The sequence below is a fragment of the Sphaeramia orbicularis genome, chromosome 11 (genome assembly GCF_902148855.1).
Source record: "Sphaeramia orbicularis chromosome 11, fSphaOr1.1, whole genome shotgun sequence".
Lineage (NCBI taxonomy): Eukaryota > Metazoa > Chordata > Actinopteri > Kurtiformes > Apogonidae > Sphaeramia > Sphaeramia orbicularis.
Window position 1 is genome coordinate 35327650 of NC_043967.1, and position 72089 is coordinate 35399738.

General features: G+C 35.8%; 1 protein-coding gene across 1 annotated transcript; it reads left to right on the forward strand.

Annotated features, from left to right (window-relative positions):
• Positions 1–27901: 27901 nt before the first annotated feature.
• On the forward strand, positions 27902–37219 carry cited4a (Cbp/p300-interacting transactivator, with Glu/Asp-rich carboxy-terminal domain, 4a). Its single transcript, XM_030147521.1, has 2 exons — positions 27902–28036; positions 35463–37219. The coding sequence occupies exon 2, from the start codon at positions 35470–35472 to the stop codon at positions 36172–36174; it is 705 nt and encodes a 234-aa protein (XP_030003381.1). The 5' UTR covers positions 27902–28036; positions 35463–35469; the 3' UTR covers positions 36175–37219.
• The last annotated feature ends 34870 nt before the right edge of the window (positions 37220–72089 follow it).

Below are 72089 nucleotides of genomic sequence, written 5' to 3' on the forward strand. Positions count from 1 at the left end.
TTGTTACAGGATAGTTTGTAAATGTAAATATTTGCATAATTTCATGTTATTTTTTGCACTAAAACAAAGGAAAAAAAGTTGTTAATTCTAGATTTTTTTTTTTTTTTGCTTAATTCAAGATTTTTTTTTACTTAATTGAAGTTTTTTTTTTTTTTTTTTTTTTTTTACTTAATTGAAGATTTTTTTGTCTTAATTCAAGATTTTTTGCTAAATTTGAGGGGGGGGGGGGGGTTGGCTTGATTGAAAATTTTTTTTTTGTACTTAATTGAAGATTTTTTTGGCTTAATTGAAGATTTTTTCCTTAATTCAAGCTAAATTGTTTTTTGCTTAATTCAATTGAAGACTGTGAAATTTTTGCACTTGGCAAAAACATCCCACGGGCCGGATTGGAACCTTTGGCGGGCCACATTTGGCCCCCAGGCCACATGTTTGACACCCCTGTTATATAGAGTGGTTAAGTTTTCACAGTACGTTTGTTGGGTTGAATCTACTAGAAAATGTAATGGAAAATTCTAATCTAATTGGTCTCTACATGGGATAGTGTCCATGCAGAGCACACACTGTGAACACATGCCTACTCTTCCTAAACACACACTGACTGGGTGTATCGTTATGTTGGTGCAGGCTGCAGTGGAGGGTTTTAGGATATTGTAGAAGGGAGTTCCATTTTATCTCATGTCAATCAGTACAATAGCTGGAAATAACAAAAACTGAGCAAATACGATCCATGTCATTTCCAAATTTGATATGTCAGAGTAAAAGCACACACAGGATCTTGAGAGTCAAAAGGGGACACTATTGAGCAATTCAGGGCAAAACAGTGATGTTTTGCTGTGTCACCATGACAACACTACAGAACAGATACTCATTATTTTGGTGACTTTTCTTCACAAATGTCAGGAAAAGAAAAAGACCAAATTGGAAATAGAGTGTGTTAACTGACCCTTAGTTAATGTTGCTAACTACGGTAAGCATTGGCAGTCAGTAAATGAAACCACATAATTTTCAGTGATATTCCAAAGTCAATCACCCAAAACCTCTGGAAAAAAAACCAAAAACATTTATGCAGAAAGGCCTGTACTATGACTTTGAGAGTGACTTTCACAGTATCACTGGTTTAAGGAGTATTCTGAGTGAACAGGGGTGTAAAATGTAAAATGTAAGCGCCTGATGTTTTCACAGTTCTACTGCAGAACAAACATATAAAAGAAGAGCAGAGAATTTATATTAATGTTAGAGCTATGGATGGATGGATGGATGGATGGATGGATGGATGGATGGATGGATGGGTCGGTGGATGTAGGTGGGTGGGTGGGTGGATGGATGGACAGATGGATGGATGGATGGATGATGGATGGATGGGTGGGTGGGTGGGTGGGTGGATGGATGGGTCAGTGGGTGTGGGTGGGTGGATGGATGGATGGATGGATGGGTGTGGGTAGATATATGGATGGATGGATGGATGGATGGATAGTAGGTGGATGGATGATGAGGGATGGATGGATGGACAGATGGATGGATGGATGGATGGATGGATGGGTGGGTGGATGGATGGTTGGATGGATGGTTGGATAGATGGATGGATGGGTCGGTGGATGTGGGTGGGTGGGTGGGTGGATGGATGGACAGATGGATGGATGGATGGGTGTGGGTGGGTGGATGGATGGGTGGGTGGGTGGGTGTAGATGGATGGATGGACGGACGGATGGTGGGTGGGTGTGGATGGATGGATGGATGGGTCGGTGGATGTGGGTGGGTGGGTGGATGGACAGATGGATGGATGGATGGGTGTGGGTGGATGGATGGATGGGTGGGTGGGTGTAGATGGATGGATGGACGGACGGATGGTGGGTGGGTCTGGATGGATGGATGGATGATGGATGGATGGATGGATGGATGGAGGGTGGGTGGGTGGGTGGGTGGGTGGATGGATAATGGATGGATGGATGGATGGATGGGTCGGTGGGTGGGTGGGTGTAGATGGATGGATGGACCATGAGAATAGGCTATAGGCTAGGAGAACTGAACAGTAGGACTAATTATAGTTCAAACATTAGGCTTAGCACATTATTTATTATATATCATACTGTAATTACTCTATATTATATTTAATAATAATTTGTATTTTAATTTAATAGCCCAATTAGCTCAATAATAACAGCCTAATAATTTATTTATCTTATTCGAACCTCTGATTATTGCCATAATCTCTGTTTTATCCAGTTTTCATTCACACATCCATGTCTTGATGTCGTAGCTTGTCTATGCCGTTTTTTTTTTTTCTCAATGAGTCCACCGGTTCAAACTTTAAACATCATGGCATTATCAACTAAATGAGATTTTTCTTTCTATGTAAAGTACTTAAGGTACAAAAATGGACCATTTCGAAAGGGTACAGAAATGTCTCTGAAAAAAGTACACCCCCAGCGACAAGCATTTGTACCCTTTTAAGTACAAGCTGGTACCTCTATTTTTGAGAGTGTATTTTCCGCACATCACGTTTGTGCGGCGAGCATAAACCAGCCTTTAGTCTTCAGGAAAGTATAAAACACGACACCCCTAGCTAAACTTTACAGATATCTACAAGAAAAGGGCAAAAGTCAGGTTAAAATTCTATATTTCCACCAAAATGTCAGACTTCCTGCTGAGTGTTCCGATATAGGACCCTCAAAATTTGGTGAAACCTCCTGGGGATGCTACTGAATAATTTGGTGCTTGGATCCTATTAACCCTCCGGTATCCCGTTCAGCTAGGCCCTTACTAAACATCAAGTGTGCCTTTTTTGCACACTTGTGAAATAATGTCAAAAAAATGTTCATACAGTTTGTTTTTAATTCTTTTACACTTTTTTTCTATTTCATCAACTTGAGCCGTAAATAAAAATACCAAATACTCAATAACTGTCACATTTTTTGACCCTTTAAATGCTGTTTGTAATGTAAACAAACCTTTTTTTTTTTTTTTTTTTGGATGCAAAAAACATTAAAAAAATTAATTTTTTTCAATATACTACATAAAAATTGGATCACATATTTGATTTTTTTCATCCTGGCATATGTCAATGATTAACAGCAACATTGGTTAATTTACATTATTATTTTTGGCGCTAGGTCAAATGTACAAAAATACTAGCATCTGTCACCAAGTGTGCCAAAAATACACACCTATAAATCAAACTATTAAATATTATATTTTGATTTATTTTTCTGCTCTAATTTGATTTAATTTTAGTTAATCAAGGTCAACCCTAATCATACATATCAAATGGAAGAAATAGTGCGTTTTAGGCACACTTGGGAGACAGATGCTAGTCTGGTAATTTTCTTTTGTTTGCAATGTGTAAATTTTAGTTGGTGGCCAGAATTTTAAAGATCATGCAAAAATGAACAACTTTTGAATTCTAACCTTATTTAACCCTTTCATGCACTGTCCACTCCAGTGGACAGTTCTTCTCCAGCTGTTCTCTTGTATATTAATGGGTTTTGTTGTTTTAGTTCCATATCAGCCAACACAGTGGACGCTTATGCACCATCCCATACACTGTAATTCAGATCATTACTGTAACTTTACTGTTCTTGATAAACCTGATCTGCACTAACATGTTTGAGTGGAAATCAATTGTTATTTGTTAGACAAGAAGGTTTTTTTTTTTGCATATTATCTCCATGAAGTGAGTAATTCCTAGCATTGGAATATGTTAAAATGTGAGAAGACATCAGATTAGCAGCATTAAATTGTTTTTATTTCATTATTTTCATATCACTTTCTGATATTGGGTTTTAAACACGTTTCTTTACTTCAAAAATTAAATGCATGGATATTTTTGTAACTCCATAGAAAAACTAGAAAAGCACTCCGAGACCGCAGACCTCCGCCAAGCGCAAAAATTCCCCACATAATCGGTGATACAAATCCTACATTTATTTTTTAAAATAAAATCCGCCTTCTGGATCAGATCCGGATCAGCCTTTGAAATGTGATAGAGGACCCCATTTTCAATTCCTGAGTGAAATTTCATGAGTTTTGGTCTATAATTAAGCGAGATATTGGGAAACAAAAATTTTGGCCCCATTTACCACAATGTTAACGAAAATTTCAAAGTGATCCAGAATCCAGGATTTCTTCCGGATCACCCCCAAAAGTTAATCATTTTTTCCTTATCCCATTTCCAACAAACCCTGAAAATTTCATCAAAATCTGTCCATAACTTTTTGAGTTATGTTGCACACTAACGGACAGACAAACAGACAAACAAACAAACCATGGCAAAAACATAACCTCCTTGGCGGAGGTAAAAAAAACTCGATCGCATTGTTTTTTTCATGGCTAAACACTGAAGAAAAAAATCTTGACTAAGGTTCTCATAATTCGTGCATGAAAGGGTTAAATTGTGAAAAATAATATGAAGTTTTTTAACAGGAAGTGCAAAGTGTGCGTAAAAGGCGCACTCGGATACCAGAGGGTTAATAAAACCACAAATCCTCTGAGTCGACAATTTAGAAACGCTTGAACTATGGAGAATTTCAACCTTTGATCTATTTTCCAAACATGTCTAAATGAATAGTATTGATGCAAACACTTGGCATGTCCCTTCCTACAGTTATCAAGCGTAAAAGACTTTTTTTGCGCTTGTACTTCAGCTGCTGTGAACATATAAACACAGGTGAAAACACCATAATCTTCCTTGTGTATTTATCATAAATGTCATAAACACGCCGTCTAATGAATATGCCACTCACGGGGGTTTAATGACTTCGGTGGCAGCTCTCGTTGCCGGAGGACAGATACAAACACAGTTTACTGTACCTAAGAGGCAATTTATTCCGCTGACCTTTTTACAAATCTATTTCCTGCCGTTCTCTCTCTCTCTCTAGATGAGGCCAAGTGGCAGAGCGAGCCTCAGCCTGAGCAGCGGTCTGTTGTGATTACCTTGTGTGTGGCTCTGCCCTTCTGCTGGCAATAACTGCCTTTTGCCAAAACTGCATTAATCATGTTGTGACAATACATACAGCCCTTATTGGAATAAGCATACAAAAGAGAGATGGTCGGCGGGAATAGGAGAGGCGTGGAGAGGCTGCGGGGGTGGAGGGAGGGAGTAAGGGGAAGAACAGGGAACAAGAAGCCCTGAGTAATATGAAACCTAGACGTGTGCAGCGTGAGGGGAGGAGGGGGGGGGGGGGGGGGTGCAAGAAAATGAGTAGGCTTGATAGAAAAGAAAAAAGACAAACAAGCAGGAGAGAAAGTGAATCAGTGCTCGCTGCTGTCTTTGTTCCTCCAGTTGCACATAAACAAATGACATCCAGTCCATCCTCCTACCTTTGCATAGAAGCTGTGGTCATTACATAATGGGACACACTGTCCACAGACACCAACACAAAGGGTGTTTCCAGCCGCCCCCCCCGCCGCCACCAGGTATATTTTCTTTTTTTTTTTTTTTTATGGGCTCAGCTGGCTGACAGGCAGCTGTCTGTACCGATAAGGCAGCAGCCGACACCAACTGTACTCCCAGTCATCATTGCCCATTTTCTAACACCTTTGCTTGTGTATCCTCTTTTATTTGGACATTTTACCAGGGAGTATCTCACACTACTTTTTTTTTTTTTTTTTTTCCTACTTGTCTTGTCCAGCGTCCTAAAGGCGGCCTTACACTGTGCGAGTTTAGAGATGATTTCTCACTCGTGCGACTCTTTCTGGGATCGGGCCCGATGTGCCTCTAATCGTGTGTCGTACGTCGTGCAGTGTACATGGGGTAAAGAGAAGCGATTAACACCTCACGACCACCTCACGACCAGCAATCGTGTGTTCGCAAGGAAAACGGAGCTGTTTGAAATCCTGCTCGCTCCTCGTGAGGGTATCGCACTGTCAAAGCAGTGCCACGAACCAATGTGCCTCAAATTCTCACACTGTGCATGCGCGAACACAGACACATACAGTAGTGTACAAGCTAACAGTAGCTGGCTATTGTCCTAGTGCAGTTTAGCTGTTGCAGCTTACCTCTAGTTCCTGCTGTAGGACTGACAGCCCATACTGTCCACGTCTGGACAACCAATGCCTGCACCAAACACATCGTTGTCTTGTTTTCTTTTTTGATTCCTCGCAGATAATGGCACATATTACCAAAGCAGCTCATTGGTTTTTGTTTAGCACTACCCAAGCCCAGATTAACCATATGGGCAACTGGGCAATTGCCCAGGGGCCCGCGATGTCTGAAGGGCCCTGGGTAGCTCGGGCATAACGAAAATATCTGGTTATCTTTTGCTTATAAATGAAACTGTCCGCTGTCCGGAGCTATTGCACTGCACAGAAACCCTGCTCCTGCTGTCTGTGACCGTGAGCTGAGACCCTCTCCTCATTGGTCAGTCCAAAAAGCAAATCAGCTGTGACGCAAATCAACGTGCGTGCACTGAGCGGGATGTGAGACGTCAAGAACTATGCGACATACGTACGCGAATCAAAACGATGTTTACATTGCACTTACTTTAACTCTCTTGTTGAATTCTGAGGTGACAAGTGGATTTCTGTTTAACTCTTTCTCCGCCAATGACGAGATTTTCCGTCAATCCGTGTTTTCACTTTCATGCTATAGTTGGAGGTGTTGCGGATCATGTGAAATACTTTCCTTAGTCCAAAAACAAACAGTTAAGCAGTTTTTTCGGAAAAATGAAGGACTGGGTTAAAGGCTTTTGCACTGGAGTCTCCGTATCCCATGGCAACGCATCCAGCGGCAGTCACTGAATGAGGAAATGCAGACTGTGCAGGAACCGCGCGCAGTTTCAAAAGCCTTAAAGATGATCATGGAGACAGAGTCTGACAGTTCAATATATGATGGAGCTACAGAAGAACCATTTAGAGACAGGAACGGAGAAACAGAAGGTGAGGGAGACGGACACGGAACACGGGAAACACGGAGCGGCTCAGGTCCGACACGGAGATGGGATGGGGGGGGGGGGGGGCACGGAGCGACACGGAGAAAATGACAGACAGGAGGAAGAGAAAAGAGACATTTCTAGGGGACATTCAAGGAGAAGACAGACATGGGACAAGACAAAGGACAGCTAGTGTTCATCTGTTAGAGTGAGTTCAGATTCAGACTGAGGACACAGAACAGATTCAGCTGTAGAATGTCAGCAGGACACATGGAAGACACTGTTGGATTTAGCTTTTGTATGAAATAAATAAATAAATACATACATTCATCCAAAGATAAATAACTACATGTCCATATAATTATTTACAGATCAAACACAGCAGGTGGTCCAACAGGAGGACCTGGTGCAGCCAAAGAAAGGCCAGAAATCTGCAGTATTTAGTGAATTTGTTTCTTTTTTTCTTGAAAATGAGGAATATTGAAGTGTTTATATCAAAAAGCTAAACTAATATGTTGTTACTTATAACTGATGTATGTCAAAGTGTAAAGTTTAGAAGGAACCTGGTGCTTTAGAAGATGTTTGGTCTAAAGTTTGGTGTGGATTCCACTAACATTTTGTGGAATGATGGGATATCTTAGAGCTGTTTGTTATTATTATTGTTGTTATAATTATTTTATTTTGTGATTTTGAATACAGTGTTACGGTTGGTAAAGAAGAAAGAGTCAAAAATGTAAATAGGAAATCAGTTTTATCTTGAAAATCAATGTCTTTGAAAAAATTCAATTTTCTCAGTTTTTTGCTCTAAATTCATTTTTTTCCTGAAAATGACCAATATTCAAATATTCATATCTCATGAACGAATGAAGATAGAATAAAATCGTTTTTTGTGTTTAAAAGTTGAAGTTCTGTTCTTTCTTTTGATGTATTCAGTGTTCACATACTCCTAACACAACCTTTTCAGTGAGCCTCCAAAGATTAGTGAAAATGACCAAAAAGGCTGGCGCTGGCTACCAACTCACTGGAAAATGCTCTGGCGGGGAAAGAGTTAAAATTCATATCTGAGTCTATCAGATTATGTTTGTGTTTTGTCTGTGGGCTTTTTCTGACGATTCAATACATTTGTGTTGGCAAAAAGTGTTCTTAAATATATACTGGATACTTTGGAAATGGTTTCTTATTTATTTTTTGTGAAAATGGAGGACACTTCCCTCTCTTTCTAATGTAGTGGATCAATTTTAGATTATACTGATGCTAATGTGTTTTGTTTTCATATCATCATATGCAAGTGAGTGGCCTTGACAAGAGGCTATAGTGGTGCACTTGTAGTTCTACGAGCATTTACACATTTGTACATCAAAATGCATTTGATGATAGTTAGATATTGAAGTATGGGGTATATTTACATATATTCCTGGAACTTATTCTGTATTTTGCCAGATTATAGGGATCCTGGGGTTGTGATGATAGGGCCCTTGAATATTGTTGCCCAGGGTACAATGAAGTGTTAATCTGGCCCTGGCACTACCATTTCATGGCTCACGCTAATACACAATCGTCTATGCACTTTTACGGATTCCTTGGTATTTTAACGTTGTATTTCCGGATACAACACTCGAACGTGTGGTGCGTCCTCTGGTGTATGGTCCTACAGTGTGAGCAGTCAGGTCGCATACGAGCGTCGGTCCGTGCAGTGTGAGAACATGAATCGTGAGCCTGACTGTACGACTGATTCGCACAGTTTGAGATGGAGCTGCGTGCAACGATCGAAATAATCGCACAGTGTATGGCCGCCTTAACAGCAGAATGGTAGTCTGGTTCCTTTTGGTGCTAAACAAATTTGCTTTGCCAAGGGTAACTTCAGAAAGTATATGAAGTGCCCTTTGATATTCTACTGTGTTTATTATGAGTTTTGTTGAACCACATTTTGATGCCGGACCTGACATGGGGGGTGGGGGTGGGGGGGTAGAAGAAGGGGAGAGAACAAGAGAGAAGAACGTGGCGAAGACCCTGGTATATTTTCACTTTATGCATAAAAACAGTGATATTTTTTATACATTAGGAAGGAAAGGTTGGTATTACCCCATTACGGCTTAATACAGAGGTCTCAAACATGCAGCCCAGGAGCCAAATGTGGCCCGCCAAAAGTTCCGATCCAGCCCCGGGGATGAATTTGCAAAGTACAAAAATTCCACAGTTGTGAATTGAATAAAGCAAAAAAAAAATTAGATAGATAGATAGATAGATAGATAGATAGATAGATAGATAGATAGATAGATAGATAGATAGATAGATAGAAACATCTTAAATCAAGCCAAAAAAAAAAAAAGTTCAATTAAGTTAAAAAAATCTTCAATTAAGCCCAAAAAAATTTGCAAATTTAGCAAAAAATCTTGAATTAAGCCAAAAAAAACAACCTTCAATTAAGTTAAAAAAAATCTTCAATTAAGCAAAAAAAATCGCAAATTTAGCAAAAAATCTTCAATTAAGCAAAAAAAAATCTTCAATTAAGTAAAAAATCTTCAATTAAGTAAAAAAAATCTCCAATTAAGCAAAATAAATAAATAAATCTAGAATTAACAACTTCTTTTTTTTTCTTTGTTTTAGTGCAAAAAATAACATTAAATTTTGAAAATATTTACATTTACAAACTATCCTGTAACATTTAAATGTGAATAACCTGAACAAATATGAACAACCTGAAATGTCTAAAGAAAATTAAGCAGGATTTTAACAATTCTCTGCCAGTTCCTCAGTGTTTAGTGTCTTTTTAGATCTGATCCATAATGCACATGTAGAAATGATAAGTTGAGGCAGAATATTTTTAAAATTGCACTTATTTTTCTGAAGAAATTTCAGTTATTTCAGGTTTCGATAGTTTATAAAAGTAAGTATTTTCAGAATTTAATGGGGGGGTTTTGCAATAAAACAAATACAAAAATTTGGAGTTGTCATTCTTTATATGTTATGATGTTATTATTTTACTGGTCTGGCCCACTGGAGATCAAATTGGGCTGAATGTGGCCCCTGAAGGAAAATGAGTTTGAGACCCCTGACTTAATACTTCCGGTGCCATTGTGAGTGGCAGCCCCTCCAGTAGCTCCGTGTTTGCTGTGTATTTTTTAGTGTTTTTAGTACTAATTTTGAATCAATGTTATTTGTGAATTACTATCTATTCTATGGATATGAATTCTCACTCGCTGAAACTCGTTTATTTGAGTAACCAGCTAGTCCTTGTGGAAATTTAAAGTGTTTTTTATTATTGTGTTTTTACTATTGTTGATTTTAAATTTGTGGATACTGCTGTAACCTGTAAATTTCCCATATCTATCTATCTATCTATCTATCTATCTATCTATCTATCTATCTATCTATCTATCTAAAGGCTAATTCAAATAGATTAACAGAATTCGGTTCTAAATGTCTAGTTAAATATGTGTGAGTCCTGGTGAAGACGGCGTAGTCTTTACTGTGCGTTATCGTAACCTCAAACCCGCGCTTCTCACTTAAGCTCATGGAGCTGTTTTGACTGGGTTGCAGTAACAACAGTAATATGATATGTGAATGTATTTACTCAATTAAAGGAAGAATAAATAGAAAAAATGACATCAGAGATGTAACAACACACGGATGATTTAAAAGAATAAATAAGATGTAAAAAAATGTTTCTTGCTGAAAAAGAAAATAATGTAAAACACTCAATGAAATGGAAATAATATAAAAGAGGTAACAACAAAAACAAAGTAAGTCACACCACCAGACACATGAAACCGCTATTATAAATACTGGTTAAGACAAATACAACTGACTGATGTCTTTTTCATCTTGTTGTGTATTTTATTTGGTCATTTTCAACTTTCATCTCTAATGTAGTTTTGGTAATTCTTGAATTAAAGCTGCAGAAGCAAAATCATGCAGTAACAATGGCAGAATCTTTAAATACACACCTTCTGTCTGCAGCTCTCTCCTCTCTGTCCAAACCAAAAGACTAAACATAAAGACAGAATAACCTGGTGTCGATTCACGCTGTTATGGAGAACAGAGGCCACGCCTTCATGTGGAGAAAATAAAGTCTGGTACAGGTCGGATCTGACAAAATATGATCAGCAGTCAGTCGTCGAAGCAGTCAATATTGTATTTAAAGCCCAATTCTAAAACAGCTAAAATGCTCTTGATTAGCAAAAAAAAAAAAAAAAAAGTGTGCCAAGGAATAGATTTTCTACAGTCTGTAAACACCAACAAAGAACATATCATTAACTTAATAGCATAATTGCCTATATGATTTTTTTTTTCAGGAAGTAGCCAATGATGCAACATGATGCTTTTGAATTGCCCTAGTGGTTGAATAAAGTTATTTGAACTGAACTGAATTGAATTGAATCGAAGCAGCAGTGTAAGGAGAGTAAGGTTACACAGTGATCACAATTTGGCCAAAAATATGACTTAAGCAATTATGCTATGAGGTTGTCAATAAGCATGGAAGCCCCCTCAGACCAGCTGAAAAAAACAAAAAACATATATATATATATATATATATATATATACACACACACACACACACACATACACACACACACACACATATATATACATATATATATATATACATATATATATATATATATATATATATATATATATATATATATATATATATATACACACATACATACATATATATATATATATATATATATATATATATATATATATATATATATATAATTGTCATTCTATCAATGCTACATGATAGAACAAATTATAGTTACCAAGGTCTCGGTTTTGTAACACAGAAGATAAAAGGCACCACCAAGGCAGATCAGTCCCCGCCACCACCAAAATGTGATCATTTGTACCTTGTTCCAGTATCAACATTTCCTGAAAATTTCATCAAAATCCTTTCAAATCTTTCTGAGTTATCTTGCTAACAGACAAATAAACAAACAAACAAACAAACCTCAATGAAAACATAACCTCCTTGGCGAAGGTAATAAAATGCATAAAAGGTAAATAGGGTGGAATTAAACTACCATAAACTAGAAGAGCACTCGGACAGTGCAGACCTCCGCCATGGCAAATCAGTCCCCCCCTATCACCACCAAAATGTAATCATTTGTTCCTTGTGCCAGTATCAACATTTCCTGAAAATTTCATCAAAATGCATCCATAACTTTTTGAGTTATCTTGCTAAAAGACAAACAGACAGACAAGGAGGTAAATAAGATAAGATAAAACAAAAATTCCTGGATCCAGACAGTGATCTGGATCATTCCCAAAATCTAATCATTTGTTACTCGTGCCATTTTGGACATTTCCTGAAAATTTCATCAAAATTCGTCCAAAAGTTTTTCAGTTATGTTACTAACTAACCAACCAACCAACAAACCCTGGCAAAAACATGACCTCCTTGGCGGAGGTAAATATGCAAAAGAAAGAAAGGACAATAAAACTAGAAAAGCACTCAGAGAACGCAGACCTCCGCCAAGGCAGACCAGTCCCCCCCATCACCACCAAAATGTAATCATTTGCTCCTTGTGCCAGTATCAACATTTCCTGAAAATTTCATCCAAATCTGTCCATGACTTTTTGAGTTATCTTGCACACAGACAGACAAACAAACAAAAAAATCCAACAGACAAACCCCGATGAAAACCTAACCTCCGCTGCTACACTTGGTGGAGGTAATAAAATGAAATGACTTCTTATGAACAAACTTTCACAGTAGCTATGCAGCAACAGCACAGTTGAAGTGATGGCGCATGTAGCAGCAGCATATATATATATATATATACTGAACATGCCAAAAGGCAATTATGGAATTTTTATCAAGTTTCACAAAAAACCTTTAACACAGCTAAAGTAGAAAAACAGAACATGTACATTGGCCCAGAACCAGCCCAGAACCAGCACTATGCAGAAGACCTGCAGAGGCAAATGTTGGAAAGACTCTGCAATAGCGTGGAAGAGTTTCAACTAGACACAGATGTCTTGGAGCGAGGGTTTATTTAGAGCCAGAATTGGTGAATTTCCACTTTCAGACACTACACATGGGTTCAGTCGCCTGTCATAGTTGTTGCTTTTTGCTTGAGAGCCTATTTTGTTTGAAGGCTGTTAAAGATTAGCATGTTGAACCGCTGAATCACTGATATATATGACAGCAGCCTCCATAATCAATAAGAACCTGTTCTATAAGAGGAAGCGTCTGATTGGTTAACTGTCAGAACACATTCTGCGATTTCCTCGGATCATCGAGTAGTTCTCAGACGAGCAGATGAGGTCAAATAAGCGGAGGAGTCTGAGGGGCTGTCACATTATTACAGTCAGCCATTTCTAACTGCACTTGACAGCCCTCCACAAACTCCGGTGAATGATGCGCTGTCCTGTGGCATCCGGGAAAAGATATTTTATCCTCCAATCAGACTCGACGTGAAAAGTGTGTTGATACGTTGCCTGCGCGCCAGCCTTTATCTGAAATCTGCTTCTTTATAAATCATAACCTGGAGCATGTGGCAGAATAAACCCCACGTGCCAGACTGAAGCCATGTAGACATCAGCGCTGACACACAACAGACAACAGTGATGTGAGGATTTAGACTTTTTACTCCAGTACTAATTCAGCTGATTTACTGCAGTAAGAGAGACCAAGCACAGGCTCTGAAATGTAAAGCACAAGAATAGAAGTAGGTCATGTGGATTTAACCTGAAGACAACTAAACCACTCCAATTTTGGAGAAAATAAAACAACAATTTTTGAAAACTTTAACTTTACACCTATGTACAGGGGTTGGACAAAATAATGGAAACACCTTAAAAAATCAACAAAATATAATTTAATATGGTGTAGGTCCGCCTTTTGCGGCAATTACAGCCTCAATTCTCCGAGGTATTGATTCATACAACTTGTGAATTGTTTCCAAAGGAATTTTAAGCCATTCTTCAGTTAGAATACCCTCCAACTCTTTTAGAGACGATGGCGGTGGAAATCGACGTCTTACTTGAATCTCTAAAACTGACCATAAATGCTCAATAATGTTGAGGTCTGGGGACTGTGCCGGCCATACGAGATGCTCAACTTCATTAGAATGTTCCTCATGCCATTCTTTAACAATTCTAGCTGTATGGATTGGGGCATTATCATCTTGAGGTGAAGGTGTTTCCATTATTTTGTCCAACCCCTGTACAGATTTGCTGTCAAAGTCAGAAACAACACTCAACAACCCAAATATGATGCCTTTTCTCCTCACATCAGTCTAGCTAGGTATCAGCTGGGACATATTTTATATAATATTAGTCTCCTACATTTCTTATTTTGTAGAATCTTTCACAACATTGTGGCCTTATTATATTATATTATATTATATTATATTATATTATATTATATTATATTATATTATATTATATTATATTATATTGTATTATACAGGGTGGGGAAGCAAAATTTACAATATTTTGAGGCAAGGATTGAAAGACAGTGTATGACCAGTTAGTTTATTGAAAGTCATGAGAATTTATTTGCCACAAGAAAATTGACATAATAGAAAATGTTTTTATTCTATGTGTCCTCCTTCTTTCTCAATAACTGCCTTCACACGCTTCCTGAAACTCGCGCAAGTGTTCCTCAAATATTCGGGTGACAACTTCTCCCATTCTTCTTTAATAGTATCTTCCAGACTTTCTGGTAATAGTTTTGCTCATAGTCATTCTCTTCTTTCCATTATAAACAGTCTTTATGGACACACACTCTTTGACGTTTGCTTTCCTGATTACTCATATGGGCAAAAGTTTCTGAAAAGGTATGGATAATAGTGTTAGGTATGATTATGACATCAATATATGTTTGGTTTCAAAATAATTGACGTAGTGCCTGCTGAGAAAAAACAACTAAATGTTCATTGTAATATTTGCTTCCCCACCCTGTATTATATTATATTATATTATATTATATTATATTATATTATATTATATTATATTATATTATATCATATCATATTATATTATATTATATTATATTATAAGGGTGACTGAAAAGTTTTGAGCCTAACATGGAAAGGATTAAGATATGAAGACCAAATTTGGTCCATGAAATCTTTCACATATCTTAATCCTTCCACTAAATTTCTTGGTTATGGCAGTCTTTTCCCCTGTTTTCCAGGTCCCTGAACTTTCTGTATCAAGTGTTTCCTGAAAAATGGACAAATCTGAGTATGGGGCTGATTTGTGACTATGGATGAGACTTGGGTCCATCACTATCAGCCTGAGACCAAGGAGCAGTCAAAACAGTGGAAACATCCCATGTCACCAACCCCACAGAAGGCAAAGGTCGTACGCATACTTGATGACAGCCCCACACTCAAGTTTGTCCATTTTTCAGGAAACATTTCACAATTTAAATAAGGTTAGAATTCAAAAGTTGTTCATTTTTGCATGATCTTTAAAATTCTGGCCACCAACTAAAATGTGCACATTGTAAACAAAAGAAAATTACAAGACTAGCATCTGTCTCCCAAGTGTGCCTAAAACGCACTATTTCTTCCATTTGATATGTATGATTAGGGCTGACCTGGATTTACAAAAATAAAATCAAATTAGAGCAGAAAAATAAATCAGTATATAATATTTAATAGTTTGATTTATAGGTGTGCATTTTACGCACATTGGTGACAGATGCTAGTATTTTTGTACATTTGACCAAGCACCAAAAATAATAATGCAAATTAACCAATGTTGGTGTTAATCATTGACATATGCCAGGCTGCAAAAATCTAATAATTTGTGATTAATTTTTATGTAGTATATTGAAAAAAATAGTCTTTTTTTTGTTTTTTGCATTTTAAAAAATGGTTTGTTTACAATACAAACACAGCATTTAAAGGGTTAAAAAATGTGACAATCATTGAGTATTTGGTATTTTTATTTACAGCTCAAGTTGATGAAATAGAAAAAAGTGTAAAAGAATTAAAAACAAACTATGAAATTTTTTTTGACATTATTCCACAAGTGTGCCAAAAAGGCACACTTGGTGTTTAGTAAGGGGCTAACTGGACGGGATACCGGAGGGTTAAAAAACACCAGGATCAGGCTGAGTTGAACCAGTAGCAAATGGGGAACATTTTCAGTCTGGGGTTATTATCAACGGAAGAATGGAAGGAAAACTTTTGTGTGTGTTTTTGGTGCTATCTCTGAATGACCTCCTTCATTTTCATCACACACTGGGAAACAGGAGTGATGAGTTAACCAGCCTGCACAGTCGATTACATAAATATCCACCAGAAGCATAATCTCACTGCACATGCTCAGAAGTGTCTCTGCAGAGCTATTTTAAAGATTAAAGGTTAACTTGTTTTATCATCCCCGTAGGAAAATTCAGTCTCTGCATTTGACCCCTCCTAATACACACACTTTAACTAGCATTAGCATTAGCATTAGAAGTGCTAACTAGTATAATGAATACAATTGGCACCTACTGGCTTTACATGCATTTTTTTTTTTTTTTTTTTAACATTTGGGGTCCTTTTGTCATTCTTGTGTCAACAGAGATACATGTACTGCAAAAAAAAAAAAAAAAAAAGAAGAAGAACATTTGTTTTTTCTACATATTCACATTAGTGTGGCTGGGACATAATAAGCGTAAGAACTGTATCAGGAAATTCGAGATGAGATTTGTTTTTATCTTGATTCCTTGTGTAACATCTTTAACCCTTTCATGCATAGTGGTCAACACAGTGGACAGCTGTTCTATTTATTTATTTTGTATTATTTATTGGTTTCTTTCATAAGGATCATGCATATTTATCCAATCCAATACAATTTTATTTGTAAAGCACTTTAAAACAACTGCAGTGGACCAAAGTACTGTACAGAAGGATAATTAAAAGCAAAATAGAAGAATAAAAAATTTGTTGTTTTAGTTCCACATCAGCTGACACAGTGGACACTTATGCACCATCCCATACAGGTATGTTAAAATGTGAGAAAATATCAGATTAGCAGCATAAAAAATATTTTTATTTCATAGTTTTCTCACAGTATGTCAGTAAATACATGTTTCTTTGTTTGCTTCTAAACTTAAATGTTTGGTGTCCAGCTGAGAGGACATTTTTGTAACTCCATGAAAAGTAGGTTCACAAAAAATCAATTGCATTGTTTTTTTTCTTTTTTTCATGCCTAAAGAGGAATAAAAACACTCAAGAAAAAAAAAATCTTGATTGAGGTTTTCATTATTCATGCATGAAAGGGTTAAATTATTTTTGTATTGTTCTTGTTTTTCTTTTCTTCATTCCATGTTATTTTTGTCTGGATGAGGTTTTTTTTTTTTTACTGTTTTGGTGTTTTTAGTTGTTTTCATCTCATTACATTGGTTATGTGTTCTATTTCCTGATGGATACACCACAGAATTTTCATTTCTAAGTATTATTGTTCTATTCCTTTCAGGTTGAAGTCAGTATAATATATTGTGAAACTCCACCATGATCCAACAGCTAATGCTAACTACAATTAGCATCAGCATTAGAAGTGCTAACTAGAGCTAACTAGTATAATGAAAACAATTGGGACCTACAGGCTTTGCATACATTTTTTTTTTAGCATTTGGAGTCATTCTTGTGTCAACAGAGATACATGTACTACAAAAAAAAAAAAAAGAAATAGATAAAATGTGTTTTCTCCGCATATTCACATTAGTGTAGCTGGGACATAATAAGCATAAGAGCTGTATCGGGAAATTAGAGATTATATTTGTTTTTATCTTGATTCCTTGTGTAACATCTTTAAATTATTTTTGCATTCTTGTTTTTCTTTTCTTCACTCCATGTTGTTTCTGTCTGGATGAGTTTTTTTTTTTTTTTTTTTTTTTACTGTTTTGGTGTTTTTAGTTGTTTTCATCTCATTACATTGGTTATGTGTTCTATTTCCTGATGGATACACCACAGAATTTTCATTTCTAAGTATTATTGTTCTATTCCTTTCAGGTTGAAGTCAGTATAATATATTGTGAAACTCCACCATGATCCAACAGCTAATGCTAACTACAATTAGCATCAGCATTAGAAGTGCTAACTAGAGCTAACTAGTATAATGAAAACAATTGGGACCTACAGGCTTTGCATACATTTTTTTTTTAGCATTTGGAGTCATTCTTGTGTCAACAGAGATACATGTACTACAAAAAAAAAAAAAGAAATAGATCAAATGTGTTTTCTCCGCATATTCACATTAGTGTAGCTGGGACATAATAAGCATAAGAGCTGTATCGGGAAATTAGAGATTATATTTGTTTTTATCTTTATTTCTTGTGTAACATCTTTAAATTATTATTGTATTATTCTTGTTTTTCTTTTCTTCACTCCATGTTGTTTTTGTCTGGATGAGTTTTTATACTGTTTTGGTGTTTTTAGCTGTTTTCATCTCATTACATTGGTTATGTGTTCTATTTCCTGATGGATACACCACAGAATTTTCATTTCTAAGTATTATTGTTCTATTCCTTTCAGGTTCAAGTCAGTATAATATCATATTGTGAAACTCCACCATGATCCAACACCAAACTAACAAGCCTGCTGTGAAAATATAAGGTGTAGAAAGTATGGATATTTGTGGTAGAATGTAGGGGGTAAAACTGTCAGAAAAAATAAATAACAGGATACTTGGAATCTCTGCTTCAGTGTGTTTGCATTTATTACTTCCCACCTCTAGTTGCAAATAAACTGAGGAGTCAATGGCTGCGGATCCAATCATACAGAAAGAAAAAAACAAAAATACACACACACACACACACACACACACACACACACACACAATGGTCACAAAGTGAAGAGAGCATTAGCAAGAGGCTGGAAGTCTGGCTGACTTTAGGGGCCCAAAAATAGGACACATTCCTCTGCAGTGGAGGGTGTGTGTGTATGTCAACAGGAATACATACCAAGCTCCTGCTGAGGGGGCCTGACTTTCTCCACACAGGGAGGGACGCCAAAACAAAAGGACTGGCTGAGAGAAGCCTTTTGCTCTTGATCTGGATGGAGATGCTTTGACTTCAGTTGTGCTGTAAGAACAAGGTAACAAGCCTTCAAGAGATGCTTCAGTCAAAGTCCAACAAATACAAAGAGGAATGACTTTGGTTTGATTGTGCGTGTTTGATGAAGACGTGCATAAATCCAGTCAGTAATAATCATAAACACATACTGCGCAGGCTTTTTTTTTTAACAGGAAATTCCAGGTCAACCTCATCAGAAAAACAACACCAGTCAGTGTTTGAAGGGGGATTAAAAGAGCTGCTGTTTACTCCTGCAGTCGCATGAATAAGTTGATGTAAAGAAAAACAAGTGTGGGTGTAGGTTTGGGGATATTAAACAAGGGACGAAACCTTTCAAGGAGGCTTTTGTGGGTGAATATGGAGGAATGATTAAATAAAACCCGATAGGAAGTTGGAATAATCATCAATTTTATGTTGGATGATCAAATGGATTTTGGAAATTCAGTCACTCAGTTAGAATATCTTCACCTCAGCATCACTTGTTTATAGATAAGTGCCATCGCAGCTCATTATAAACTGTACTGAGCTTGTTTTTTGGTGTTGTTTTTTTTTTTTAATCATTTAATATAATTCTGTATATTGACTCAATAGAGCACAGGTGTCAAACATGCGGCCCGGGGGCCAAATCCGGCCCGCCAAAGGGTCCAGTCCGGCCCTTGGGAGGAATTTGTGAAATGCAAAAATTACACTGAAGATATTAACAATCCTTATACAGCAGGGGTGTCAAACTCATTTTAGTTCTGGGGCCACATTCAGTCCAATTTGATCTCCAGTGGGCCGGACCAGTAAAATAATAACAGTGAAAAAAGTAATATTATATTATGATCAGGTTTACATCTACAAAATTTCCTTAAAAATCTGAATGACATGAATAACTTGAATTGTCTTAAGAAAAATAAGTGTAATTTTAACAATATTCTGCCTCGGTTTATCAGTTTATCATTTACACATGTGCATTACAATTGCACAAAACAATTAGTAACAGGCAGAATATTGGTAAAATTGCATTTACTTTTCCTTAAGACATTTCCATTTGTTCATAGTTGTTCAGGTTATTCACATTTTTTTGTGAACGTATAGTTTGGTAATGTAAACATTTTCATGTCATTTTACTTTTTTACACCGAAAAACAAAGAGAAAATTTGGGGTTGTCATTATTTATAGGTTATAATGATAATATTTTACTGCTCTGACCCACTTAAAATCTAATTGGACTGTATGTGGAACCTGAATTAAAATGATTTTGATACGATTGATTATTAATATCTTCAGTGTAATTTTTTGCAGTTTTTCACAAACTCATCCCACGGGCCGGACTGGACCCTTTTGCGGGCCGGATTTGGCCCCCGGGCCGCATGTTTGACACCTGTGTTATACAGGGTGTCCCATAAGTCTCCATACATAGGAGACATAATACATATGGTTCTAACATGTATTTCTTCATATTTCTTCTTTATAGTTCTTCAGCAGTGGAGGACACGCATTGAAATGTGTTCCCGACAAAATGGCAGTCATATAGAGCATATTATATAAATAAAAATGGTTTATGTCAAGAAACGTTTATTTTTCCTATGTATGGAGACTTATGGGACACCCTGTAGTTCAGGTTCCACATTCAATCTCAAGTGGGCAGGACCAGTAACATACTGTCATAATAACATATAAATAATGACAATTCCAAATTTTTCTCTTTGTAAATGTAAATATTTACAAAGAGAAAAAAAAAAAAAAGTTGAATTAAGAAAAAAGAAAAAATCTTGAATTAAGCAAAAAAAAAAAAATCTTGAATTAAGCAAAAAAATCCTGAATTAACAACTTCAATGTTTTTTCTTTTAGTGCAAAAATTAACATTAAATTATGACAATAATTACGTTTACAAACTATCCTGTAACAATAAAATGTGAATAACCTGAACAAATATGAACAACCTGAAATGTCTAAAGAAAATTAAGCACGATTTTAACTATTTTCTACCTGTTCCTCAGTGTTTAGTGTCTTTATAGATCTGAGTCATAATGAACATGTAGAAATAAGAAGTTGAGGCAGAATATTGTTAAAATTGCTCTTATTTTTTTTAAGAAAACAAAGTATAATTTCGCAAAAAATGTGAATAACCTGAAATGTCGTAAGAGAAGTACAATTTTAACAATATTCTGCCTGTTATTAAATGTTTTGTGTGTTTGTAGATCCACTGTGATCTGTAAGTTATAATGTACATTTGTAAATGATAAACTGAAGCACAATATTGTTAAAATTACACTTATTTTTATTGAAGCCAGTCGCTTGTGTTTTGTCATGTTGGACCCCATTTGACTCCATTATTTACACACAGGATGTTTGTTATTTTAACGTAATTTTGTATTGGCTGTCAATTATGAAAGTGAAATAGTTTTTTTGTCCTGTTAGAATTGTGCATTTACTCATATGATATTTGTCCATTTAAACGGTCATTTTACGCAAACAAGAAAATGAAAGTTTGTGGTGCAGACATGTAGCTTTGTCTTTCAGAACTCAGTGGATTGCATCTTACTGCATATGAAACATGTCACCAGCACCACAACGGCGGCTGTCTTGGCACATTTTACCCGGAAAAATATTAAAAGAAGTGAAAATCAATACAAGTCTGATCATGCTGAAGCAGCAGAGACATCAGCTGTGACGCTCTGCAACATTACAGTGTGTAGTCTTTACATTTGCATACTTACATTGACTTTCCTGAGTTGCAAAATTGTGTTTTAATCAGACAAAAGTCATATATGTAGGTTATTGCATTAATTCTGAGGTGATCAAAACATTACTTTTCTTTTGCCATTAACTGTAATACTTTTTTTTTTTTTTTCTGAATAAGTTCCCACGGGGCAAAACCGGAAGGGCTGGGTTTTTTTTTTTTTTGCTCTCTGTAACCTTTTGATATGATGAAACACTAGTGCCTCAGCTGACTTCAGCTGAAATTTACTTTTGCTTTTGCACAGAGTGAAGACTACAATTGGATTACAGGCAAATGGTGCAGTTTTAGTTCCACAAGTGCAGGACAGTCATTTAATGCATGAACAAGTATCTTTTACATTGTCTTTATTCTTTAAAAATATGCAACTTGTCATTCTTAGGAACCAAATAGACCAAAAACCACTGGTATTGTTAATACACTAGGTGTGGGCTCACAAATTAATACATGATGTGGTCAGTGTTTAACTCCTCATGATAAATTAACCCATCAAGACCCAGTGCTACTTTTGTGGCTGTTCCCAGATAAAATTTTCTCTCTATTAAATCTTTCTTAAGTGATATGTCACCGTTCATTATACTATTATCCTCTGTATTTTGCCTTTTTCAGTGTAAATCAGGTATTTTTCCCCTATATTTAATGTACTGATCATATAAATCAGGGCTCTCAAACATGCAGCCCGGGGTCCAAAGGTTCAAATCTGGCCCGTGGGATGTTTTTGCAAAGTCAAAAATTCCACAGTCTTGAATTGAATTAAGCAAAAAAATAAAAAAATAAAAATATCTTGAGTTAAGGAAAAAATGTAGAATCAAGCAAAAAAAAAATCTTCAATTAAGTTAAAAAAAAAAAAAAAATCTTGAATTAAGCAAAAAAAATCTTGAATTAACAACTTCATTTTTTTTTTCTTTCAGTGCAAAAAATAGCATTAAATTATGAAAATAATTACGTTTACAAACTATCCTGTAACAATAAAATGTGAATAACCTGAACAAATATGAACAACCTGAAATGTCTAAAGAAAATTCAGCACAATTTTAACTATTTTCTGCCTGTTACTCAGTGTTTAGTGTCTTTGTAGATCGGATCCATAATGCACATGGAGAAATGATAAGTTGAGGAATAATATTGTTAAAATTGCACTTATTTTTCTTAAGAAATTTCAGTTTTTTCAGGTTATTCACAACTTTTTTGTTTGGATAGTTTATAAAAGTTGGTATTTTCATAATTCAATGTTTTTTTTTTCTTTACCCTAAAACAAAGACAAGAATTTGGAGTTGTCATTATTTATATATTATTATGTTATTATTTGACTGATCCGGCCCACTGGGGATCAAATCAGGCTGAATGTGGCCCCTGAAAGAAAATGAGCTTGAGACCCCTGATATAGATGTTCGTAAAAGCCTAGAGTAAAGTTGAGGGTTATTATTTCAAACACAGAAAACTGAAGAAAAAGTGACTTTTTCAGTAAATATATCAATAAATGAACATAAACCAAGTTTGTCCATCCACCGCCGCCACAATAATACTAGCAAATTAGACTATTGGTATTATTATTATTATATACCTTTGTGTTGTTGTTATTATCATTATCATTTTTACAATAATTATTATTTTCCCCCTCACTCCCCCCTCTTTCTCACTTTCATTCACACTCCCCCCTTCCCCTTTTCTCCATCACCCCTAACCAAGCTACATTGTTTAGTTGCTCTTTACATTTCTGATCTTTTTCATTGTAATATGATGTTGTCATTAGTCACTTTTCCATTAACCTTCAAATTGCACAAATATAACATGCGCATAAAAATTTACCTAATGGAAAAACGACAATTTCACCAAAAGTGTCATTTTTTGATTGAAAATCTTTGCGCTGGCAAGAGGTGGTTTTTCAGGCGTAACGCAAATAGTATATCACGCAAAACTGCAATGGAAAGACCTTTTTTGCAACTAGAGTCAGGTGAATTAAAAAAATGGATGTTGACGGACGTTACAACAAGTGAAGAAGAAGAAGAAACATGTCATGGGATGTGTGGACACACCAGGAAACCCAATCATTTTTTAATTTAGTACGAAATAGAGGGATATTATATATAATAATAATGAATATATCTGTAAATCAACACCATATTTATGTTCGTCATCATGTTTATGGAATGACTTCTCGTGTCATCTTGTGAAAATAAATCAACAAATCACTGCATTTGTGATTTAATGAAAAAACCGACGTTACACACTTCTGTTTTTTCATCATTTAGTAAAAATCAGTGAAGTTTTTTACGCAGATGCCCAATGGAAAAGCGACTATTGTTGTTGTTTGCCATTACTCTGTCGTTGTTTTTGGTTTGTTGATGTGTTTGATTTGCCCTTTGTTTATGTGTTGTTGTTGTTGGTTCTGTCCACAATGTCTTGTTAACAGTCACTAATAAAAAAAAAAATAAAAAAAAACAAGTGTCTCCATCCACTGTTATTCAACCAACTCCATGGGTTTTACTGGTGAATCAATATTGTAGAAGACGACGGTGTTTCCACGGTAACTATGGAGCCTCTGAACGACCAAATCACAGGTGTCAAACATGCGGCCCGGGGGCCAAAACCGGCCCGCCAAAGGTTCCAATCTGGCCCGCAGGATGAATTTACAAAGTGCAACTTAGAGCATCAAACTCAAAAAATAAAGTCATAATAACCTATAAATAATGACAACACCAATTTTTTTCTCTTTGATTTAGTGTAAAAAAAACATTAAATTATGAAAATGTTTACATTAACAATCTATCCTTTAACAATAAAATGTGAATAACCTGAACAAATATAAACAACCTGAAATGTCTAAGGAAAATTAAGTGCATTTTTAACAATTTTCTGCCTGTTACTACATGTTTTGTGCCTTTGTAGATCTGATCTGTAATGCATATGTATAAATGATAAGTCGAGGCATAATATTGTACTTATATTTCTTAACAAATTTCGTTTTTTTCAGGTTATTCACATCCTTTTTGTTTGGATAGTTTGTAAACGTAAATATTGGCATAATTAAATGTCATTTTTTTGCACTAAAACAATTTGGAGATTGTCGTTATTTATTTGCTATCATGCTATTTTTTTTTACTGGTTCGGCCCACTTCAGATTAAATTGAGCTGAATGTGGCCCTCGGAAGAAAATGAGTTTGACACCCCTGGTCCAAATGGGTCATATCTGATGACCATGAAAAGACGAAAAACTGCATTTTACACCAATTATTTACATGTATTGATAGAATTAGTGGATCAACTGCTATTAAACATCATAGATGAGCAGATGCTTTGGGTCTTTATGGGTTAACTCTTGTATTTACATCTGGCATATTTCATTGAATGCACCACCCACAATATTACCAAACCTGATGCTAATCCTTTGGGGAGAATTTGTGATTTTTGAGTTATGTAACCAAAACTAATTCCTTACACACCCTTGCAACAGTACCTGGATGTGCTCATGTGGCAAATCTAGTTTCTCTCATGTTGTCATGTTGGGACGTTGACATGAGGATATACTGGGTGTATAAGGTGCACTGTAAGCCCAGACTTTGTATTTACTAAAAGGATTTAATTACAATCTACTTAAATGATTTATGTTTTATGACATTACTATAAAATGTTCAGTATATTCTACTAATTTGTAGACATACTCAAAAGTACGGAAAAGTTTCAGCTGAATGGATTTAAATCACTAAGTTTTAGCCATGACCACACCTTTTTATCTCTGCATTGCATTGTGGGTATTGGGCATGTTGTTGAAAATGTGTTATTTTTCTGTGCAGGGGTTCAGCGGGGTTGTGGTGTTAGTGTTAATTTTGACTTAATGTGTGTATGGTAATGTTTATTGGCCTTTTTGTGTTTGTTTTTGTATTTTTGTAGAGCTGCACCATGAGTCAGACGCCAGAGGAAGAACAATGGATTTACTGTTCAGCTATGATTATTTTTCTTCTAATGTAAATTGTTATACCTTGTCAAATTAAAAGCACTTCCTGTACTGGCAAATTACACTGAGTTAAATTAACTTGGCATTTAGTGTGTTGAACTTAAAATAACAATTGCATTCAAATCAAGCATTTAAGTTTAATACACTCAAGCTTTCATTACTCATTACTGAAGTTTTTAAAGGCAACTGGTTTCCTCAAATTTTTTAAGTAAACTCAACTTATCCAGTCTTACAGTGTGGGAACACTGGAGTTTCAACATAATTTCTTAGGGTTTTTTTATTTTTTTTATTACACAATGTAGTTGCAACATAACTCTAGTCCAGTGTTTTTCAACTTTGGGGTCAGGACCCCACGTGGGGCCACCTGGAATTCAAATGGGGTCGCCTGAAATTTCTAGTAAGTGATAAAACAAAACAAAACAAAAAAACTTACTAATAAAAAATATATGTTGAGTTGACAGAGACAATCCCAATACATAAGAGACATGACAAACTGTGAAGCTGAAACTGAAGCACTGTGGTATTTAGGGATAGGAATCGAGAACCAGTTCTTTTTGAGAACCGGATCCCAGTAGCTCAATTCCTTGGAATCGTTTGCCTGCCTGCTTAATGATTCTGCTTATCGATTCCGCCTTTGTTGCACATTCACAATGACGTCACACATACATTGCATTGTTTTGGTCAGAATGCAGCCAACATGTCATTGAGGCAGAAACGGTCTAAACAGACGACACCAGGTCCACTGGAACACTGTCAAAGCTTCCGCTTCTTCAAAGGGTGGAATCCCTCCAATCTGCTCAAACATTTGTCCACAGCATGTGAATCATTTACAGGAATGTCATGTATTTGATACGCTACTTAGCGACGCTTGTGAATGTAGCGGCAGAGTGAACGCTGGGCCCAGTTCTGGTGCAGGCAACAAACGTCGTAGCCCCTCAAATACAAGTTTCCAAAGGTAGGGGAAAGGAAATGAGGTGCACAACAATGGGAGATGGGCAGAGTTGAACCGGTTCCACGTAGTGGAAATGCGACAATAGAGGAATTAGTAAAGCGTCTTTAGTTTCACTTTCACTGTACCCCTCTCCCCCAACGAACCGGGCCCGGCGTCATCTGTTATTATTATTTGTACATTCTGTATATGTTAGATTTTCTGTGCAGATGGAACTATAAAAGACAGTTAATGCAAACACACCTGTTTGTACTCTTTTATTCCTTCACCCAATGAGAATTGATAAGAGAACTGATAAGGAATCAGATCGATAAGCAATATCGATAATGGAATCGGAATCGTTAAATTCTTAATGATTCCCATCCCTAGCGGTTCTGTTTATCTGTCAAATGTTCCTTGTGGTCAGTTTCAGATGCTGCAGCTCTTTCATAATTCATAGTTTGAGTTCTTGTTTGTTCAGTATTAATTGTCAGCCTTGGAAATCCAAGCTGGACTGACTGTACATATCCTGACCAAGGAAAATCAAATTCACACTTTGTGCAGTAATCTACACCTGGCTTTTCTGCCTCCATTCATAATAATATACATTATATAGACTACATGTCGACTAAATTAATGTTTATGTGCAACATAGTATAGCAAACTATTACATGATCAAAAACAAATTAATTTTTGCCAAAAAAAAAAAAAGTCTTTGTTTGAATGTCTGGGTTCACCATAAATTTGTGATGTTAAAATGAGGTCACGAGCCAAAAAATGTTCAAAACCACTGCTCTACAGTCATTTCCACACACATAGACAACAGAGACATGGAAAGTATTTGTTGTTGCAGTTTTGATTCCTAACTTCTCCAACTAATCCTTCCCTTGTTGCTTGTTTAATTTCATGTATTACTCCACATGTCCATCAGACATTGTGGTGCTGTCAGCTTGTTAAAATGATTTTTCACTGCTGTGTCAGAGGCTTTTCTGCTCAAACCCACAGCATGGACACAGTCATTTCCTGCTGCTCTTTTAAACAGAAAACATATCAGTTTGGAGAGCAGGGATCATTACGGATAATAGTATAAGACTAATAATAATGAAGGCGCGCACTATCGGTGGATATCCGTTTGCGCGTCCCTCTCTCTCTCTCTCTCTCTCCGGGACGCACGGCGGCGGCGGCGGCGGCTCACCGGAGCGCACCGCCGGCTGGATCACTGGAAGGTAGTTAGTCAATGTTTCTTTGCTCAGTGATTAAGGGGGAGGACCAATGGCAACAAAGGAGACGGAGAGGACGGTAGCTCCTCCTCTCCCTATCTCTCTCTCTCTCTCTCTCTCTCCCTTTCTCCTGCTTTATAGATGTATATAATCCCTGAGTTGACCCAGAAAACAAACTCCTCTGACTGCCGGAGCGCCGGAGAGCTTGAAAATCCGCCGCAGGGGCTGCATGTAGCCGGAGCATCAGCTGGAGAAACAAACCCCCGGCACTGATCCAACTTCTTCTGCTGTTTTTTCCACATTTCAACCGTCGGGTAGGTGCCGTTTTCTGTTACGCGTAAAAAACAAAACAGGTACATAGACAGAGATAGAGAGAGGCGCATATTGGTCTTATATTTTAGTCATTTTTCTTTCTCTCTCCAGACTGATTTTGATGTAGCCACAGACAGCAAGACAAGAAGGGGGATGTCAGGAAAAATTGGATCGCATTTGTCACTTTTGTTGACTCGCAGTGCCTTATTATCGCCATCGAATAATGACAAATAACATGCGCGCACATCCCCGAGGATAAGAGCTTTCATTCTAATGCCAGCAATTATCACAGCAGCCTATATTTACAAAGAGACACCTTACCTAATAATAATAATAATAATAATAATAATAATAATAATAATAATAATGGGGAACACAAGAATACACAGAATTTTCAAAGGTGGACTTGAAGCTATTTGAGAAAAAGTCGCTGTCTTGTTTTATCAGCTTTAACTAAAAAGGGGTTGAATTGTTACAAGCAGCCTTTTGGGGGGGGGGGGGGGGGGGGGTTAAACCTGAAATGTCTTTTACACGATCATTCCAAATAAGCTGTGTGTTTTTATTCACCTTATAAAAGAAATAATAATAATATAATAATGCTGTCGCTGTTTTACGCACACAATCAGAGCCATCTCGACAGAAGGATAGGATGTGTTTTTGTCACCTGTGGGTAATCTTAATGAAGATCTTTTGTGGTGATTGTGTGTGATGGTGAAGAGAGGAGAAGAAGAGAAGAGAGGAGAGGTGTGCGTGGTCTGCACTAAGCATTCCTCTGCGTCCTTTTTGGCTACAAGGGTATTACTGCCCTCCCTCGTCGTTGGTGATATCCAGTGGTGATTCACTGCTACTGTAATTTGGGAATGTTTGAAAAGGCACTAATGACGTGACCGCAACCATTCCCATGCGTAAAAAGAAAATGGAAAGGGGAAAATAGTTGCAGAGATACTTCTTATTAAAGTGAAGGTGATTTTTTTAATACTATTTTAACCCATAAAGACCCAGTGTGACTTTTGTGGTAGTTCCCAAAAGAATTTTTCTTTCTATTTAACCTTTCTTAAGTGATTTATAACCATTTTTTTTGTAATATTATCCTCTGTATTTTGTGAGTTTATAGTCAAAATCAAGTATTTTCTTATATTTAGTTTACTGATCGTGCAAATGTTCATAACGGCTCAGATTAAAAGTGAGGGTTATTATATGAAAAATAGAGAAAGCTGATGAAAAAAGTGACCTTTTCAGTTAAATCTATCATTAACCCTTTCATGCATAGTGGTCACTACAGTGGACAGCTGTTCAAAGGTGTTCTCTTGTACACTGTAAAAAATGACTGTAGAATTAACACCAAAAAATTGTAAAATTGCAACATAAAAAAACTGTAAGTGTCAGTACAATGCAAAGTTGTTTATTTGAAAAGATTTTGTGTTAACGATTAAATCAAATATAGCTGTAGTTTTTACAGGAAGAGTGTGTGAACAAAACCAGATTTGTATGTAGAAATTATGGATTTCTATTGTTTTTAGAAAATAAAACTGTACGTTGAAATACAATGTGGTGCCATTTAAACTGCACAGACCATATAGATAGATAGATAGATAGATAGATAGATAGATAGATAGATAGATAGATAGATAGATAGAAAAGTTATAAAAAAGTAAACAATTAACTATGAAACATTTTAAATTTGTAAGTGAATGGGTTGGTAGAGTTGGTAGAGCAGCTCATCCAATAACCAAAGGGTTGGTGGTTTGAATCCTGGCTCAGACTGTCCATATGTCAAAGTGTCCATGGAAGACACTGAATCCTAAATGGACCTGGTGGTTTTGGAAAGTGCTTTGGACACCATGAAGGTGGAGAAAATGTGCTAAATAAATGCAGTCCATTTAAATCCAGTGTTAAATCTACATATTTAAAATGTTAAATGTACATGTTACTCCGTAAATATGTTTACAGTTGGATGTGTTTTTTACAGTGTTGCTCTGGAAACCACAGCTGCCAGGTTTTTTCTGTAAAAACAACAGGATTTTTTTTTTTTTTGCAGTGTACTATTTTAACCCATAAAGACCCAGTGTGACTTTTGTGGTAGTTCCCAAAAGAATTTTTCTCTGTATTTAACCTTTCTTAAGTGATTTATCACCATTTTTTGGTAATATTATCCTCTGTATTTTGCGAATTTTAAGTGAAAATCAAGTATTTTCTTATATTTAGTTTACTGATCATGCAGATGTTCATAACAGCTCAGATTAACCCTTTCATGCATAGTGGTCATCACAGTGGACAGCTGTTCTATTTATTTATTTATATATTTATTAAGTATTATTTATTGGTTTATTTAATAGGGATCATTTATATTTATCCAATTCAACTTTATTTGTAAAGCGCTTTAAAACAACCACAGTGGACCAAAGTGCTGTACAGAAGAATAATTCAAACCAAAATAGAAGAATAAAGACTTTGTTGTTTTAGTTCCACATCAGCTGACAGAGTGGACGCTTATGCACCATCCCATACACTGACATTCATACCATTACTGTAACTTTGCTGTTCATGCAAAGTTACATGCTAATGCTAATTGTTATTAGACTGTAATTAACAGTTTGTTTGGTTTTTTTTTGTTTGTTTTTTTTATAAAAGTTGTTGTTTTTTTGCATATTATCTCCATGCAGGTATGTTAAAATGTGAGAAAATATCAGATTAGCAGCATTAGAAATGTTTTTATTTCATCATTTTCTCACAGTCAATCAGTAAATACACGTTTCTTGCGTCTAAAATTAAACACATCGTTTTCAGCCGAGAGGACATTTTTGTAACTCTATGAAAAATAGGTTCGTGAAAAATCAATCACATTGTTTCTTTTTTGTTTTTTTTAAATGCCTAAAGAGGAATAAAAACACTGAGGAAAAAATCTTGATTAAGGTTCTTATAATTCATGCATGAAAGGGTAAAAAGTGAAGGTTATTATATGAAAAATAAAGAAAACTGGTTAAAAAAAGTGACTTTTTCAGTTAAATCTATCAATAACTGAACATAAACCCAGTGTCTCCATCCACTGTCATTGATCCAACTCCACTGGTTTAACCCTAACCCATAAAGACCCAGTCCTACTTTGATGACAGAGCCCAAATGATTTTTTTTTCTCTATATTTAACCTTTCTGAAGTGATTTATCAATATTTATTGCAATATTATCATCTATGTTATGCTTTTTTTGGGGGGTGAAAAACTGGTATTATTCTATATTTACTTTACTGATCATGTAGATGTTCATAAAAGCTCAGATTAAAATGGAGAGTTATATCAAAAACAGAGACAACTGAAGAAATAAAGGCAGTTAAAGCAAAATCTATCATTAACTGAACATAAACCCAGTGTGTCCATCCACTGTCATTGATCCAACTCCATGGGTTTTACTGGTGAATCAATGTTGTAGAAGATGACGGTGTTTCCATGGTAACTACGGAGCCTCTGAACGTCCAAATGGGTCATATCTGATGAACATGAAAAGATGACAAACTGTATTTTACACCAATTATTTACATGTATGGATAGGATTAATGGATCAACAGATATTAAACAGTTTAGATCAGTAGATGGTGGATGTTTGGGTCTTAACAAGTTAAAGGTCCAGTGCATAAAATCTGGAATCGATTTAAGATTTAGTGTTCAGGAGTATAGTCACCTCAAAATAAGAATTGTATTGCCTTAGAATTTGCTATTTATGTCCACAGAGGGAATGGGTCACCTCTATATTTCTACAAAAGACCAATTCTTCAGTGTCTATAGGATGTTTTATAAACTGTTGGTATCAGCGAAACTTGGCTCCAATAGTATGGCTCATAATACGGTGGTTAATGGGAGTAATAGCTACAAAATATGCAGATTTTGGCATAAGTTTGTGTTTATGTAGTTCGTCTCAACCATTGTAATATAAATACATTTTGTAATGGTAATTTTTAACAATGTTACTATTGGCTTTTACCTTTAAAAATCCACTCGGTCAACCTTTAGATTCTAGAACGGACTTGTTTTTAGAGAGTTGATATTAACTATGTTTTCTGATTACACTGAATGAACTGTTATTGATATGTGATATGTATTTAAAGTAGTATAGATGTCTCTTTGTTTTTGTTTTTCATTGTGGGTGTAAATCCAGTGTTAAGGTGGACTATGGTGGATTGGGAACGGTTATTATGACTTCCTCCAAAACACCACAAATGGAAAACCAGTCAATTTTCTGTTTTTTTTATTTTTTTTTTAGTTACCACTATAGACGGTGGTTGGATATTCAGTTGATTTCAGTCTACAACCTGACCATAAAATGCTTTTAATATGACATGGCTTTAACCCATAAAGACCCAGTTCTACTTTTATGATTTTTTTTCTCTATATTTAACCTTTCTGAAGTGATTTATCACTATTTATTGCAGTATTATCTTCTATGTTCTGCTTTTTTTTGGTGAAAATCAGATATTTTCCTATATTCAATTCACCGATCATGTAGATTACAGGTGTCAAACATGCGGCCCGGGGGCAAAATCCGGCCCACCAAAGGGTTCAATCCGGCCTGTGGGATGAATTTCTGAAATGCAAAAATTACACTGAAGATATTAACAATAAAGTATGTTAAACTCATTTTAGGTCAATTCAATCTAAAGTGGATCAGACCAGTAAAATACTATCATAATAAACTATAAATAATGAAAACTGCACATTTTTGTCTTTGTTTTAGAGCAAAAAAATAGTAAAATTACACAAGTAATTTTTTGTAAAAGACACAAGTCTTCTACAAAAAATGTGAATAACCTAAAAAAAAAATATGAACAACCTGAAATATCTTAAGAGAAGTATGTAGAATTTTACCAATATTCTGCCTATTGCTAAATGTTTTGTTTATTTGTAGATCCACTGTGGTCTGTAATTTGTTTAAATGATAAACTAAGGCATAATATTGCCAAAATTGCACTTATTTTTCTTAAGAATTTTCAGGTTGTTCATATTTGTTCATGTTATGTTCAATACAGTTTGTAGATGTAAACATTTTCATTATGGAATTTGACTTTTTTCACTCAAAAACAGAGAAAACTTTGGAATTGACATTATTTATCAGTTGTTATCCTGCTATTTATATTATTTTTCTGGTCCGGCCCACTTTAGATCATATTAGTCTGTATGTGGGCCCTGAACTAAAATGAGTTTGACACCCCTGATATAGATGTTCTTTAAAGCTCAGATTAAAGTTGAGGGTTATTCAATCAAAAGTAGAGAAAACTGAAGAAATAAAGGCTGTTAAAGCAAAATCTATCATTAACTGAACATAAAACAAGTGTGTCCATCCACTATCATTGATCCAACTCCATGTGTTTCATGTTGTAGAAGATGACGGTGTTTCCACGGTAACTACAGAGCCTTTGAACGTCCAAATGGGTCACATCTGATGACCATGAAAAGATGACAAACTGTATTTTACATCAATTATTTACATGTATAGATAGGATTAGTGGATCAACAGGTATTAAATATTTTAGATCAGTAGATGCTTTTGGTTGACGGTGGATGTTTGGGTCTTTATGGTTTATTGTTGTGTTTTAAGCTTTCATTTGTGTGACCCATGTAAAGGCTACGAAGGACGTTAAGATTCCATTTGATGCAGGTTTGAACTTACATGGTTCGGGTTTTGTTTCTATAGCCTCACACTTATTCTGTTACAAGCCAAATCCTAACTACAGGGTTATTCAAAAACAATGAACTGATTTCATGACGCAATATTTTAATAAGGAAAAGCAATAGAAAACTCCAACCAAGTCACAAGTATTCTACTCACCATCAGCTTTTATTTCCTGTCTTACAAGTGTTCAATGTGTCCACCACCTGCAGCATGGACAACATTAATGCGATAAGACGCGTAATCAGCATATCACGATCCACTGAGTTGATATTCATTGTTGTTATTCAATGTTTTAGGTCATCGAGGTTAGTGGTTAGCGGTTGAACATAAATGTGATCTTTTTCGTATCTCCACAAGAAAAAAAAAAAATCACACATGGTGAGGTCTGGGGCCAAGCACAAAGAGCAAGGTCTTGGGCCCCCTTCCGACCAATCCATTGCTGGGGCACTTTTTCATGTAAAAAAGCTCAAACTTAGAAAAATCCTCTTTCGAATGGTCAGTGGGTATGGTTACATGATGTTTTTTACATCCGATTTATTTTTCCAGAAGAAATTAATCCCAAACTAAAGTATTTTCTCTTCTGTTTACATGGAAATGTTAAACCTGAATAAAGGTTTACATGAGAAACGTTTATTCGGGTCTCACAGCCCTTCTGTTAGCTTAGCTTAGCATAGTCACTGCATTTCCATGGTCACACGTAGCCAGTTTTTTAAAGGTGATTTGTAGTCTTTTTAAGTGATTTTGTGAAATCCGATTCTCCCTAATTATTCCTTTAAATCTGCAACTTACTGCACTCATACAATCTTGGGACTGTTGTGTTGGAAAATCTTTTTGTTGGAAGGGATGCATGCGCTAAATTAGCTTTGCTTTACCGTTTTAGCTTTGCATTAGTTTTTATTTCCCAAGATTTTATTAGTGCAGTAAGTCACATGGCCATGATTTGAGCCTCAATTTATGATCATATTGACCCCACCGGACTAAAGGAATGATTAGGGAGAACTGAATTTCACAAAATCACTCATAAAATACTATAAATCACCTATAAAAGCCTGGCTACGTCTGACCATAGGAATGAAGCCATTATGCTAAGCTAGGCTAAGCTAATGGAAGGGCTGCGAGAACAAGGCAATCGGTGCACTGCAGTGCAAACTGATTTGCCCACTTATCGAACTCATTAGTGCATGACAAATGAATGAATAAAAAACAAGTGGTTAACTCTTCCTTCAGGGTTTTCCAGGCTGGTAGATCCCATCAGAATAGCCCACTGGAACGGTTTGGGAAGACTAGACTGCATTGCATATTTTTCCGCCAGCGCAGAATGTGTGCGTCATTGCGACAGGACAAGACACTGAGCATGCGCAGAATGGCAGGAATAAAGTCCAAACGGAATAAAGGGTTTACATGTCCCAGGAAGAATTTAGACCAGATTGAAAAGTGGATTAAACCAGTGACTTTAATCGGGTTTAAATTCAATCCCAACTTTTCTTTTTCAACTGGAATAAGGTGTTTACATGGACATCTGAAATAGGATCTAACCTTTAATCAGTTTAAACCACGAATAAAAGTTGTCATGGAAACGCACGGACTGACTCATTCCATGACGATGCTTGAGAACTGAAGCAAAGTGTCATGAAATCAGTTCATTCTTTTTGAATAACTCTGTATAAGCAAACTTCCTTCAGTGAGGGTCTGGCTTCCATAAAAAGGGTAGATGTTTTGTAGTTTATGTGTTTTTATTACAAGTATGTTTCCAATGATCTTTTCCAGACTAATCATGGCCGAACACATGATGATGCCCATGAGCCACGGCTTCAGGATGGGTATGAACGGCCCTCCCCAGCACAACCCTCAGCCTGGCCTGCGCACCCTACCCAACGGCCAGGTGATGCACTACAGGAGCCCCCAGAACAACATGGAGGCCGCCATGCGCCAGAGACCGGGCATGGTGGGACCTGGAGGGATGGGCGGCCCTGTCGGCGGAGGTCCGATGGCTAATCACCACCACCAGATGATGCCCGGGAACATGATGTACAACAGTCAGGGCCCACCGCCGCAGCACCACCATATGCACCCCCATCAGCAGCAACAGCAGCAGCAGCAGCAGCAGGCCGGACACCCGCAGCAGTACCTTCCCGGAAACCTCACCTCCCAGCAGCTCATGGCCAGCATGCACCTGCAGAAACTCAACACTCAGTACCACGGACACCCGCTCAGCTCAGCCAACGGACACCACCTTCCCAACGGTGCTCAGTACCGGGTGGGTCCGGCTCAGCTGTCGGGCATGCAGCACATCGGGGGCCCGCTGGGGCTCAACGGCATGGACATGGATCTGATCGACGAAGAAGTTCTGACTTCACTGGTCCTGGAGTTTGGGTTGGACCGCGTTCAGGAGCTGCCCGAGCTCTTCCTGGGACAGAACGAGTTTGATTTCATTTCGGACTTTGTGTGCAAACAGCAGCCGAGCACCGTGAGCTGCTGAGCGCGGCGGCGGCGGCGGCTGGACTCTAGGCTGGTTTTTAGGCCTGTTTGGAACTGGACACCCCAAAGAATGAGTGAGCGGCCCCAGCAACACAGTGAGAGGAGACAATCTCTGTGTTGTGTTTTGGGTGTTTCTGTGTCTGTGTATTTGACAGTGTCTTCGCGCCTTTACACTGACCTGCCTGTGAGCTGATGAAGAATTGAAAATAATGACAGAAGCCCTGGGTCTCTGTTGCCGAGCGGTGCCAGCAAATCGTCTTTGGTTGGTCCAGATTGTGGCACGCTGACACGGTGGGCTCTGTCTGGACACATCTGGCCCTCAGCACGTGCCTGCAGTGCCAAGGCTTTGGGATAATTGTAAAGTTAAACATGACGGGGGAAGGGAAGGTCACCTGAAAAAGACTCTCCATTTTGGTCTGCTAGATTCGTGCCATTCTATCTCTGATGACATCTTCAACGAGTAGCAGACATTTTACAGATTGAATTTACTAATGGTAGTCCTCTGAATTGGTTTATACAAGGATGAAGGGATTAAGAGTCAAGAATGATTTTTTTTTTTTCCTGACATGTGTGATGTATGTGCATATTGAAGGCTGGCTCTTCAAAACTGAGAAGGTCCCTGTGGAAAAAAAAAAAAAAAAGAGAGAGATTTCCTTGAAGAGAAGGAGAGTGTGACTGTGCAGCATTCCTGGGTGACAGGGTTTATCTGGGATTGGTCAGGTGAAACGTGCTACATTGATTATTTAGCTTTCAGTGTCACTTACCTGAATCAGATAAAATCTGCCTTCATTAAATGTATCACATCTGTTCCCTGCTAATTAACTGTGATTGAATCAGGCAGAGTAGAGTAGGTTTGAACAAAGCATTTATCTGGAGGAAACCGCTCCAACGTCCACTGCACCAACACAGGCATTTAGATGCTCATCGCAAGGCTGAAGCAAAACATTATTTTTTATTGTGGATTAATCTCTTGATATTTTCCTGATTAATTGGTTAGTTGTTTGATCAATGAATTGTCAGAAAATGACAACAAAAATTTGGTTCTCCAAAGTATAAGATGGCGTCCATTAGAGCTGCAACCGATTAATCGATTAGGTGCTTGAAGCAAATGCAAAAATTCACGATTCCATTCATCGACTCGAATTGATTGAAGGGAAATATTTTATTGCAGTTTTCCTGAATTGAAGCTTCTTTGTGCGTCACAATAAGGGTCCGTGTGAAACTCAACAGTGGAGCCAGTGTTTAACAGCAGAGAAATGAAGGAAATAATGCTTTGATTCAGGAGAATTGTGGTTGAATGATTTTTTTTGGATCACTTTGAGTCGATTATTGGGTTGCAGCTCTAGCGTCCATAACTCGGCGGCTGGGTGCTATGGGCAAAAATATCATCATGGCATCACTATTTAACACAATAAATGTCAAAAATTTTAATATTTCCTGAAAGTTTAAAGGCTGAAAGTTTAAACCAGACTGAAATTAATGGTAAAATGTTTGTCCGACATCACAATATGCAAAAGTAAAATTGATAAAAAATAAGACACTGAAGCATTTCTCAGTGACACTGCACACAAAACGAGGACATAAACAAAAGTGATATTATGATAATGATAATGAATAACAAGATGGCATCCATAACTCAAAGGCTGGGTGCTATGGGCAAAAATATCATCATGGCATCACTATTTAACACAATAAATGTCAAAAATGTTAATATTTCCTGGAAGTTTAAAGGTTGAAAGTTTAAACCAGACTGAAATTAATGGTAAAATGTTTGTCCGACATCACAATATGCACGAGTAAAACTGATAAAAATAAGACACAGAAGCATTTCTCAGTGACATTGCACACAAAATGAGGACAAAAACAAAAGCGATATTATTATAATGATAATGAATTACTGCGGTATAAAGTTACGCTATGATAATCATGTCATTGAATGGCCCAGCCAATGATATTTACTGTCATAAATGAGGAAAGCAACCAGAAAATATTTACATTTAAGAACCTTCAATCAGAACCTTTAACCTTTTCGTAAAAAATGAATTATTAATTTAATAGCTGACAACTAGTCCATTAATCGTAGCAGCTCTTTCCTGAGTTATTACTTCTTAGAATAGCTGCAAAAGTTACAGAGAATAGAAAATAACAAAATACAACCGTGTGGCTTGGGATGACACTGGTCGAAAGATTCAAGAAAAGCCAAATAGAAATAGTTGTGAAACTGCTGGTCACAGATGTGAGGTGTGACTTACTAAAACAAAAAAAAAAAAAGATGTGTGAGATTGCAGAATTTGCATCTGCGACTTTTGTGTGTATGTGTGTGTATGTGTGTGTGTGTGTGTGTGTGTGTGGTTAGAGCAGTGCAGCATTTACAGTCCATCCAACCGCCTCCACTATATACTAAACTATTGTGCTGAAGCTGACTGGGGAGAGGATGGGGGAGATTTTTGGCGAGTCCGCATTGTGTGGATGCAGCACTCCACAGCAGCACTTAGTTTAATCATTGTTTAAAGCTGCCGCTACCTGTGGCATTGATTACATTAGGCAGCAGGACTGGGGTGAGGAGCACAAAAGCGTGCAAAGTTGTTGTTTTTTTGCCATAGATTAGCTTACTCTGCTGCTTTTCTACTGATTAGATTGAAATTACATGTTCTCACACGCTTGTCTTAATTGAGGTCGGCTTGCACATTCTCCAACAACTCAATAATTATAAAACAGCCATGTTCAGTGGCATTTCTTTCTCTTTTTTTTTTTTTTTTCTTTTTTTTTCTCGTGCATTTGGTAATTAGGTTTTTTTGTCAAGGTTGCTGCTTTTGCCGCTGCAGGGAGAACTTCCTGCACTTGTAGTTTCTATTTGTGGAGCTGTCGGAGGGGTCAGAGCTGCTCTGGTGCACTGTGTTAATCTGTTCCAATACAACTGTGTGCTGTCCCCAGTCTCTGTGGGGACGGTCAGATCTGCCGTCACGAAGCAGCTCCAGTTGAACATCGGCTGCTGGAAAGAAAAAAAAAAGTGCCAGTGAGTTTGATTTTCTGCCTGGCAAACTGCAGACAACCTCAGACAATTAAGTTACATGGAAAATAGGGATGCACTGATCCGCCGCTGGACACTGGTATCGGCCAGTATTTGCCTTTTTTGACCGCCGTCGGCCTATTGACAGATGAGACGACGTTCACCGATAACAGCGGACGGTGTTTATCTGTTGTCGTGCGAATGTCTCGATGTTTGATTACAGCTCAGTGACGGCGTCTGATTCAGTTCTGTTTCGGTAGAGTTAAATCTAGTTAAACTTACAACCGAGGTTATTATTGTTAATGAAAACTAACGAAATGACAAAAACTAGAATTGTAAAAAACATTTTCGTTAACTGAAATAAATAAAAACTATAATTAAAAAAAAAAAAACGATAACTAACTGAAACTGTATTGTGTGTTTACAAAACTAACTAAAATGTGTAAAAAACATTATGGATAAAATTCCCTTCGTTTTTGTCTCTGTCAACATCGGATTGATACGAAAGAGATTTATTTCACTCTACCAATTTTAGCTAGCGACATCATACTTGTCGTTTAGAGTCGTCTTCTCGTTCCCACTCTACCTGGAAACATGGAGACTAAAGTTGGAAGAAAGTAGCAGAGTCCTGTCTGGGATTTATTTGAATACAACGGAAAAGAAGAGAAAAGATATGACAAAACTAAAATTCAAACTAAAACTAAACTAAAACAAAGCATTTAGGAAAAAAATGAAAACTAATAAAAACTAGCAAACCTGCTCTAAAAACAAATGAAAACTAACTGAATTCGAGAAAAAAAGTCAAAACTAAATAAAACTAAACTATAATGAAAAATACAAAACTATTAGAACCTTGCTATCGGCCTATTGACAGATGAGGCGACGTTCACCAATAACAGCGGACGGTGTTTATCTGTTGTCATGCGAACGTCTCGATGTCTGATTACAGCTCAGTCACGGCGTCTGATTCAGTTCTGTTTCGGTAGAGTTAAATCTAGTTAAACTTGCAACCCCTGTCGTTGTTAAAAATGTTGCCTGAATCACCAGTGACATGTGGTAAGGGATGTAACGATATGAAAATTTCATATCACGGTTATTGTGACCAAAATTATCACGGTTATCATTATTATCACGGTATTGTTGAAATTGTGCTCAAAATGTTCAAAAAATACTAATACACACACTGAAATAATTTAACCAAGTTGTATTTTGAAAAAACAAAACAAAACAAAAAAACAGAAATAAAAGAATAGGCACAATGTACCTTCTGTAGCAGAAACATTTAAATATTAACCTTTAGTGGTCTGAGTCTATTTTGGCCGTTTTTCAGTCCTTTTGATTTTGCCTTTATATACTATATACAGAAATGTTTACTATACCCAAGTTTGGGATTGTTTTTTTCAGCACGGCTTCATCTATATCGTCTGTCTATTATTTTTTTCACTTTAATCTACTATAAAAACACAAAAGGACAAAAAAACCCACAAAAAAATATAAAATGCAATTTGAAAAATGTATATAATTTATTGCATAAATAACACACAGATGCTTAACGAACCTTTTCAAAGACTTTAAAAGTGAATATTGGTTCCAAATATTAAGTATATAAAATTAAAATTGTAATAAATTCAAACTATACTCAAATATTTGACATAAAAGCAGATCTTTACATTGGGTTTTTTCCCTAAAAGTGCGGTAATCAAACACGGTTATCATGATAATTAGAATTTTAATAGCGATACTAACCGTTGGCAATTTTACCACGGTTTATCGTTATACCGATAATCGTTACATCCCTACATGTGATGCTTTCTGAACTGTCTGCATCTGTGAAGAAACGTGTGGATGCTCAACAACGGTTAATTAAAGTTCAGTGATTATAATGTGTGAGTTTAGCCTGCTAACAGCCAGCGGATTAGCTGTTAGCATCATGACTGTACATCTATACCAGAAACCCAAATGGATTCATTTATGTGCTACATCCTGTCACCAAAATTAAGTATTTTATAGCTGTTACAACTGATACGTAATATATTGCCTTAAGTTTTAACTCTTTTCCAAACTCTTTACAACAGCTTGTGATTTCAGTCAGTGAGGTTTAAAAAAAAGCCTCAATGATTCAGGTTTTTTAATACATTTGTGGCTGCGCTATTGTTTATTTGATTAATAGTAAAAATGTAGCAAATCTTTTTTCACTCTATATTAGACACTTTATAGAACAACGTTGAAAAACATAATATAAAATTATGTCAATCTTCCATTTAAATACTTGAGACAAACCAAAGATAACATTTGTCGCTTTGTCTGCGCAAAACTTTACCGATATTTACTAAATGTGGAAAAAAAACAGAAGTGCGTAATGTGGGTTTTTCCATTGAATCGCAAATGCGATGATTTGTTTATTTATTATCGCGAATCATTCCATAAAAATGGCGACAAATAGAGCTGCAATCGATTAATCGATTAGGTGCTTGAAGTCAATGCAAAACATCCCGATTCGATTAATCAACTCAGATTGATTGAAGGGAGATATTCTATTGCAGTTTTCCTGAACTGAAGCTTCTTTGTGCGTCACAATAAGCGTCCGTGTGAAACACAACAGTGGAACCAATGTTTAACAGCAGAGAAATGAAGGAAACAAAGATTTGATTCAGGAGAATTGTGGTTGAACGATTTTTTTGGATCACTTTGAGTCGATTAATCGGTTGCAGCTCTTGCGACGAACATAAATATGGTGTTGATTTACAGATATATTATTATTATTATTATTATTATTATATATTACCCCTCTATCTCGTACGAAATTAAAAAATGATTGGGTTTCCTGGTGTGTCCACACATACCGCGACATGTTTCATCTTCTTCGCTTGTTGTAACGTACGTCAACATCCGGTTTTTTAATTCACCAGACTCTAGTTGCGAAAAAAGGTCTTTCCATTGCAGTTTTGTGTGATATTCCATTTGCACTATGCCTGAAAAACCACCTCTTGCCAGCGCAAAACTTGAGACTTTTGGCGACATTGTCGTTTTTCCACTAGGTAAATTTTTGTGCGCAAGTTATATTTGCGCAATTTGAGGGTCAACGGAAAAGTGACTACTGATTTAATTCAATGTGAATATTTTACTTTGAAATACTAGTGACAGGAAGTGGTAGCGGTCAAACATGGGTAGTGACAAGAACATCCACGATTAGGAAAACAACAAGCAAATTCAATAAAGAAACAAATGTCAAACATCAGTATCAGTATCGGCTAACTGCCAAAGTGTGGTTTTAACCTTGGTGTCGGCCATGAATTTGCGGATCAGTGCATCCCCAACGTAAAAGTGGAAATCTTTCTGGCCTTAGTGAGACAGTGGCCTCTGATTACTGCTGTATCAATAAGCGCAGCCTTCTTTGTGTGTTGTATCTTTGTACTGTAGACTAGAGGTGAAGTTGATCTAGACACATTTAAGGTACTTTTGAAAACATTGTCAGATGTAAATGTAAATCAGTGGCTGATTTTTGATGTGTTGACAAGAGATTATATCCTACATTTTTTTTTTTTTTTTTTTTACAAAACAGAACTAGAGTGTGTAGATATGGGAAAAACCATTGGCTTTTGGGTGCAGGGACTGAATGAAGCTTTAAGACCAAGTAGAGACTGCATGTTAAAGTGAGCGTGAGGGATGCCACCACTTTTCTCACAAAGCAGCCCAGAATGTACAGTACACTTTGTGGGAACTTGTCTTAAGATGGTAGATAAACGTGTGAGATTGTACTCCTTGTTCCAAATTAGAAACCATTCATTTGGGTAATCCCCCCCCCACCCCACCCCCCCTACCCCCTCCTCCTCCTCCTCCTCCCTTCCGTCTCCCACTTCCCCAAAGCTTTTGTAATGTTATTGATTCTATTTTAAGAAAATGTATTTATTTTCAAATAAAATATTTATTTAAAGAACTTCTTTTGTATGTCAGTGATTTCTTTATTTATATCAAATGAACTTCAGGAGCAATTTCACCTGTGCAGACTTATTTCCAATGTCAGAATAAAATCATGAGTGTTCTGAAGGAGTTAAAGGAACACCACTCAAACTCACCACGCACATTAAAAAAAAAATATATATATATATATATACATATATATATATATATATATATATATATATATATATATATATATTTGTCTTGTTCTCGATGTTTCACCAAAATCCAGTCCATTTCAAATCATAAGTTTTTAGCCTTTGTTCATGCATCATTTTGTTGTAAATTGTATTTGTTCATAATAATATAAAGCCGGAAACAAAATTATTTAACAGTAAGTATAGGGATGCACCGATACCATTTTTTTTCAGACCGAGTACGAGTACTTACATTTGAGTACTTGCCGATACCGAGTACCGATATGAGTCCTTAATAATCCCATTCCAGTTCTTAGTTCCTTTTGTAAATGTGCTTTATTGCCGTTGTCATTAGTCTGACTGGAAAAAAAGTGCTGCTACTGACGTTTAATGTGTTGGAATGAGCGTTTCTCAATTAATCCACCAGGGGGCGCCGCTCTGAATTAACCATACTGGACAAATACCACGAAGAAATGTAAAGTTTTTTGAGAAGAAGAAGAAGAAAGTCAGTAATAACAAACATGGAGACGACAGCGGTAACACTAATGTGATACTAATATTGCAGCGTTTTCACTGGTAAGGTTTAAAAGCTTAGCTTCAGCAGCAAGAGAAAAGAGAAATGAGTGATAAATTTCCTTTTCATTTCCGCTGGAGGCGGTCTGCACCACTCCATACTCCCGCTGGTATTCTCTGTTTCCACCAGCACCAGGAAAACGGATGGAATGTACGCAAAGGACGGACAGAACGCTGTGTCCGTATCTGTCTGTGTCTGTAACGTTACTTGCAGTCAGCGTTACTTTTATCACTGTCATTTATTTCGTTAAATCTCCACACTCTTCACACTCCCCACACATTTTTCCACCGTCATGAACCTGCTGCACTGAACTGTGAATGTCACACAACCGTAAGTGGTATCGGTGCATTTGTATCGGATTACTTTTACGAGTATGAGTACGGGTATGCACACTGAGTATCAGAGCCGATGCCCGATACTGGTATCGGTATCGGAGCATCCCTAAGTAAGTATCAGGCATTAGAGAATAGATGTGTTTAGTCTAGCGGCATTGTACCCGTGGTGCCATTGTATGATAGCATGATAAGTAGAACTTGTGTGCCACCACTATCCATTTGTGAACTACCATTTAATCATGCATTGTGCAGGTAATAATTTGTGCCAACATGTGAGGCATGAAGGGAAGAGCATGTATTTGTTTGGCCTGTCAAACATGATTAAATTCATCCAGCGGTAGTGAATTGCAGCCTTCACATTGTAGCATCGTCTGCTAGCAGTAGAAATTTCATGAATGGCAGCATAACCACTTCCGAAAATGGAGTATGGCGTCAAGGATGAAGAATTCGAAGTAGAGACAGGCTAAAATGGCCCGGCATACCTCACAACATTTGAATACAGACATAAAATTGTGCCTAGTAGATAGTCAGGTAATGTTGGTATTCATTTGGCGAGTTTGGTGGTGATTGGGCCTGTGAAGGCTGAGGAAAACCTGTACAAACGCCCTCCTGTGCTGCAACATCGATGGGACACAGAACGTGTATTGTATAGTAGGATGATGATGTTTGTTAGTTGAACATAATTTAGCAAATCAAGAAACTCAGGATTGTTGTAAAAGTGTTGGAAGTATCCAAGTGTACAATACATACATGTAAAAACTACTGAAGCAGATATCATCATAGCTTTCTCCACAATCTGTTTAGAATCTAAAGCTCCAACATGACCAGACTGTAATGATTTTCAGTCCTTTTAGTTGCAAAGAATGAGGTGAAATATGACGACATAATGACCATGTTGGTGTTGTGTATCATGTGTATGATGGAGATGCAGTCCATTGAATCATTTCACACTAAATTAGACGTTCCTGTACTATTTTTATGACAAGCTGCCACTTTCTTGACCATAAAATTGTAATATATTACTGAATCTGATGAACCAATCTCTACAAAACTCATTTCATAGTCTTGTTAGAGGAACCTGTTAGGAACTAAAGTCTAGCTGTCTATCTGCAAAAGAAAAAAAAAAAAGAAGTCTAATAAACTGAATCTCTGAAAATACATCTCAGCGGGGTACAGACATTCAGCTCTGTCTCCTGCTGAGTTGTACTTTCAGGGGAAAGAGCCAAAAAACTGAAACAACAAATACCACAGTCTTCTATTCAACCTCAGAACTTATTGACGGAGCCATGATTTAAAGATGGACCACTAGATCACTCAGAACAGGGTCCAGATTAAAAAGAGATCACCAAGAAATGGGTCATTGAAAAATTTACTGACGGTATTTTCAGAGAGAAGTTCAGTCTAAGTCAATGGGAACTGAGGTTTTTTTGGAGCCATCCCCAGTGGTCGTTGGTGGTTTTCCAACTTTAACACACTTCCACATTGGCTTCATTTTTCAGCTGAAGTTCTTGAGTTAAAAAGAATGATTCAAGGTTTGATTAAAAACCTAAAAGATTCGGGTCTTTTGTGAAAACACATGGCTACAGCCGCATAAGTCAAGCTTTTCTTTAGTTGCACTGTAAAAAAAACAAAACAAAAAAACGGTAATATTCCGGCAGCAGGGGTGCCGAAAAAAATACTGTTAAATAACAGAAAATAACCATCTCATAAAAATACAGTAATTTTCCATAATTAAAATACAGTTTTTTGCCCTAACTTTACATGAGTTGACATGTAACTATGGGACCCCCACAAATACTGGGCCCCATGAATTTGCCATGTTCACCCCCATTATCGGTGCCACAGATTGACCCACACTGTTAAAAAAAAATCTGTAATTTAATTGAATTTTTACTGTTTATTTTACAGATTTTTCTTGTATTTTCAAGATACAGGAAAATATCAATGAAATGACAAATATAGACTGTGATTTTACATGTCAAATGTAAAATAACACGAAAAAACTGTAACTGTGAATAACTAAAAAACTTCAGTTTTTTAAAAGAAATTTTTTCTTTTTTCACAGAAAAATACAGTTAAAATACATTTGCAAATGTATCATAATTTCACAAATATTTCTTTTCTATTTATGAGATTAAACTGTTAATTTAAAATTTAATACTATAAAAAAAAAGTAATAATACGAGATAAAATTACTGACAATTAACCGTAAAAGTAGTATTTGTTCTGTAAGTTTAACAAGACGTGTTTGTTAATTGACAAATATCTTGTGTAATTACGGGAGGTTTCACATCAAAAATATTGAATAAATGTATTTTTGTGAATGTATAACATGTATAAGCACTAATAAAAAGTCCAAATACAGTTTTTATCGAGGGATTGTACAATTTAGTCTCATTGAAAATTATTTATATATATATTTATAGATAATTTGATTGTTTTAATACATGAAAATATTCTTTAATAAACATTAAAAAGTTAAAAAAAAAATCTCATGTAAAGTTAGGGCAAAAAAACTGTATTTTAATGATGGAAAATTACTGTATTTTTATGAGATGGTTATTTTCTGTTATTTTACAGTATTTTTTTTGGCACCCCTGCTGCCGAAATATTTTTGTGTTATGTTTTTTTTACGGATTTTTTTTTTTTTTTTACAGTGTATGTTTTTTTTTAAGTCTTCAGTGTATGGCAGACATCAGTAAATGCCTTAAAAAAACAGTAGATTCTAAATAACAACATAGGTTGGACACTTCATGTTTTAACACTGAGCTGTTGCTTGCCTTAGCCCTTAAAACCACAAGAGGCTTTCAGATGCTGTCGATTCATCCTATTTGCCTGAGTTTTCATCTCTTGTTGGTTTTAGACGTTCCTCCACCCACGAGAAGTGATGAGCAAACACAAGAGCCAAGTACAAACTATATATCCCATACAGTAGTGACTCAGCACTCTGTCAGCACTAAAATGGACCCACCAACAGCTTTTTTTAGGACCCAGTGAGTGATATAATAGGAAAAAATTGGCCTTTAACAGCCTGATGTTCTGTAAACAGCACAATGTGTTGTTTTTGTAGCGAACAACTGCAGTGTTTTCTATTTAAAAGGCTTTAAACATGAAAACACATTCAGATCTGCCTACAGTCACAGGCTCCTGCTGCCTTTAAAATTCTGTTTCCAGCAGATCATACACACATCCTGTTGCACTGACTGATGCATTAATTCATTCATTCAACAGCTTAGCGCGCAGAGGGTCGTGGGGGGTCCTGAAGCCTATTACCGGCTACCAAACGACGAAGGCGGGGCGCACCCTGGATGTGTCACCAGCAATCATTCATTCTCATATTTAGTCCTACGGATGACTTAGACCAGGGGTGTCGAACTCATTTTAGTTCATGGGCTACATTCAGCTAAATTTGATCTGAAGTAGGCCGAACCAGTAAAATAATAACATAATAATATATAAATAATATCAACTCCAAACTTTTCTGTTTTAGAGCAAAAACATTAATTTAATTTAATTTAATTTACATGATGAAAAGGTTTACATCTACAGACTATCCTTTCAAAAGATATGAATAACATGGACAAACTGAAAAAATAAGTTTAATTTTAACAATATTCTGCCTCAGTTTATCATTTACACATGTACATTATTACTTACAGATCACAGTGGATCTACAAACACAAAACATTTAATGACAGACAGAATATTGTTAAAATTCTTGCTATGAAGCAATTGCACATTTATCGTATGCAAGATGGCGGCGCGCATAGATGCAGTGACCCGGCGCTCTCCATGCTTTAGCAGCAATTGATATCTCTCATCTGTAGTATAGAGTTAGCTTTTGTATATGCTTTCTGTATATTTTGTTAATTTCAGGAGTTGTAGCATTACTTTAGTAACACGTGTGTTAATATTTTACTCTGAAACCCTGCACAGTTCACTTTTCTTAACACTGTGATATTTGTATTTTATTTTATTTTATTATACAGTCCCTTTTGCACTAAGTGATTTGCTGCTAAATTAAACTGAGCTGCTAAACTGATTTTCATTGTTCCTGTAACAGTGACAATAAAGTTCTATTCTATTCTATTCTATAATCCGGAACTCCGACACACTCACCTCATTCAAAAGCCAACTCAAGTCCCACCTCTTCAGATCATCATTTGAAAACTGACTGCCTGTTCAACCTCATCCACTCCAAGGTTATAATAGTTTTGGATTTTTAATTATAGTTTAGTTTCATTTAGTTTTGACTTTTTTTTCTCTAATTTAGTTAGTTTTAATTAGTTTTTAGAGCATGTTTGCTAGTTTTTCTTAGTTATCATTTTTTTTTCTGAATGCTTAGTTTTAGTTTAGTTTAGTTTTAGTTATGTCATATATTTTATCTTCCTCACCATCCTGTTCAAAGAAATTAGTGAGGCATGGATCAGTGGGTTACCCTGGACACTTACTTTGGGGGTCGGGTTAGGGCGGCTCATTGACTGAGCAGAGACACAAACACATGTACAGTAGGATGTATAAATTCCCTATAGCAGATTGGTGGTGGTGGTGGTGGTGGTGGGGTGATCCATACACAACGTCACTTACGTGAAAACAATGCGAAGATGTGCAAAGCGTGAGAGGAAATGCACAAAGCAGCCAGCAGAAAACCAGATAGAAACATATATAAACCAGATGGAAACATATATAAACCAGATGGAAACATATATAAACCAGCCAACCAGCAGTAAACCAGATAGAAACATATATAAACCAGATGGAAACATATATAAACCAGATGGAAACATATATAAACCAGCCAACCAGCAGTAAACCAGATAGAAACATATATAAACCAGATGGAAACATATATAAACCAGATGGAAACATATATAAACCAGCCAACCAGCAGTAAACCAGATAGAAACATATATAAACCAGCTAACCAGCAGTTAAACCAGATAGAAACATATATAAACCAGATAGAAACATATATAAACCAGCCAACCAGCAGTTAAACCAGATAGAAACATATATAAACCAGTTAACCAGCAGTTAAACCAGATAGAAACCTATATAAACCAGCTAACCACCAGTTAAACCAGATAGAAACATATATAAACCAGCTAACCAGCAGTTAAACCAGATAGAAACATATATAAACCAGCTAACCAGAAGTTAAACCAGAAAGAAACATATATAAACCAGCTAACCAGCAGTTAAGCCAGATAGAAACATATATAAACCAGCTAACCAGCAGATATCTCATCTCTTAATCATCTCCAGTTCCATTATTAGCCAACTTTGCTTCAGTTCAGTTCAGCTAGCTGTAGCTAGTAACATCAAATGTTTTTTAACATTCTAACAGGTTCCATACCTCTGTAATTGGATTAGTTTTCCTCCTCCTCTTTTCTCCTCTTCTAAACTGTGCAGTTCAGGCCTTGGAAGGCCTTTTCATGGTGATAAACTCTCCAGTTTTTACCTGGATGCTAGTTCAACACTGACTCTGTCCTTTAGCTCCGCTCTGTCTCTGTCACTCACACACACACAGTGAGTGCAAAAAAAAAAAAAAAAACAACCCGACCCCACGCATCACCAAAGTAAATCCCAGACAGGACTGTGCTGCTTTGTCCCAGCTTTAGTCTGTATGTTCCAGGTAGAGTGGGGACCAGAAGACGACTGGAAACCACAGTGACCAGACATGACAGACTGTGAAGTGTTGTATGGTGCTGCAGCTAAAACTGCTGGAGCCAAATAAATCTATTTCATATCAATCTGACATTGACAAAGACGAAAACGAAGGGAATTTTATCCATGATTTTTATCCGTTTTAGTTAGTTTTGTAAACACACAATACAGTTTCAGTTAGTTAGTGTTTTTCTCTTTTAATTATAGTTTTTATTTATTTCAGTTAACAAAAATGTTTTTTCAATTTTACTTTTTGTCATTTCGTTCGTTTTCATTAACGATTATAACCTTGATCCACTCTCATCTACCTTCTCTGGTTTGTTTTTTTTTTTGTCCATATTTGTTTCTGTATTTGTTCTTTGATTACCATTTAGTATTAACTCTGTATCTGTTTACCCGTTTGATGTATGTTTGTCCCATGGCTGTTTATTGTAAAGCGTCTTTGAGTACTTAGAAAAACGCTAAATTAAACCGATGTATTATTATTATTATTATTATTATTATTATTTAAAATCTTATTTATCTCTAACAGTTTGTACAATTACTCAGATATTGCATATTTATGTAAGTATATATTTTTCTCTTAGTAATAGTAGTTTATATTTTATATATTTTTATGCTCACTCTGTTTTGCATACCATTCTTAAATGCCACTTTATTTTGTTTGTTTTAATTTCCTAGTTAAATTGTTCTATTTTTGTTTTTATACATCTTTCTTATATATTTATGGATTTGTTGTTTTGTGCATCATCCCATATGCTGCAATTCATACCATTACTGTAACTTTGCTGTTCTAGATAAACCTGATCTGCAGTAACATGTTTGAGTGTAAAAAAAAATGCTAATTGTTACTAGATTGTAATAAACAGTTCGTTTTTTTTTGTTTGTTTGTTTGTTTTGTTTTGTTTTAAATAAAAAGTTGTTTGTTTTTTTGCATATTATCTCCACACAGGTATGTTAAAATGTGAGAAAACATCAGATTAGCAGCATTAACCTCCTAAGACCCAGCTATGGGTTTTCTGTCCACATTTTTGGACAAGAGTTTCACAACTTTATACAAAAAAAGAAAAGAAAACTGTCCACCACAAAGAACATTCCATAAAAATTTTAAAAACTGCATCTGAGAAAACTGTTGCATCATGATGTTTCCAATGTAGGCACTTATTTAATAAAAAAAAAAAAGAAAAAAAAGCTGGTACTTTGCTGATATTTCCTGGGTCTCAGGAGGTTAAAATATTTTCATTTCATAGTTTTCACGTAGTATATCAGTAAATACATGTTTCTTTGTTTCTAAAATTAAACACATGGTGTCCAACGGAGTGAACATTTTTGTAACTCCATGATTAAATAGATTCATAAAAAATCCATCGCATTGTTTTTTGTTTTTTTCTTTTTTTTTTCAGGCCTAAAGAGGAATAAAAAAAAACTCCGGAAAAAAAATCTTGATTAAGGTTCTCATAATGAATAATAATAATAATAATAATAATGATGATGATGATGATGATGATGATGATGATGATAATAATAATAATAATAATAACACTGGGTTACAAAAAATGCGTTTTGTCTAGTTGTCTAGGTTTTTTCAATTGAATTAGGACCATTTTGCACCGCTAAATCCAAAAATGACATCTGTTTTTCTCAATCAGGTCAGGTTTTTTTGCTCATTTGATTTAGAAAAATTTGATCTTCTCACAAAATATAATAATTAATACCAAAATACGATTGGTAAGCATACTTTATGAAACTTGTGACTTGATTCCTGTTAGGTACAATGGTGTATTCACCGCAGATGTAGCAGAATACGTCAGGCTTATTTTTGCAAGATCTTCTAGTCGAAGCCATTTCATTCACCTGTAATATTAAAAAAAACATTAATCATAAATTGGTAAAAGTAAAATCTTCAGAACTCATTTATTGCAAGAAATATGAAAGAATTTTGTATCATATGATGTGAAAATGCCCATAAATGTAAGCAAAAATGTTAAAAAGCCAATATGTAGCATAGTTCAGAAAGTTGACCTGATTGAGCAAAATTAATGTGATTTTTGGATTCAGCACACCAAAATGATCCTAAATCAGCTCAAAAAACTTCAACAATAAATTTGTTGTTGACCAGTGTAATAATAATAATAATAATAATAATAATAATAATAATAATAATAATAATAATAATAATAATAATAATGATGATGATGATGATGATGATGATGATAATGATGATGATAATAGTAATGATGATGATGATGATGATAATAATAATAATAATAATAATAATGATGATGATGATGATGATGATGATGATGATGATGATGATAATAATAATAATAATAATAATAATAATAATAATAATAATAATAATAACAATTGATTGGATTTATGTAGCGCTTTTCTAGACACCCATAGCGCTTTACATTATTGACCCATTACTCATTCGCTCTCACATTGACACTCTGCATGCATGAAGGGGTTAACAGTGGTAACCATCATTTTAACATCCTTCTTCTTATATTTACTTTCTTGCCACAGTCATTTCTGCTCACCATGAACTGAATATGAAGTTAAAGTTTTCTGTTTTGTCATCGTTTTGTCAGGAGAACACTTCTGAGGAGAGATGGGGAAAAAAAAAAAAATGACCCATTAAAATTCTAATTAGCCGTGCTATAAAGTCATGGTGGGAATACCTAAAATACAAGGGCTGCTTTACATGATGAAGGCAGCGCTTTGCCCTTGAGTTGTCTTTAATGGATTTTTAAAAACTATGAGCCAGTGAGCCGCAGACACACTGTACGACTAAACAAACCTACAGCGCCGTGCACGGTACAGAGAGTGGGAACGCTGCCAGCTGTGGAGGGTCGTTCAGGACGGTAAACAGCCACAACCTCCTCTGTAACAACACAACATGTTTAGTTTGTGCTGGTCCCACTGAACATTCAAGGCAGTTAAATCCCATTACAACTTATAGCAGAAGGACTTAAATGAAATGTAAATGTGTGTAATTATACTCTGAGAACAACCCAAAAAAATCTTTCTTTATAGTATAACAAGCAAGAAAAAAGCAGAGTAAACTTTAATTAGAGCCCCACAGTTGTATGCGTCTGTGAACCAGTCAAGACGTAGTTTATACAGATATAAGACTCTGAAAGAATAGAACTGAGTCGGCTAAAATTTGCTTAGAGGTCTTATTTCTGTCTTTGTGCATAAGAAATCTATCTAAGTGAACCCCCAAAGGAACTTTGTGTTGGTAAATGCAAGTTATGCAAATTGACAGGATTTCAGTTCTGTTCAACATGTTGATGGTCATATGAACTATGTTTTCAGCTCAAAAATGTCCAATTTCATCACAATTAATGCTATATTTTCATGTCACAAATGGCCAAGTTATATTTGAACTGAATTTACCTGAAAAACAAATATTCTATTCTTGTAGATTCCCCAATTTTTCTTACCAGATTCTCTCCTACATATCACATGTTTTATTTTTACAGGTTCAATATGGAGTATGGTGCTGATCCATCCTGCTTATGTTACGCCAATACATACATTAAGAATGTCACACGTCACTTTTTAAATCAACAGTTTTCTAATAATAAGCATTTGTATAAAGAAATAACAATTCTATATTGTTATTTACTCTTTAGTATGATGATAAACTATACAATAAATAATTCTGATCCTAGTTTTTGCACAGGGATCATTAGTGTAAACGGTGACATGGCTGCCGAGCATCAGTATGATGGGATCTGGAACAACCATGTCACATCCGTCCACTGCCACATTTTGTGTTTTTGTGTCAGCTGTTATTGTTTTAGATCCACAATACTAACATTTATGAATAAGAGGAGAATTAGCAATAGTAAGTCTATAAGTTTATTACTAATAAAGTACTGGTACTGACCAGAGCATCATGGGTAATGTCACGTCCATCCACCAGCAAAAGTTTTCACATACACGTGCTATTCCAAATCCAATATTTCTGAAAATAGAGCTTCCACTGTCAAATAATATCAGTAGTCTGTGCACAAATGGATTAGCATTATTTCAATACAGTTCTATGCATTTCTTACAGCTTTTTTTTTTTTTTGACAAGAATGGCCACTCATTTGACCCCCTAAGTAAACTTTAGCTGTGAGTGTTTTTTGTTAAAAAAAAAAAAAAAAAAAAAAAAAAAGAAGCTGTGTGTATTGTAAGAATCCAGTGACTCATTTCCATACAGATTCATACTATCTGTGTCTGCACTTATAGGCTCTTTATACTGAGAAAAATGCAGATGAATAATAACCAGAAATTATCATATCATGGTGCAGCTGAACTTTGACCTTTTATAATGTCGTATCAGATATATAATGTCATATTCTCTTCAATTTCTTGTTCATTTTAATGCCTGGTACAACTAAAGGTACATTTGTTTAGACAAATATAATGATAACAACAAAAATAGCTCATAGTAGTTTAATTTCAGAGCTGATATCTATCCATTTTCCATGGTTTTCTTCATAATAAATAAAATCACTTCAGTTCTTACATCAGTGCTTATGGGCCCAATCCCAATTCACCCCTTGGCCCTCCCCCTTACCCTTACCCCTACCCCTACCCCTTGGCCCTTGCATTTGGCACTAACCCTTGAAATGGAGCTGCAACTGGTAGGGGTTGAAACATTCCCCTATGAAATGGGACAACCCTTCACGACCTGTTACTGTTTTGAGGGCGATGTGTCAGTGGCGGCTGCTCGTCTTTCAGAGGGGAAGCCCATTGTTGGCTTACATCAAAAAAATTGTCAAGTTATTTAAACATAAATTCAGCCCTCTGTTCCATTAGCATTGTCTGCCATTGTGTGCACCTTGCTAGATAGCTAGTTCACTCCGACCTAGCCAACAGTATGATTGATTTAACTATCTACAAAACGATATTAAACTCGGGCAAGAAATGATTAAATTATGTAACTGAAACAAGAAAATTTTGAGATTAAGTTAAATTGAAACAAGGAAGTACAATGAGTGTGTTTTATTTACAGTGCAAGAAATGAACGAGTAATTTTGTAGTGGTTTCTCTCCATTTCACAGCAGAATGTGCGACGGTATTAAACTGAACTGTGTCAGTGAAGGAGTAGATCTCAACATAGCTGTCAATCAAACGGGATTCAGCCTTTGGACTGATCCTCCAATCAGCACGTGGAAGCCTGGTGTCCAGCCTGGCCGAGCTCCGCCCACAGCTCCATTCACACCCAGAGATGCTGAGCGTCCGGGGGCGGGACAACATGGTGGCATTTATCCAATTACCGTCGAGTTTTGAGGCAATGAAAAAAACTGTTCCACTCAGTCCCATTGAAGTGCATGGACGCTGAGCGTCTACGGACAAATGCACTGAGCAGAGATCGAATGAGAAAACAGCACAACAGGAATGTATGAGAAGTGAACAACATCGAGTCTGTTGATTTGTGATGAAGCTGATTCTGAACGAACTCATCCATGAGATGAACGTGTTCTAACACATTTGTAGTCAATGAAATGTCAACACAACCGAACATATTTAACCATTTAATTTTTGTAATTTTAGGGGAAGCTGAGCTTCCCTTGCAGTCTATGAGAAATCACCTCTGCTATACAGCCCTCCGCCTTAGCCCTTCCCCTCTGTCTAACTGAGAATCAGGACAACACTATCCCTTTATGTGCAGGCGCAAAATGGAGGGGTAAGGGGGAGGGCCATGGGGTGAATTGGGGTTCAGCCTTAGACATTCTATGTTTTCTTTTCTGTCTGTTTTAGTCACATGATACACACAGGAGTTAGTACTGGATTGCATAACCATTGTTTCTGATGACTTTTGATGGTCTAATAATTTTTTTCCGTGACTGCAGATAGACAGACAGACAGACTAGTGGAAAATCTATATTATTTTGTAATTTTCTAATTACATTATTTATAGATTGACAGCAAAGAGAGATATTAAGGGTTAGACCAATTGCCACTTTCACTTTTTAAAAAAAAATTAATTACATTTAATTTTATTAATTGGTGAATCAAGTGATGATTGATTCAGAATCTATTCACAACAGATGAACGAACCAAAAGAATTAAGTTAGTAAAAAGAATCGGACTTCCCCTCACTAGTTGTGAAGATATTTGAGTCGTTTATTGAGCAAATGCAAACTCATATTGGAATCATCTCGATGACAAATATTTAGCACTTTTGTGTCATTTTTTTCCATCATGCCCTCAGTGTTTAAGGGTTTTTACAGTATGTGTGCAGTACTGAATGTACTGTTTTATCCAGAATATATATCTATATATATTAAAAATGGTGAATGCTTCATGAGTTTATCCTGTTATGTGTGTGATTATTCACATTTCCATCCTTGAGTTCCAGTCAAAAAAAAAAGATCACAGTGATGATGATCTGTTGTCCACCAAAATCTGATCAGTTCATTTTTTCTTTTCTCATCTGGAATTATGTGGTACAAATGGTCCTCCATATTTTTTTTATCCTACTAAATAGTTATGGGAGTTGGTGTCTGAATTCATGACTTGCAGATCAGATCAGATCAGATAAGATAAAATAAGATATGACAAGACTTCATTGATCCCACCGTGGGGAAATTTTGCAGTTGACGGCAACAACATACAACACACCAATGCAAGAGAAATAAATATAATAAATAAATGTATTTAATGAGGTAACTAAGATAAAATCAAATCATCCTTGAGTCCAAATGAACTGTTGAACCATTCCTGAGTTATCACTGATCAAAAATCAAGCAGGCGGATGCACAACCTCAAAAGATAACGAATAAAAACACAATGTTAGTGACCCATAACTCCTGCATGTAATTGAAATCACAATACTGTTTCTTTTGTGCTTCTGTTCTTTTTTCACACCTGTTTCCTGCCTTGACTGAAATGATCCGTTTTTTTTTTTTTTTGTTTTTTTTTGTTTTTTTATGTGAAGATTTGCAAGTGCAGTGCACAAAATACAGTTACATATGTGGGATTTTTAAGGACACACGAGTTCAACATCACCATAAACAAACACAAAGAAATGAGAGCAGGTGGTTGTACTTTACATACAACAATTGTTATTATGATGATAACAATCAAGGGTGTCAAAATGTTTTTTTTTTTTAATTCAATCTTAAGTGGGTCAGAGCAGTAACATACTATCATAATGACCTATAAATAACGATAGCTCCAAATTTTTCTTTTTGTTTTGCTGAAAAAAAAAAAAAATCCATGAAATCGTTTAAATTTACACACTGTCCTTTTATACCAGTGTGAATAACCTGAACAAATATGAACAATATCAAATGTCTAAAGAGAAATTAGTGCAATTTTCATAATATTCTGCCTGTTTCTAAGTGTTTTGTTTCTTTGTAGATCGACTGTTTTCCATACATGTGTAAATGATAAACTGAGGCATAATATTGTTAAAACATGACTTATTTTTCTTTAAAAAAAATTCAGGTTGTTCATGGTTGTTCATGTTAGTCACATTTTTAAGATACTTTGTCAAGGTAAACATTTTCATAATAATAATCACAGTAATTTTAATTTTTTCTTTGTAATTATTTTACCGATCCGACCCATTGGAGATCATATTGGACTGTATGTAGCACCTGAACTAAAATGAGTTTGACATGAGTAGTTGAGTTTGATATTTTAAAGGAGTGATATTTTGCTTTTTTAAAAGGAATTATGCATTTTAAAACATTTCCCTGTGGTCTACATAAACTGTAAATACCATGCTTGGGTCTGAATTCTTTATTAATTCAACTCCACAGGTCCATCTTCAACCCTATTTCTGAGTAATGACACCAGAAAGGTCATTTTAGCGCTGGCCCTTTAAATGCAAATGAGCCACTTCATGCCCCAACCCCTCCAGGTTGTTGACTGTAGTGTTCTGTCCCGTTTCTCCGTACACTGAAAAATGTTCATCGGAAGTCTTGACCTTATATGTGCAAATGTTGTGATGTAACTAGTTCTACATGTAACGAATTAAGCAGGAATTAAAACAGGTTGTAGAAATCTACTTGATTTTTGCCAGAATGAATATAAAGATAGTTTTGCAGCAGCTGGAGGGTTAAAATTAAAACTTTATGAACTATTAGGGTCCAAATACACAAATAAATGAACCAGAGACTAATAAAAGTGGGTTTAGCAAAATAAGACCCTTTAAATCAGGGGTCTCAAACTCATTTTCTTTCAGGGACCACATTCAGCCCGATTTGATCTCCAGTGGGCCAAACCAGTCAAATAATAACAGAATAACCTATAAATAATGACAGCTCTAAACTTTTGTGTTTGTTCTAGTGTAAAGAGAAAAAAAAAAATGAAATTATGAAAATACTTACTTTTGTAAACTATCCAAATAAAAAAGATGTGAATAACCTGAAAAAACTGAAAGGTGTTAAGAAAAACAAGTGCAATTTTAACAATATTCTGCCTCAAATTATCATTTCTACATGTGCACTATGGATCAGATCTATAAAGACACTAAACACTGAGGAACAAGCAGAAAATTGTTCAAAATGTGCTTAATTTTCTTTAAACATTTCAGGTTGTTCATATTTGTTCAGGTTATTCACATTTTATTGTTACAGGATAGTTTGTAAATGTAAATATTTTCATAATTTAATGTTATTTTTCGCACTAAAAAAAAGAAAAAAAATTAAAGTTGTTAACTGAAGATTTTTTTGCTTAATTCACGATTTTTTTTTTTTTTTTTTTGCTTAATTTAAGATTTTTTTTGCTTAATTCAACATTTTTTCTTTAATTCAAGCTAAATTTTTTTGTTGCTTAATTCAAGACTGGAATTTTTGACTTTGCAAAAACGTCCCATGGGCCAGATTAGAACCTTTGGCGGGCCACATTTGGCCCCCGGGCCGCATGTTTGAGACCCCTGCTTTAAATCAAGACAAAAATGATAAAATTCCCTCGTCATCCAGTCATTCAGTAAGTAAATCTGTCCTCCTCACAACATGACGATGTGCCGGACGATATTGGGGTGGGGGGTGGGGGGGTGTATGTGACCGGTGATTGTGTAGTCAGGATTGTGTAGTCAGTAATGCACCCACCCCCCAATCAACAATGATAACGAATCGGCATCAGGTATCAACCAATTCGCAAGGTCCCAGCATCGATATCAGCATCGGAACTGAAAAAGTCAGATCGGTGCATCCCTAATTATGTTTAAGGAGATTGTGGTCATCTATACTTCCCTATATGTCCAAAGACTCTCATACTGTCATTTATCTATAACTCTATTCTTGGACTGCTTCTCTTTAATCTTTGTACATCGATGTCTAAAACCTAAAAACAACATGGCCTGCTCTTAGAACATCCTAAAAATGGTCGTTCCCAGAGTCAGAAGTTAACGTAATATGTTACGTTAGGGCAATTATGTCTGTTGTAAAGAAACAGGAAATTAATATTATATTTATATAATTATATATAATTTATATTTTATTTTAGAGAGATATTTTACTATATTTCTGAAGATACTTTATGTATGTTGGACTTTTATTGTATATAAATACATATCCTATTTTATTTATTAACTACGTCCATGGTGCTGTAACTATATGTTATGGAAAAGAGATTCTAATGTCAACAAGTGTTCAGAGAACGCAAACCTCCGCCAAGCACCCTGAACGGTATGCATGTGTGGATCAACAATTTCATTTTAAATTAAACAGTTTCAAGATTGTTCTATACAACAGAAAGAGTTGAATCTTGGTACCAGTCATGTGTATGTCAAATTATATTCAATTCCAATCAATATTTGTTGAGTTATAATGAAAAAATGTGTCGTAAATGGGATTTTCAGTGTTAAATCGAAATGTCCACAGAGTCCACATTCCACAGTGGATGTGGACAATTTTGTGCCAGATACAAAATATTGTTATAAACTACAGGTGGATCAAATTGGAGGCTAATTGGAGTTGTTTTGAATTTTTTTATGAATTTTCGAAAATTGCTCAATGATGACAGATAGGAAAATTGTAGATTTTGTGACCTTGCTGTGACCTTGAACTTTGGCCTACTTGGCCCAAAATTTAAAGGGTTGGTCCCAGGGCCTAGGCCTATCTGTGGGTACAATTTGGTAAAGATGGTTGGAATAGTTTTCCCGTAAAGTTGCTAACAAACAAACAAACAAACACACACACAAAGCAAAGTGATCCCAATACTTCCTGGCAGAGGTAATGACAATAAAATAAAGGATATATAACTCAACTTCTCCTCACGTAGGACTAGTGCCTGTAAAACTAATTTTTACAGGTTGTCCATGATCTTAATCCTGTGTATATCTGCCATGTCTGTAATGTGTAAAGTAAAAATTCCACCACAAATGACCTACCATACTTCAGCAATCACAGAAAACATGTAAGATTATGACTCCCATGTAAATCAACATCTCTGTATTTGCAGCTCTTTTGGTTTGCTCCACCCATTTATTCTGTTCTGTTTCCTAGTCGAGGACTATAGAAGCCGTGCTGCTGATGATGCATGCAAATTTTCAACTTTTTTGGATGAAATTCAAGAGTTTCTTGTCATGATATAGCATAGATATTCATTGAAAACTGCAAACTAACCTTAACCTTTTCCAATCCCTAAATTTAACCAAGTCTTAACCATAATATTACCAGAACCTTTGCAACACTACCAACTACATTTTGTTTGTAAATGTCATGCATGTTGTTTCGGGGCATCACTGGAAATCGGCCAAATCTTTGTAAGACAGAGCGGCTTTGGAGCTCCTTGGCATTGGTTCTACAGACTTAACTGTACCGGAGGGGTGAACACTATCCTTCCAAAAAGATATTCCCTCATTTGGTGATGATGGTAGAGAGTACTGTCTATTTCATCAGCCCAAAATCTCCCTCCAGTGTTCATTTACATCGGGGGTCTCAAACATGCGGCCTGGGGGCCAAATGCGGTCTGCCGAATGTTGCAATCTGGCCCGTGGGATGAATTTGCAAAGTGCAAAAATTCCACAGTCAAGGCTGTCAAACTCATTTTAGTTCAGGTTCCACAAACAGACCAATATGATCTACAGTCAAATAATAACATGACCTACAAAAAAGAGTGACTTCTTGGTTTGATGTGAAAAAACATATTACACTCTGCCTATAAATAAAGAAAACTTCAAATTTTTCTTTGCTTTTGTGCAAAAAATAACATTAAATTATGAAATTATTTATATTTACAAACTATCCTGTAACAATAAAATGTGAATAACCTGAACAAATATGAACAACCTGAAATGTCTAAAGAAAATTAAGCACAATTTGAACTATTTTCTGCCTGTTACTAAGTGTTTTGTGTCTTTGCAGATCTGATACATAATGCACATGTAGAAATAATAAGCTGGGGCAGAATATTGTCACAATTGCACTTATTACCTCCACCAAGGAGGTTATGTTTTTGCCAGCGTCGGTTTGTCTGTCTGTCTGTCCGTGCGCGAGATAACTCAAAAATTTATGGACAGATTTGGATGAAAATTTCAGGAAATGTTGATACTGGCACAAGGAACAAATGATGAAATTCTGGTGGTGATTGGGGGGTGGGGGTGGGGGGCACTGATCTGCCTTGGTGGAGGTCTGCGCCAAGATTAACAAAAACTAACGAAATGACAAAAACTAGAATTGAAGACATTTTCGTTAACTGAAATAAATAAAACTACAATTAAAAGAAAAAAAAAAGTAACTAACTGAAACTGTATTGTGTGCTTACAAAACTAACTAAAATGTATAAAAATTATGGACAAAATTCCCTTCGTTTTCATCTTTGTCGATGTTGGATTGATATGAAATTGATTAATTTCGCTCGAGCAATTTTAGCTAGCAGCACCATATGATATTTAAATATCCGTCACTTCTCGTCACTTGTGGTTTAGAGTCGTCTTCTGGTCCCCACTCTACCTGGAAACATGGAGACTAAAGTTGGGAGAAAGCAGCAGAGTCCTGTACGGGATTTATTTGAATACGACGACAAAGAAGAGAAAAGATATAAAAAAAAACTAAAACTAATATTAAAACTAAGCATTTAGAAAAAAAAGCAAACTAATAAAAACTAGCAAACCTGTTCTAAAAACGAATTAAAACTAACTGAATTTGAGAAAAAAAAGTCTACACTAAATAAAACTAAACTATAATGAAAAATCCAAAACTATTATAACCTTGGTCTGCGCTCTCCGAGTGCATTTCTAGTTTTTCTTAAGAAGTGTCAGTTTTTTTAAGGTTATTCACATCTTTTTTGTTTGGATAGTTTATAAAAGTCAGTATTTTCCTAATTTAATGGGGTTTTTTGCACTAAAACAAAGACAAAAATTTGGAGTTGTCATTATTTATAGGTTACTATGCTATTAGTTTACTGGTCCGGCCCAATGGAGATCAAATCAGGCTGAATGTGGCCCCTGAAAGAAAATGAGTTTGAGACCCCTGATTTAGATTGAGATACAGTGGCTGATCCAATGATAGACCACAACACTATAGGTTCGTCCTTGAATTTTTAACCCATCTGAATCAAATAGTTGTTAAAGTTCATAGTTCCTCGATATGGTCTCTGGGTGTGTGCCAAATATGTGCAGAGTTATGTTGGTATGCTAGCTCAGAAGAGGCTTATCTCCTCAAAATATAAACAGGAAACTGTATGACAGAGCTACTTCCTCAAGCGAAAAGGGGAGGCTTTCATAACCCTTTTAGCTGTGAACACACCAAACATGAGCGTCTAATGTGTTGGTGCAACGGTTCACTGAGAGCAAAAGTGCAAAAAAAGCAAAAGAGCGAATCTACTTTTTGCTTAACAGGCTAAGCAACTGAAAACGACCAAATCAAGACTTCGATTTTTATATAAATATATCAAAAGTAGGTGATGTACATGGCATAAGCCAGTTGAGCTCACTCTTTGGAAAATATATGCAGAACCTTGAACTGTAAAAGGACTGAGTCTGGCATGGACTGAACAGCTCTTAATCCAATGTAACCCTTCTTCCCTAGACTTGTCCTATACAGGGGTTGGACAAAATAATGGAAACACCTTAAAAAAATCAACAAAATATAATTTAATATGGTGTAGGTCCGCCTTTTGCGGCAATTACAGCCTCAATTCTCCGAGGTATTGATTCATACAACTTGTGAATTGTTTCCAAAGGAATTTTAAGCCATTCTTCAGTTAGAATACCCTCCAACTCTTTTAGAGACGATGGCGGTGGAAATCGACGTCTTACTTGAATCTCTAAAACTGACCATAAATGCTCAATAACGTTGAGGTCTGGGAACTGTGCCGGCCATACGAGATGCTCAACTTCATTAGAATGTTCCTCATGCCATTCTTTAACAATTCTAGCTGTATGGATTGGGGCATTATCATCTTGAGGTGAAGGTGTTTCCATTATTTTGTCCAACCCCTGTATCTTACTGCTGAGTTTCCTTCTTCTTGTCTAAAGAACTCAGAACTTATCACCTTGTAGAAGCCAATAATGTAATAATAACAGCCGATGACGTAACAATGGCTGAAAACATAATAAATTGGCCAATTTTAAAATGTACTAAGCCAATAACGTAATATCTGGCCAACAACATAATAAATCTGGTTTTGACCAACTCTATATATAAAATGTCAAGAGATAACTTTTTTGTGGTCTGGCGCTATATAAATAAAATTTGATTGATTGAGTGATTTAATTGGTTTTCCCCTGTAAGTCGCTTTGGAAAAAAGCGTCTGCCAAATGCGTAAACATAAACATAAAAGTCCTGAACCGATAACGTAATAATTTTTGGCCAGTAACAGAACTTATTGGCTGGTTATAACGTTATTGTCCTGGTAAAAAAAAAAAAAAAAAATTCTTTGCAAATGTAATAACTGAGCCAATAACGTAATAAGTTATAACATTACTGGCCAAAGCTATTACGTTATCAGTTCAGGACCTTTATTATGTTATTGGCCAGATATTACGTTATTGGCCTTTTACATTTAAAAAATAGCAAATTTATTACGTTATTGGCTGTTATTACATTATCGTTGTTTTTTTTGGTTTTTTTTTACATTATTGGCTTCTACACACCTTAAATGTTGTGGATTTGGGGACAGTCTTAAAAACTGTACAGTAATGTGTCAAGCTTCAGTAGGTTGACCAAAAAACATGACTACTGCCATAACACTGGTCTACAAGGAAAATGCTTCCAGAATAAAAGTAATGACATTTTACTACATGAAAGTCACTGATAAAGAAAAATCAAGTTAAAAATGCTGGTTGGCTGAACTTTCCAAGATACAGCCTTGGGTCAAAATGTGAAATTCAAGAAATAACGAGAGAATGGGTTTGACTCAAAAGGAATATTTGTCTCAGAGCTACAAGATCTACTTCAAAACACTGTCTGCACATTAGAATGCATTCACTTTACAGGTTCTATTTAGTGGAATATTTATAAAACTATTATATAAATGTACATAAACCAATATATATGTGTAATAACACTTAATCATATACCTTGAAAACATCAGCAAACCGGCACTTTTGTCATTTATTTTCCAATTAATCTTATTAAAATACGTAACATTTAGCACAATTAATGTCTGAAGCAAATCATTTCTAAAAAATTGTAGACCAGTGTAATCTGTGGTCTATTACAACCAGTTAAAAAGGAAGAACTCTGATAAAGAATGACCTGGTGACCTTAGACTGATAGCATGAGACATGTTTGACATGTTTGATAGATAGGCTGATGCTGAATTGGATTGACTTGAGGGATGCTATACACTTTGGTGATTGTGGTTGTTTTCGCCACATGCCTGTGATTTTTTTGTCAATGTCGTCCATTATGATGCACTACATATCGGCTAAAATTTACTTAGGGGGTCAAATGAGTGGCCATTATTGTCAAAAAAAAAAAAAAAAGTTGTAATAAATGCATAGAACTGTGTTGAAATAATGCTAATACATTTGTGCACAGACTACTGATATTATTTGACAGTGGAAGCTCTATTTTCAGAAATATTGGATTTGGAATAGCACGTGTATGTGAAAACTTTTGCTGGTGGACGGACGTGACATTACCCATGATGCTCTGGTCAGTACCAGTACTTTATTAGTAATAAACTTATAGACTTACTATTGCTAATTATCCTTTTATTCATAAATATTAGTATTGTGGATCTAAAACAATAACAGCTGACACAAAAACACAAAATGTGGCAGTGGACGGATGTGACATGGTTGTTACAGATCCCATCATACTGATGCTCGGCAGCCATGTCACCGTTTACACTAATGATCCCTGTGCAAAAACTAGGATCAGAATTATTTATTGTATAGTTTATCATCATACTAAAGAGGAAATAACAATATAGAATTGTTATTTCTTCATAAAAATGCTTATTATTAGAAAACTGTTGATTTAAAAAGTGACGTGTGACATTTTTAATATATGTATTGGCGTAACATAAGCAGGATGGATCAGCACCATACTCCATATTGAACCTGTAAAAATAATACGTGATATGTAGGATAGAATCTGGTAAGAAAAACTGGGGAATCTAAAAGAACAGAATATTTGTTTTTCAGGTAAATTCAGTTCAAATATAACTTGGCCATTTGTGACATGAAAATATAGCATTAATTGTGATGAAATTGGACATTTTTGAGCTGAAAGTATAGTTCATATGACCATCAACATGTTGCAACAGAACTGAAATCCTGTCAATTTGCAGAACTTGCATTTACCAACACAAAGTTCCTTTGGGGATTCACTTATATTGATTTCTTATGCACAAAGACAGAAATAAGACCTCTCAGCAAATTTTAGCCAAAATGATAAAAAATATCCAGAGTTACACATATGCCCACTGCATTATGATTGTTGGATAAGGCCTCCTTTTAGCTACTGCCATGTCTGGATAGGAATATTGCAGCTCTGAGGTTATACTTGAAATTACCTCGTTAGTTGAAAAGCAAAACGGTTACTGAAGGTGTAGACTATTGTCACAAATTTGCCTGAGTATTCCACTGTTTTTGTAATGAGGTGCTACATATGTTACCTAGTTTACATGATCCCTGACATTCATGGATCAATTTTAACATCCTATTTTTGTAACAGTGTCATTCATTTCATGACATTCTACTGATTTCTGGGTCATTTTTGTTTTGTTTGGATGGTTGACTGGAGGAACTGATCAATAGTATCATCAATAAAATAATATACATACCTGAGACTGGAAAATTTGTTTCATTACTCTTACACCAATTTTGACACTTATGCATCACAAATATTATATGTGCTATATTCAAATTGGCAATCCCCACTTAGTTTAGTATCTGTGTGACAGCAACAACACAATTTTTTTGTATAACTGTACATAAATTGAGGCAGTGAGGGGTTAAAAATGCATGCCGTCAAAGCATGTGAAGGCTTTCACACTCATCATACTACTGACATGGTATCAATTAAAGCTGTTAATTACTACAGAAAGAACATGCATTAAAAAAGATCCTTCACTCTTATTTTGTACATTTAAGTTCCACATTTAATACAGTCCTCATTCTCATTAACTCTCTAAAGTCTGAACCATTAAATTATTGACAGAAAATTCCAGTTCTTTAAAACTGGAGACTGTATTGGTCCTTCTGAACAACCCAAAAAAAATGTTTTCAAATATCAGTTTCCATGTATGAGTTTCAATTATGTATCATATTTGATACATTGGGTCTCAATGCTCAAATATTATCATTTTTGAACAAACAAAAACATAACACAAACGTGTCTAACAAATTGGTAATTTCTTTTCAAAATTGTCAAAGTTCTTCCTCCTTCCTTATTAATTTAATCTTGTAGTGTCACTGGAAAGGCCTCTGGTGAAGGAATTCCTCCCCCCTGGTGGATTATCCATGTACTGCATGTATCTAATTGTATGCATCAGGTTTTTCAAGAAAAAAAAGATCACACTGATCATGTAGAGGGCTTCAAAACTCATGGATCAATTATGATACATTTGGCGTTATAGGGTTAACAGTCGATGGGTACTGTACATGTTGGCTTCTCTGGCTCTGTTTTATTAATTGGTTTAGGTCCTAGTTTTCTAACTTTGTTGTTTCCCTTCGTTTCCATTCTTCAGCTAAGTGTAGCACACCATGTGGAGTCCCTCAAGGCTCAATCTTGGGACCATTGCTATATAACCTATGAAAGCTGTCACTAGTAAATACAGGGTGACACAAAAAAACGGGAACTTTTTCACAATCCAATAAAACCAAGAGTGATGGAAGAAAAATATTTTATTCATAGTAATTGAAACCTTAAAACATGCCATTTAAGAAACAATGATGGAATTTTCATTTTTCAAAAATTACTTCCTGTAGATGGCGTCCTCCTGTACGAATGCATTCTTGAAATCTGCTGTTGAGATTCCTCATTGACCGCTGCAACATCTCAGCTGGGATACTGTGAATTTCATCCTGAATTCTCTGTTTTAACTCATCCAGAGTTCTTGGTCCAGTCGTGTACACTTTACTCTTGAGATAGCCCCACAAGAAAAAATCACAAACGGACAAATCTGGCGATCTAGGGGGCCAGGAGTATGAGCACTTCTTGGTCGTCCTGTTGGTTTCTTCTTTAGGGCAGATCCAGTCTCTTCAAAGTTATTAATCCAACATTTTATCGCGTGTTTTGATGGAACAGCACCATGACGTCCTAAGTTGTAAAAACATCGGAACTCCCTCTGCGCAGCTGTCAAACTATCACCGTTTTTATAAAACATTTTTATGGCTAACGCACGCTGTTGCCCGTTCCACTGATCCATGGTTACTAAAATGGGGGTGTGTTTACTTGCTCAAGGTCACTGTCTCGCAGTGCTGCCACTTGCTCATGTCTGCCGATACGCACTTCAAAAATTCCCGTTTTTTTGGGTCACCCTGTATCATTGCAAAAAACAAAAAATAAGTTTAGAAAAATATCTGTACAATATGGACACGGAATTAAATATTTGTAGAATTTTTATTATTATAATTTTCTTCTCTGCACAACATTTATCTATGCTAACACCCAAAGCTAAAACAGCGATTGCGACATTGTTAGGCATGGGCATGTTAAAAATGTATTTCATTTCAGTATCTCAGCAGACACGGAAATAAGGCAGAAGTCTGTTCTCTCCTGCCGTATGGAGACAGGAATCCAAGATATTACTATTATCGGAGGTGACGTCTGGGTTCGGTGACACATTTTGCATCTGTGCTGTAGACATACACATCCTCCCACACATCTGATGGATCTCATGTTGATCATGTATTTTTTATGTACATATGCAACAGCGCATGGCTAATGATGCCCCATTACTAAATCCAGTTTCTCTTAAATATGCTTTTTTTTTCTTTTTATTTATTCATTACAGCAACATTTTCTGATAAAAAGCAACACACTAATTATCATACATACAAAAGTAGACCATTTAACTGGGACATTCCTGTTTTATTGGGCAACTCCAACCTGAATCAGTACCCTACTTCAACCTCTAATTTTTGTTTGGTCAACCTGCCAAGCACATTTTGCTTTATTGGTCCTATTCAGACAATCTGTTCACCACAACCTAGTGAATCCCTGCACCGATTCACTCAACTTACAAGTGGATAATTAGAGTTGCAGTGAAATGAAAAGCGATGTTATGGTTGAATGAGTATCTTTTGTTTGCCTGTTAAATACCATGTGTGGATCTGCATCAGGATGTGACCAACATTAACATAAAAGTCAATATTTGAGAGATACTGGAAATGGGTACTTCTATGAAACTGGTTCCTAAAAACAGGACATTCAAACAAACTGTAGACTAATGTTATGAAGCAAGTTTGGAAGCACTTTGGGTCTATTTTGATATATACAGGGTGTCCCATAAGTCTCCATACATAGGAAAAATAAACGTTTCTTGACATAAACCATTTTTATTTATATAATATGCTCTATATGACTGCCATTTTGTCGGGAACACATTTCAATGCATGTCCTCCACTGCTGAAGAACTATAAAGAAGAAATATAAACAAATACATGTTAGAACCATATACAGGGTGGGGAAGCAAAATTTACAATGAACATTTAGTTGTTTTTTCTCAGCAGGCACTACGTCAGTTGTTTTGAAACCAAACATATATTGATGTCATAATCATACCTAACACTATTATCCATACCTTTTCAGAAACTTTTGCCCATATGAGTAATCTGGAAAGCAAACGTCAAAGAGTGTGTGATTTGCTGAATGCACTCGTCACACCAAAGGAGATTTCAAAAATAGTTGGAGTGTCCATAAAGACTGTTTATAATGGAAAGAAGAGAATGACTATGAGCAAAACTATTACCAGAAAGTCTGGAAGATACTGTTAAAGAAGAATGGGAGAAGTTGTCACCCGAATATTTAAGGAACACTTGCGCAAGTTTCAGGAAGCGTGTGAAGGCAGTTATTGAGAAAGAAGGAGGACACATAGAATAAAAACATTTTCTATTATGTCCATTTTCTTGTGGCAAATAAATTCTCATGACTTTCAATAAACTAACTGGTCATACACTGTCTTTCAATCCCTGCCTCAAAATATTGTAAATTTTGCTTCCACACCCTGTATGTATGGAATGTATTATGTCTCCTATGTATGGAGACTTATGGGACACCCTGTATATTTACTGAGATAAAAGAGAAACTGTTTCTTAGATAAAACACATTTTTCTATTATTTTTATACAAAAATCCCCTGATCTGCCTTGGCGGAGGTCTGCGCTCTCCGAGTGCTTTTCTTGTTGCATAATGATTCCAGTACTCAAGCAGCAAAAGCAGCATCTTCATGGAATCTTAATTGCTGTCAATGGCTTTTTTTTGTTTTGTTCTGTGTACATTGTTTTTGTTGTGTGTAATTACCTCTGCCAGGATTGTGATCACTTTGCCTTGTGTGTTTGTTTGTTTGTTTGTTTGTTTTTTAGCAACTTCACGGAAAAACTATTCCAACTATCTTTACCTAATTGTACCCACAGATAGGCCTAGACCCTCGGACGAACCCATTAAATTTTGGGCCAAGTAGGCCAAAGTTCAAGGTCACAGCAAGGTCACAAAATCGACAATTTTCCTCTCTCTCATCATTGAGCAATTTTCGAAAATTCATAAAAAATTCAAAACGACTCAGATTAGCCTCCATTTGGATATACCTGTAGTTTATAACAGTTTATAGCTACCTTATGTTTTTGCAAGGGTTTGTTTGTTTGTTTGTTTGTTTGTTTGTTTGTTTGTTTGTTTGTTTGTTAGCAAGATAACTCAAAAAGTTCAGGATGGATTTTCATGAAATTTTCAGGAAATGTTGATACTGGCACAAGGAACAAATGATTAAGTTTTGGTGGTGATTAGAGTGGGGGGTGGGGGGCAGATCTGCCTTGGCGGAGGTCTGCGCTCTGCAAGTGCTTTTCTAGTTCATACATCTGTTATTATGACGATGACAATAAAGTATTGAATCAAATTAAATCTTATGTCTCTCTTTCATGTTGAATTTTGCAGTATCTTTTACTTTGTTTTTTCCTCGTTGCATTTTTATGTTATTTTTGAGACACACCATTGCAGTTTATAAATGATGAATTTCTCTGGATTTAACCTTCATAGACTTGAGCAGCTGCTGGTGAGTAAAAGCATCTACTAATCTAAAAGTTTAATAGCTTTTAAATCACTAATCCTATCAATACATTGAAATAATTCAGGTAATATGCCGTTTCTCAGGTTTTCACTAGTATTAGATGTAACCCAGCAATTGCACACACTTGACTTTATGTTCACTTACTGATATATTTTGTTGAAAAAATTGCTTATTATTCAGTTTTCTCTTTGAATTTACTGTGAGGTTTGCCAAATATTTACATGATCAGTAAATTAAATTATAGAAAAATACTTGATTTTTACCAGAAAAAAAAAAATGCAGAAGATATGATAAAAAATAATGATAGATTACTTTGAAAAGAATGGATATTGAGAAAAAATAACCACAAAAAAAATAGTTCTAAGTCTTTAACCCTTTCATGCATAGTGGTCACTACAGTGGACTGTTATTCTACAGCTGTTCTCTTGGATTTGGTTGTTTTACTTGCATATCAGCCAACACAGTGGACACTTATTGGTCAAAACACAGTAATGTCCCATCAGAGAGTGAACTTTAATTGATTATCATTCCAACATTTATTTCAATATAAAGTAGCTCCTTGTTTTGGATAATCCCTTATGATCCAACTAAAGCAAAAAGGAATTTAAAAGTAAAAATGTTGGTCATTTAGCAACACTAATCTGTCACATTGTCTCCAAAATGTCCCGTCGGAGAGATTTCAAATACCGTGTTTTGACCCTTATGCACCATCTCATACACTGTAATTCATACCATTACTGTAACTTTCCTGTTCTTGATAAACCTGATCTGCAGTAAAATATCTGAGTGTAAATAAATTGCTAATTGTTATTAGACTGTAATCAACACTTCTTTTTTAAACAAAAAGTTGTTTTTTCTATTGCATATTATCGGAGTGAGTAATAATTAGTATTATAGTATGTTACAAATGTGAGAAAACATCAGATTAGCAGCACTAAAAAAATAATTTCATAGTTTCAGTGTGTAAATGCATATTTGTTTGCTTCAAAAATTAAATGCATAGTGTCCAGCTGAGTGGACATTTTTGTAACTCCATGAAAAATTGATTCATTAACCCTTTCATGCATGAATTACGAGAACCTTAGTCAAGATTTTTTTTTCTGGAGTGTTTTTTTTTTTTTTATATATATATAATTTTATTTTTATCAGGGAGGTCATACATAGTCCTGCATTTTACAAGATCTCTGTGATACACACTAGAAATAAATAAATAAATAAATAAATAAATAAAAAAAAAACACAAGACATGTTTCAACAGCGATGATCTTCCAACCCCTGCTCTCCCTTACATTTTCCACCCTATTTTAAACAGGTTTATATACTACTGAACAGTTGAACAATGGCTGTCATTTCCACTCATCCATCCTTAAAGATCCACACACAATATAATCCACACGATATTTCACTAAGTTATAGCAAATCTGGTCTTCTGGGTCTAATGTATCTAATCCATTTAGCCCACAGTCTCAAAAACTTTTCCATTTGCATTTTTAATGAGAATGTTAGTCTTTCCATAAAATAAATATCATATATAATTTTATACCAATCATCCAATGTTGGAGCATCTGGTTTTAACCATTTCCTGGTCAGGGCC

Coding starts and splice junctions, on each gene's coding strand:
- cited4a (XM_030147521.1), top strand. CDS start 35,470: ATGGCCGAACACATGATGATGCCCATGAGCCACGGCTTCAGGATGGGT.